Source organism: Pezoporus wallicus, unplaced genomic scaffold (genome assembly GCF_028554395.1).
Source record: "Pezoporus wallicus isolate ANWC-B61680 ecotype Strahan unplaced genomic scaffold, APGP_CSIRO_Pwel_v1 contig_2456, whole genome shotgun sequence".
Lineage (NCBI taxonomy): Eukaryota > Metazoa > Chordata > Aves > Psittaciformes > Psittacidae > Pezoporus > Pezoporus wallicus.
The window spans coordinates 445,659-517,407 of record NW_026637053.1 but is presented as its reverse complement, the minus strand read 5'-3'; the positions used below and the strand labels follow the sequence as shown (position 1 = coordinate 517,407).

Genomic DNA, 71,749 nt, shown 5'->3' with positions numbered 1-71,749 from the left:
CCACCGCCATCTTCCCGGCCAGGCTAGCGGTGGCCGGGCTGTGCGCCTGCTCCGTAGGCAGCACCGCCCCGGCACTAGCCTCCCGAGCGTGCTGCCGCAGTGGGTTGGGTATTTTGCGAATTATCCGCTACTTGAAGGAGACTAAGTAACTAACTTCTTATTTGTCACGTGGGACCTAACCCCAGGCACTGATACGCTCTCCATAAGTGTAGCATAGCCCCTCTCAAGGGGTTCTGCCAGTTCTTGGCATGTGTTTTGTGGGGGAAAGGGATCATTTATACAAGAAACATGAGAAAAGTGGTGGCATAGCAATCTGCTAATTGGGATTTCAAACGGGCTAGGTAACACGTCCTGGAAGAAAGTAGTTGTAGATTAGATATTGGGAAGATACTGTGAAGGTGCTGAGGCACTGGCACAGGTTGCCCAGAGAAGTTGTGGATTCCTCATCCCTGGCAGTGTTCAAAGACCAGGTTGCATGGGCTTTAAAGCAACCTGGTTTAGTATGAGGTGGTAGGGGTTTGGAACTGGATGATCTTAAGGTCCTTTCCAACCCAAACCAGTCTTGTGATTTGGAGTGAGATTGTGCTGATTGCATTTACAGGTGACTCCCTGACAGAAGCAGCATGGAGGCTGCACACACCAACACCTCGCTGACTTCTGTAAAACAAAGTTTACCATGTGAAATACGAACTCACTCCTCTAAACAAGATAACAAGGTTTTATTGAGAAACAAAGTCAATAAAGTAAAAGCAACAGCGCTGGGCGCATGACCGTAGCCAGAAGCGCACTGATTAGCATTTGTTACAGGTTTATATACTTTCACTATTGCATTAGTCATATACATATTCATAATTCCTGCGTATAGGCAGGGAATATTATGACTAACTCCTGGAACTTATCATCATAAGTCCCTTCCTCTTGGCATCTGCGCAGTGCTCTCCGGTGATTGTAGGCAGGGGTCTTGAGGATGAAGTAAGCAGTCTTCCTCTTGTGAGTAGGGGTCTTCAAGATGAAGTAAGCAGTCTTCCTCACAGTGTACTTTTCACCTTTGGCACAGTTGGATGCCCCAGCAATCACACAACTAGCTAAACCAGCTATATCTGTAATTCTTCTGATAACTAGGCAAAGATTTAAAACAGTGTGACCTTCCTGCAAAATTTATTGCAGGATAAGCAGACAAGGAGTATCCCAAGCTAGCAGATGTTTGGGAGGCTCTGTCTCTAAATTAACTGATAAGTAGAAGGATGGTGTGAAATAACTCATTCATGTTTAGTGGGGCCACTAAATCCTGTTATCTCACCACAGACTTACAACACATTGTTCTTTAAAACTAAAGTTACTTTATAAAACTAGTGTGAAACAATTAACTCATGTTTAGTGCAACCACTACATTCCACAGACTTACAACATAAACACTGTTCTCTTTCTACAACCTAAGTTAAACTAAAAAGTACTTTTATGTTTTTCAGGCACTAGCTTTTCTTGTATCAAGGCTCCCCCTTCTTTTACCTCTACTAATTCTTTTGCTATGTGACTCCATTTTGCTCAAGAGTTCTGGCCCTTTTTAACTTGTCTAATCTTGTGCCTTTAGCAAGCTTTGTTTCTGTTATTTTAAACTGGTACAGTTATATCCACATAACCACACCTATGATTTGCGAAAGCCAATACATTTATGTGTTTATCACAACCAGAATGACAAAAGATTCCTCATTCCAAATTTAGCACTGTCAGTAGTGTTCAGAAAAGGCCTGACCACTGAACATTAAACCATGCTAATCTAAAAGGGATTACTCTGAGTTAACAAAACATTTATCTGTGATGTGCACATAGACTGGCTACTCAGAAAGGTAACAGTTGACTGATATCCAGCCTTTTGCACAGCCTGGGTAACAAAGAAGCCTGCAGCATTATATCTGGCCATAAGGCAGGGCAAGGGGGTGCTGGAGTAGCACAGTAGCTGTGGGAACCTTTGGATTCAGTAAAGCCGGAGGTTTTGAGAAGAGGTGACACCAGTGAAACTGCGCGCTTGTAAAACTTGGCATGAAGGACAACAAACCTGTCAGTGGGTCTATATTGCCAACTTTTAAATAAGGGATTCCAGGCAAACTTAATAGACACTGACTGCTATGGGAGTTCAGAGGCATCAGAATTCAAATCCTACACTTAGTCATCAGTGCTCTGTATAAAAATGGTCAAGCAGCTCAACGTTCAACATACAGAAAAAAAATTGTTAATCTCTGATGGTGCAGTAAGTTCTACAGTACATAATATCATTATTAGTCCTGTATACCATCCAGCAGCCACTGAAGAAATAGAGCCACACCACTAAGCAGTACTTGCCATACTATCATTGAAGCTGTATGACAAACATCTGGCAGGTGTTAAAAGAGTCACTGTAAGTTTTAGGTAGCAACATTTCATTAAAATCAGTTATCTCAAAACACATAGAGTCTAAAGAGATACATAATCCCCAAAGAAAAGTTGGAGAAAGGGAGTGAATATAGTTCAAGAGATGTTTTAAAATTAACAGTTACTACAGAATTTATAAAGTTTCACTGAAATTAAGCTAACAGGAAACCAGCTACAACAGCAAACCTTTTACACATTGGAAGATGCAAATGTGCCAAACAGCTACCTCTGAAAGAATCATATTGTCATGGTAAATGTGATTGAGAAGATATGACCAAACAAAATTTACAAAATGTTTTTCAGCAGCTTTCATCAATGAGGTGCAATTCCTATACCAGACCTGTTATTTTCTGGTAATAAGAGAAAGTCATCTCCAAGACTAGGAAGCAGATTAATTAGAAATAAACTGAAATAACACTTTCATGTCTCATAATCAATAAATGTAATTGAAGGCAGACCATCTGCATTTTGCAATGAAAATAACTCTGCCTAATAGGCTACTTCTCCACTTTATAAAATCCTTTTCAGTTTGGGTGATGCTTATCTACAAGTTCAGGAAGAGTTTTAAGAATAACTTAAGTGAAATATGAAATCATCCAATCTCTACTTTAAAGTATGTCAGGAGGTTTAAAGTGCAGAAAATACGGGATTTTTAAAAAGAATCTTTTAGAGAAATGAGAAATGATAGGACTGTAAATCTGACATATATAGGGAAAAGGTAATTAAAAATTGTAAAACCTAAAAAGCATGATCTGAAAGTGTCTTAACTAGCACTAGTCTTCTAAAGATAAACTATGTCTCAGTAATCTCTTACAGAAATGCCTGAGTATGTAAGAACTGGCAGGCATGACTAGACTTTCAAGGGTCTGGCCTAGTGGCATAACGTAGAGCTCAGCAGAAACCTGAGTCCTCCTTGTAAACTTGCATGCCAATGATGTTCCTGCCACTCAAACTACCTTGTCGGAAGAAATTCACAGCACCTGATGTTTAAAGATAGTCAAAGAGTCTTTTGACACAAAAGACTACTAAAAGAAAAAAAAAAAAATCAAATTTTAGATGAGGGATAAAATATCAACATGGAAATAATGCAGACCTATATTTATGTTAAGGGGAAGAGTTTAATGATAGGGCAGCTCAATAAAAGTTTAATGACAGATCAGCTCAATATTCTGTTTAGATATGCTTTCTTGGGGGTTAGTCAACTGTGGTACTATTTCACCAGCTACATGCAAGTTAAGTCTGCAGTCCATATAAATATCTGAAATGCCTCTTTCTGCTCTGATAGTCTCTGAGGTTTGGACTCACATGAATTTATTTATTCATTTATTTATGAACTAAAAAAAAAGAACAAAAGGAACAAAATAAACAGAAGACAGTTCAATCAGGATCAGAGATACTGCAAGAAGGTGAATGAGTAGGAAAACATGGTAGCGGACTGTAAAATAAAATTGAATAAATGCCTTGAAATTGGAAGTATGAACACTATAATGGGGTTTACAGGATTCATACTGTTTCTTATGATGATGATTTGTCATATGAGGTTGTGATGACAGAAGCTAATATGATAAATAAGACATGGAATAATGACAACAATACAGAGAATATGTAGGGACTGCTATATAAGGCTGAGAAATAGTTTCATTTAGGAATTTAGCTCTGTATTTCTGGTCACCTTAACACAAAACTGACCAAAACTGCAAAATTATGAGGGACTAAAAAAACAAGCAAAGATGAAGGAAACTCACAAGAAAATAGATTAAGGAGACAGCAGCCATTCATCTACAAAGAAGCACAGGGACGAAAATATAAAAAGGTATCAAAGTGAACATTTATGGACAAAGGATACCCAAAGTTGTAACACATGAAGATTTAACGAATTACGATTCTCCAGAAGCAACGTTTCTGACAGATTGTATTTACATTTCTACATGTTTTAATCTTTTCCTATTAGAAAAATGTTATCCCAAGTCCCTGTATTTTAACTGCATGGGTTTTCTTATGCTAAAACATTTTAACTGACTGTGAACATATCCCTGAAAGCTTTCCCTGTTTTGCAAAGACAAAAGGAAAAACCAATCTACCAAGAGTGATCACTTGAGAAACAAGACCATTGCCCAGTAGGAAAAAAACTGCTCTCCACTTGCTGGGTAGCTTGATGAACATCATGAACATCAGAGCTTTGACACCCTGCTGCTGTGAGCTGCATAGCAAGAAGAGAAATGGGTGCTTGGAGCCATACCTCAACAGGACCGGAGTCATGCAGGGGTGGCTTCTCCGTACCTTTCCTCTGCTGTGCCTTTCCAGAAAATTCAGTGTAACAGAGTAGTCTTTGGTAACTTTTTTTCACCAAGTCTTTGGTAACTTGACAAGTGGCCTTCAAACTTCCAAGTGCTTCATTTTATTTTTACTTAAAATTTTAGCTAAGTTTATTTCTTTTATCCAAAAGTTAATTTCTGCAAAGAGAAGAGTCTCTATAGTTGTTGTGGTTTAAACCCAGCCAGACAGCTCTTTCACTCACTCCCCCCCCCCCCTTTTCCTCCCTCTTTCTTTCCTTCCCCACCCCCCTTCCCCGCACCCAGAGGGATGGGGAGGAGAATCGAAAGAATGTAACTCCCGTGTGTTGAGATAAGAACAGTCCAGTAACTAAGGTATAACACAAACCACTACTGCTACCACCAATGATAATAACGATAAGAGAAATAACAAGGGAAGAGAATACAATACCACCTGCCGAAAAACGAGTCCAACCCAGAAGACCCCATGTGCTTCCGGGTAACTCTCAGTTACCCCCCCGAGCATGACGTGCTGTGGTATGGAATACCTCTTTGGCCTCCTCCTGGCCTCCTCTCCTCCCTGGCAGAGCATGAGACTCACAAAGTCTTTGGTCAGGCTAAACATTACTTAGCAACAACTAAAAACATCAGTGTTATCAGCACTGTTCCCAGGCTGAAAGTGAAAACACATTGCTGCACCAGCTACCAAGAAGGAGAAAAATCGACTGCTACTGCTAAACCCAGGACAGTATCCACCCCTTATTCCATACCATTCACGTCATGCTCAGGTCCCACATTTTCAATATACCATTGCTCTCACATATATATACATCCACATACACACACAGACCGAGAGAAAGAGATCATTTCTTTGTGCATGAACCAATCCCTATAATGCTACCGAGTCCATCCGGTCCATGATGTCAGGTTCCATCCCTTGTAACAGTCTTTCAGGGCAGGAAAGGCTGTGAGCAGTGTTGGATCGTTGCCTGCTGATGCTGATGGTTCCTTTACTGCAGAACTCGTCTGGTTCTATCAAAGTTCATTCTTTGTTGGGATGATGGTTGGAGGGAAGCCAGGGCTAGTTGCTGGTGACCTGAAGACCTCTAGTTGATGGGCTATAAAAGTATTACACAGCAAGCAGCAGCAGCATACAATTAAGTTCATTGGCTATTTTCCCCTAAAACCAAATCCCCTTGAGGTATACATCGGACATCCCGATCTTCCCGCATTACCCACCAAGTATATCCAGGTCCCTAAGCAAAAGCAATCCCACGAGTGGGTTTGCCTTTACCTGAAGCAGGAATAACCCAGACTGTCTTCCCCAGAAAATTCTTCATATGCACCACGGGAACTTTGTCCCCCTTTACAATATGTAAAAGTTCTGACTGGGCTGGGCCAGCCCTGTTGGCAGATCCTCTGGTGTTGACCAACCAGGTGGCCTTTGGTAAGTGTGTATCCCAATGCTTGAAAGTTCCCCCACCCATTGCTCTCAGTGTAGTTTTTAACAGCCCATTGTACCGTTCGATTTTCCCAGAGGCTGGTGCATGGTAGGGGATGTGATATACCCACTCAATGCCATGCTCTTTGGCCCAAATCTCTATAAGGTTATTCCAGAAATGAGTCCCATTGTCTGACCCAGTTCTCTCTGGGGTGCCGTGTCACCACAAAATCTGTTTCTCAAGGCCCAGGATAGTGTTCCGGGCAGTGGCTTGGGGCACTGCGTATGTTTCCAGCCACCCGGTGGTTGCTTCCACCATGGTAAGCACATGGCGCTTGCCTTGGCGGGTTGGTGGCAGTGTGATATAGTCAATCTGCCAGGCCTCCCCATATTTATACTTCAACCATCGTCCTCCATACCAAAGAGGCTTTAACCGCTTGGCTTGTTTAATTGCAGCACATGTTTCACACTCATGAATAACCTGGGCAATAGTGTCCATTGTTAAGTCCACCCCTCGATCACGGGCCCACCTGTATGTTGCATCTCTGCCCTGATGGCCTGAAGTGTCATGGGCCCACCGGGCCAAAAATAATTCACCTTTATGTTGCCAATCTAAGTCCATCTGAGCCACTTCAATCTTAGCCGCTTTATCCACCTGTTGGTTGTTCTGGTGTTCCTCAGTGGCCCAACTCTTGGGTACATGGGCATCTATATGATGTACCTTCACCACCACATTCTGCACCCGGGCAGCAATATCTTTCCACAGTGCAGCAGCCCAGATGAGTTTACCTCTGCGTTGCCAGTTGCTCTGCTTCCATTGCTTCAACCACCCCCACAGGGCATTTGCCACCATCCATGAGTCAGTATAAAGTACTGGCCACGTTTCTCGTTCAGCAATGTCCAGGGCCAGCTGGATGGCTTTCACCTCGACAAACTGACTCGATTCACCCTCTCCTTCAGCAGTTTCTGCAACTTGTTGTCCAGGACTCCATACAGCTGCCTTCCATCTCCGATGCTTTCCCACAATAAGGCATACTGCTTTTCACTTTCTGACAGTTTATTATATGGTGGGGCCTCTTCAGCACGCACCGTCTCCTCCTCTGGTGACATTCCAAAATCTTTGCCCTCTGGCCAGTCCATGATGACTTCTAGAATGCCTGGACGACTGGGATTTCCTGTTTGAGCTCGCTGTGTAATTAGTGCAGCCATGCAGCATCAGCTGCATGATGTGTAGAGGAGACTCTGCCTTTGAACATCCAGCCCAGCATGGGCAACCGGGGTGCCAGGAGGAGCTGTGCTTCAGTGCCAATCACTTCTGAAGCAGCCCAAACCCCTTCATAGGCTGCCAGTACCTCTTTCTCAGTTGGGTTATAGCTGGCCTCAGATCCTTTGTATCCCCGACTCCAAAAGCCGAGGGGTTGACCTTGAGTCTCCCCTGGAGCTTTCTGCCAGAGGCTCCAGGTAGGGCCGTTCTCCCCAGCTGTGGTGCACAGTACATTTTTTACACCTGGCCCGGTCCAGACTGGTCCAAGGGCTACTGCATGAACTATCTTGTGTTTAATTTGCTCAAAGGCTTGTTGTTGCTCAGGGCCCCATTTAGAATCATTCTTCTTCTGGGTCACGTGATAGAGAGGGCTTACAATCGAACTGCAATTTGGGATGTGCATTCTTCAGAACCCCACTGCACCCAAGAAAGGTTGCATTTCTTTTTTATTAGTTGGCATTTGCTATTAGTAGTTGCTATTATCTTGTTGATCACATCTGTAGGGATCTGTCTACGTCCATCTTGCCATTTTATTCCCAAAAATTGAATCTCCTGTGCAGGTCCCTTGACCTTACTCCGTTTTATGGCAAAACCGGCTTTCAGCAGGATTTGGATTATTTTCCTCCCTTTCTCAAAGACTTCTTCCGCTGTATTGCCCCACACAATAATGTCATCAATGTATTGCAGGTGTTCTGGAGCTTGCCCCTGTTCCAGTGCAGTCTGGATCAGTCCATGGCAAATGGTAGGGCTGCGTTTCCACCCCTGGGGCAGTCGGTTCCAAGTGAACTGGACACCCCTCCAAGTAAAAGCAAACTGTGGCCTGCACTCTGCTGCCAAAGGAATTAAGAAAAATGCATTGGCAATATCAGTCGTGGCATACCACTTGGCTGCGTTTGACTCTAATTCATGCTGAAGTTCTAGCATGTCCGCTACGGCAGCACTCAGTGGTGGTGTGACTTCATTCAGGCCACAACAGTCTACTGTTAGTCTCCACTCTCCATTAGACTTTCACACTGGCCATATGGGGCTATTAAAGGGCAAGCGGGTCCTGCTGATCACTCCCTGACTCTCCAGTCTATGGACCAGCTGATGGATGGGAATCAGGGAGACCTGGCTGGGGTGATATTGCCGCCGGTGCACTGTTGTGGTTGCAATTGGCACTTGCTGTTCTTCAACTTTCAGCAACCCCACCACAGAAGGAACCTCTGAGAGACCAGGGAGGGTGGACAGCTGCTTAATTTCCTTAGCCTCCAAAGCAGCAATACCAAAAGCCCATTGGTACCCTTTTGGGTCTTTGAAGTACCCTCTCCTGAGGTAGTCTATGCCAAGGATGCATGGAGCCTCTGGACCAGTCACAATGGGGTGCTTTTGCCATTCCCTCCCAGTCAGGCTGATTTCAGCCTCCAGTACAGTCGACTCCTGGGATCCTCCTGTCACTCCAGAAATAGGGATGGGTTCCACCCCTTGACAGCTTGATGGCATCAGGGTATGCTGTGCACCAGTATCTACTAGAGCCTTATACTTCTGTGGGACTGATGTGCCAGGCCATCTGATCCACACAGTCCAATAAATCCGATTGTCCCCTACCTCCACCTGGCTGGAGGCAGGGCCCCTCTAATGGTCATCACAGTGTTGGACACTTAAGACGTGGTGAAAGGGATTATTCTTCATTATCACAGGAGCTGGAGTAAAATCAGCTCTTCCACTCCATCTGGGAACCTGCTCACCAGAGACCGAAGCCATAGCTTTCATGGGATGATCACTCTTGACCCTTGCTCCCCTCTTCAATTCACTCTCCCGTTCCTCCAAAGCTGAAGTAGGTTTTCCATCCCACTTTGTCATGTCTTCTCCGTGATCCCGCAGGTAAAACCATAGGGTGGCCCATGGCTTATACCTCCTGTATCTCCTCTCTCGAACAATAGAACGCCTTTTGTTAATAGCTGAGATGTGTACATCATGTGTTGGTACACGTGAGGAGCTGGATAAATCAGATAGATCGTCCCTCAATTGTTTGAGATGCTGGGACAGTTTTTCCACAGCTGAGATGATGGAAGGGGTGAGATTGTCTTTGAACTCTCAGAGTTTATGAATCATTTCATCCACTGTTAGTGGTACTATGTCGTTCCAGTTTACTGTTGTTAACGAATGGGCATATGATGACGGTGCATTCCGTGTAAGTTTTCCCACATGGGTCGTGTACATTTGACTTCATCTGGGTCTATGGGTGTATCCCCGTTATTTGGCTTGATGTGATAGATCATCTCTACGATGGCTGAATCCCTCAGAGACTGGATGCCTTTGTCTAAAGTAGTCCACTTGGCTGATATGACTCATAATGTCATCCTTGTATGGAAACTTTTCTTTCACAGCTGCCAAGAGCTGCCTCCAAAGACTGAGGGACTTTTTCTCTCTTGTAATTGCTTTGTCAATTTCCCCTTCTCTAGCAAATGATACCAGCTGCTTGGCTTCTGTATCTTCTAGTTCGTGACCATCAGCCCCATTGTCCCAGCATCGAAGCAACCAGGTGATGATGTGCTCCCCTGGTTGACGGGTAAAATCTTTTTGCATATTCCATAGCTCGGTTGAGGTCTGAGGTTGAGAAGTCACCTCTTCTTCTTCTTCTTCGTCATGTGATGATGACTCTTGATCAGATGCTGGCCTGGGTGGCGAGTACATTGTTTCTTCATCTTGCTTCACCCTTCTTGTCTCTTTTTTGCTTTTTCTCTTGTGTACAGGGGCAACTGATATTGGTACGAATTGGTCCTCTGGTTTAGCTGCAGTGATTATCACTGTGGTTTGAATAGTGACTGTACTTGTTGCTGGGGGTGGTGTAGCTGCTGTGCTTGGAGCTGGGGTAGCCGCACTGTCTGTTGCAGTTGAAGTTTGAGTAGCTGCTTTCCTTGCCACTGGGGTAGCTGTGCTGTTCGTTGCAGCCAAAGTTTGAGTAGTGACTGGTCTCTGGGGGTGGTGCAGCTGCTGTGCTTGGAGCTGGAGTAGCTGCGCTGACTGTTGCTTTGCCCTCAGATCCACCAACATTTTTTTCCTTTTGAAGGTGCTGGATAGTGTTGAACAAGGCCCTGTAAGCATAGGCCAAGCCCCAGCACGTTGCCATGATTTGTCCGTCTCTGGTATGGCCAGAATGACCACACGCCTCATTTAAGTGTTTTACTAATTCTTCTGGATTTTGCAGTTGTTGGGTGGTGAAATTCCAAAGTACTGGAGGGGCCCACTGACCTAGATACTTGCCCATACTATCCCACACACCCTGCCACTCACGGCTGTTCAGCCTTGGGGAAAATCTCTTGGTCCTCCTATATCGTCATTTAACCGCAGACAAGACCCAACACCTGAGTCTGCTTAACTTTTGAAATCAGATGAAATGGTCGTGGGCAAAACACACTCTGTATGTGTGCCAACATGGTGATCCCCATCGCAATCAGCAAATAAGTCTCAACAGTATTAAAAGACCATTCAAAAACTTCAAAACTCTCAAATGATGCTGTAAACGGTCTGGGGGGGAGGTGGGACTGGGAGGGTAAAAGAATGTCTCCTTCACAGGTTGACCACCTGAGAAGGAGAGAAAAGATGTGTAATTGCTAAGCACTTTTATTATATACCTCCCAAAGTATAAAGGTGGTGACCATGCTGGGAACATAAGCCAGATCAGTTTCATGATCAATAATTCTATTGTATTACAAGTCATTACCATAAAGTACAACGAGACAAGAACCTCAGCCCAAGCCCCACACTTGAAAAACACTAATACAGCAAATACCGGATGGAAGTAAGGTACGATATATTGAAACTCTGAGATCAAGAGGAACAACTTTGAGAGCCAATAAATCAGCATTGTGACAAGTGAATATTAATCCAGACAGATCAGTTGTTATCTCAACCCTTTGTGCCCCACATGGGGCGCCAAAAAGAACTGTTGTGGTTTAAACCTAGCCAGACAGCTCTTTCACTCACTCCCCCCCTTTTTCTCCCTCTTTCTTTCCTTCCCCCCCCCCCCCCCCCACCCCTTCCCTGCTCCAGGAGGGATGGGGAGGAGAATCAAAAGAATGTAACTCCTGTGTGTTGAGATAAGAACAGTCCAGTAACTAAGGTATAACACAAATCACTACTGCTACCACGAGTGATAATAATGGTAAGAGAAATAACAAGGGAAGAGAATATGATACCACCTGCCAAAAAACGAGTCCAACCCAGAAGACCCCATGTGCTTCCGGGTAACTCTCAGTTACCCCTCCGAGCATGACGTGCTGTGGTATGGAATACCTCTTTGGCTAGCTTGGGCCAGGTGTCCTGTCTCTGCATCCTCCCGGCTTCCCCTCCTCCCCAGCAGAGCATGAGACTCACAAAGTCCTTGGTCAGGCTAAACATTACTTAGCAACAACTAAAAACATCAGTGTTATCAGCACTGTTCCCAGGCTGAAAGTGAAAACACAGCGCTGCACCAGCTACCAAGAAGGAGAAAAATTGACTGCTACTGCTAAACCCAGGACAATAGTATTTCCTGTTGCATTTTGTTAAGGATGTTATGGCAACATGAAGGGTAGGTCAGAGAGACGCAGGTGCTAAGGTGGTGGTCTCCTCAGGCCTTACTGGCCCTTGCATACCCTCACCTGGGTTCCAACCAGCGCCTAGCCCCCGGGGCCCAGGCACCCAGCCTCAGTTCAGCCTGGGGCTGTCGGTGCTGTGAGTTACATCAGAGTGATTCATGAGGCAGCTCAGGGGTCCTAGTGATCATTGCACTTTGTGTGGAGATGGAATCCCTTGTGATCATTGTGCTATGTGCAAAGGGTATGATAAGTGTCCCTGTCAATACCACAGTGAGGAGGAAGAAGAAACAAGGGAATAATTCCCCTGGGTCAACCGCAATATTGTTCAAAGAAATGTTTTGTTCATTGTTTAAGTTGCATGAATGTTATTAGAAAAGGGGGGAGGGGGGTAGGTAACTTAGAGATATGTCCTGTTACAGAACGTTGTGAAATCTGTGTGCTGAACAAATAAACACATAAGGAGTGGAATTTATGGGGGCTAAGATGGCAGTCAGACTTGTGATAGACATCTTCCTGTTAATGCATTAACAAGACGTTTAGTAATCTTTCTAAGATATTTCTTCACCCAAAGACCCCAGCAACAGGTGGAGAAGCCCGGGAGAAGAAGACAACAGGATTGGCTGAAACCCAAGAAGCCCGGGAAAAGAAGACAACAGGACTGGCTGAAACCCAAGAAGCCCGGGAAAATAAGACAGCAGGATTGGCTGAAACCCAAGACCAAAAAGTATAAGAGACTATCCCCAGAAGTTCCCCTTGTGCATCTCGGGCAGAGCGGAAACTCTCTGGTGCACCCAGTGCTGATTGCTTATTGCCTCTCGATATTAATTATAATAAAAAGCAATTAAAACAGATTGGCGATATTAGGTTTTTATAACAGTGCCGACCCAATCTGTTATCGGACAGGGGGGCCGCCTGCTCCCCGGGGGACTTAAAGGGGTCGTGTGCCGAGAACAGTGGACACCTGAAGGACTCAAGTGAGTAACCACGCACCGGCCGCAACCTCCGTACCATCACTGCGCATGCGCTAAGAGGCCTCCCGCCGGCAGCAGCCGGTGTTGCCTCCTTTCCCTTCCCATCCGTTCGCTTCTGCTGCGCAGCCGCAGCCTCCCTCTCAGGGCCTGGACGGGACGGGAAGTGGGCGGGTCCCAGTGGTCCTAGCGGTAGCGAGGGAGAGGATTTCACTTCCTGTGGCTGCCTCGCCGGGGAACCGCGGGGACGCTGAGCGGACTCCATCCGTGTGCGCTGTGGCTTCCCAGGCTTGCTGTCCAGCATGTGGAAGCTGCTGCCCGCCGCAGGAACAGGTGAGGGAACGGCAGAGAGCGGCGGGCTGGGCCTGGGCACTGCGGGCGCTGGCCCTTCCCTAGGCTGTGCGTGTGCGGGTCCTCGGCCTGAGGGCGCCTCCCGGCCTCAGGTTCGCAGCCCGCGGCGGCCCGTGAGGCCGGAAGCTGCCTTGCGGTAGTGCCGGCGCCGGGAGCCGGTGGTTTGGCTTCCACGGTGGTCTGCAGTCGGGCTTGCTTGTCCGTGGTCCTCGGGCAGAGCTGTGTTGGCCCGGTATGGGCCGGCGGTGGCAGAAGTCCTCTGTTCCGGGCGCTCGTCCAGCACTGAGCCTCCGATATTCCCTTGGGCGCTGCGGACGGCAGCTCCCGTTAAATTTAACAGAGTGGGTTTGGTCTGCCATCCCGTGTAGGGTGTTTTCAGGTGTTGCTGCAGCCAGTGTAGCAGGTCACAGGGCGCTGCTTTAAAGTACCTGAGGAGTTGATCTCTGAGGCAGAAGTCAGCCTCAGGAGTCTCTGAGGTTGACAGCTGCCCTTTCAGAGAAGTTGTGTAACTACTGTGTTGATGCTTCAAGGACCAGGCATTGAACTTAAGACGTCATGTTGTTTCTTGGATGCAGAGTTCTGAAACTGAATTGCCACTGTGCCTTTTTTCATCTGTTCCCTTATCCATAGGAGTTTTGATACACTGATAACTTTGACAATAGGTATCATATAATATACAGTTTTCTTCTTGACTTAAATGTTTTTTTGTCTGTATAACAAGTAGTCCTATCACAACTTCGTCTGCTCTTTATTTCCTGTTTCATTGGAAGTGAATTTTGGATGTATGGTTTAACTCCTAGTGGGGTAGTACCTAATCACATTGAAATGAACTGAGTTATCTCTTACTGCCTGGAAAACTTGAGGAAGAGCAAGAACAGTGGGATTGTCGATATGTTCAGGTCAGTCATTTCTGTGCAGTTCACGTTTGGAAAGTTACTTGTCCAAGGCTGTTAAGTAGAACTTAATCTGTAGTTATTAATTAATTTTCATCAATAAACATTTCTGATTTTGACGAGTAGGTAACACCTTTTGGATGTCGTCACTGAAAGCCACCATGTGGTCTAGATGATGGATACCAAGAATGAGCTAAAGCATAGGTCAGAGACAACTTACTGTCAGTTTGATTTACATTGCAGATCTTTTTACATTCATTAAGAGGACATTTTCCTCTAAACCTCTTAATATACTATGTAAATAAATTATGTACCCTCAAAAAATTATGTACCCTTAAAACTTGTGTTTTGGAAAAGCTATCTTATGTAATAATCTTTTTTTTTTCTTCTCTATGTAGCCCTTCTATGTGTAACACGTGATCTTCAAGAACTAATACAAGAGAAAAGTTAAGCAACAGAGTATTAATAAATACATGTTGTCCTTAAATTTGTGCTGCCACTTTAACTGCTTTGTTTATTATAAAATGTAACTTTTTATAATGGACAAAGCAAGAGAGAGGGGAAGAAAAGAGATTTTGTCTACAAACTAAATGAGTAATTTAAGTCAGCCTAATAAATGATGCATGACAAATTTGAGTTTCACATACACAACATATATGCAACATACATAAACTTTTGAATGTTTCCTAAGTACTTAGGGTATTTTTGGTTTTTTTTTTCTGCATTAATATTTTTCTGTCTCCTGCTTATTTTTAGGAGAGCCGTATCGGCTTTTGAGTGGTACAGAATATGTTGTTGGACGCAAAAACTGTGCAATTTTAATTCAGCATGATATGTCCATCAGTCGAAGTCATGCGGTTCTGACAGTAAGTCATCCTGGAAAAACCACTGTAAGTAGCCAGCATTTTACTGCACTATAAGTGTGCTGTATGGATAATTCAGTCTGCTGTGGCCACACATACTCTCATTACAATCTCACTGGTGTTTTATGCTTGGAGTAGAGCCACTGATCATCTGTCTTTTGGGTTTGTTTTTTCTTTTCCTCAGGGTTGCTTGCCTATGTTGAGATATTTAGTGGCATAATTGTACTGATTCAAGCTCCCTTTTATTCCAGAGTGAAGATTCAGTAGGAATTTGTATTAAAATAATCATAGCAGGAAAATTATGATATTAAATTCATTACATAGTTAAATTTCAGGTCTTGGTTCTGAAGGATGCTTCAGTTATCTTACTGCAGGCTTAGTTCTTGTTTCATTCCTTTCTGTATTTGATTAGGGGACTGAAAAAAATGTCCAAAGGGTGCTTAGTGATTTACTATTACTCATGGAGAAGAGAAGGCTGCATGGAGACCTCGTAGCAGCCCTCCAGTATCTGAAGGGGGCCTATAGGGATGCTGGGGTGGGACTCCTCATTAGGGACTGTAGTGACAGGACAAGGGGTAACGGGTTAAAACTTAAACAGGGTAAGTTTAGATTGGATATAAGGAAGAAGTTCTGTACTGTAAGGATGATGAGGCACTGGAATGGGTTGCCCAGGAAAGTTGTGAATGCTCCAGTCCCTGGCAGTGTTCAAGACCAGGTTGGACAGAGCCTTGGGAGACATGGTTTAGTGTGAGGTGTCCCTGCCCATGGCAGGGGGGTTGAAACTAGATGATCTTGGGGTCCTTTCTATGATTCTGTGATTCTGTGTGCTGCAATGTTTATGGACGTTTTGGAGCCAGTCAGCAAGAATTTCATTTATGTAACTGTACATAGTTTGAAGTTAAATACGTAAAATTTGTCATTTTAATATTCCAAATAACATATATAACTACGTGTCAAAATTTCCATGAAAACAAGCTGATAGTACTTGTTGAACCTTTTGGGAATTATGACAGTGTCTTACCTCTTCTTGAGCTATGCTGGTGTCAGCATCCCTTGCAGCTTGTGGAAGACTAGCAGTGCTCAAGGATGGGAGTGAGGGAAGGTGACTTGGGCACCTATGCCAGGGCTGAATGGTAGGTAAAAGCATCAATAATAAATCTCAGAGCCTTGCTAAACCACAGTAGCATAGGCTTTGGCCTGGCAAATGATTGCCTTGCACAGCTTACAGAAAAACTCAGTGTGAGAAGCACAGAAGTTGTGAAGCTAAAAATGTGTATATTTTCTCTCATTCCTTCACTGTGAAAACAAGAAGATGTGTAATGAGGTAGTCAGCCTCATTGTCCAAAGTCTTTCTTTAGGATGGTATTTTGTAGGCTTTTTGTTACTCATCTACTGCTTTGATCCATAATGGTAGTAACCTATTTATGATAAAACTGTCTCATTCTGATAAACTATAACGGCTTATTTTTGTTTTTATTTTCAGAGCCAGTCTCTCTCAGTCCCTATATTAACAGTAATGGATACATCTAAGTATGGTACCTTTGTTAATGGATCAAAACTCAGTGGCCCTTCAGTGTCCTTGCAGTCTGGTGACAGAATCAACTTTGGAGTCCTTGAGAGCAAGTTTAGGTAAGTGCTTTGATTCTAAAATATCAAATAGGAAATTGCAGTTTTTGAAAAGAGTATTCTAGCACATCACACAACTTGGCAAGTGATGCAACAGTGATGGATTTAGAATGCATAATATTTTGCCTGTGCTCCACAACTCCTTTTGTAACAGTTTTCTATTACATATTTTTATAATATAATTTATTTTGACACTAAGATGTTAAATTGTTCATAGTAAAGCACTGGCAATTTAGAAGATGATATATCACATACAGTGAGTGTTTTCAGGCTATTTTAGGTAAAGAACAAAATCCTATAATATAAACGATTCTAAAGAAGAGATGAAAGTTTAGTGTAGGGAGACAGCTTGTTGGAGCCCTTGTTAGTTGCTGATAGCGTAATGAGAAAAGAACTGACATAGCTGTAGGGTGCTTTGTGCAGCAATAGCCATTGAATGCTTGTTGCAGTGATGTATGCATGCATTCTCTAGTGAATCCAACTTGTTAATTTTTCAAATTTAACATGGTAGCCAGTGCTATCTGTTTAAATCTATGAAGCAGTCCTTGAAATGGCAGGTAAATATAACAAAATTTAATGATCAGTAAAATCAGCATTAAAGCAACCAGGAATTGTCTTTGTTCCTTGAAATTTGACTCATTTGTTTCACTGCTGCTGGCATTATTTGATAGAAATTCCCCTCCATTTATTACAATCAATAGTTTTTGAATTTTTGAACTTGAACTTCTACAACACTTAGATATATTTTGTTTTTTTAAATACTGATCTATTCATGGACTGTTTTGTTGAGCATACTTTTGCCTTTGGAAGCGCATGCTTAATTTCTTCTAATATTCCCTGACTTTGCAGTATTGTTGAAGCAGTAATCTTATGTGATATCTGTGAAAGATTCAGAAGTCTTTAGAAATATTTCAGTCAAACTGTTATATTTTTTGAATAAGAATCGGTATTTAGTTTCTTTGGGAAATTTTGAAGCTGTGTTTGGTCTAAGTAAGAATATGGGGGGAGGGGGGAAGGGGCTGTGGCTTGTGTTTTCTTGTTGTTGGGTCTTTTTTTTTCCCCCTTCAGATTTCCCTGAGACACAAACATAATAGTTAAATCAGGTTTGTTCAGCATGATTGGCTGAAATAACTACAGCAATTTTCTCTTGTTTTTTGCAGAGTAGAGTATGAACCTTTGGTTGTCTGCTCCTCATGTTTAGATGTAGCTCAGAAAACTGCTTTAAATCAAGCCATCCAGCAGCTTGGAGGCCTTGTTGTGAATGAATGGACAAAAGACTGTACTCACCTTGTAATGGTATCAGTAAAAGTTACTGTTAAGGTATGTTGAGCTTTTACATATTGATGGCATTGCTTTGCTGTGTTCCCACAGATGCAAATTAAATTCTAGACCTGTTCAAGATTTACCCCTACAAAGCTACAAAATCAGCTCTTCCACATTTAGAAAGAGGAGTATGTTGGTGAAAGGTTGGAGGGGAAAAAAATCAAACAAGCAAAATTTGAAGACCTTTACGGATTCTCATCAGTTGCTTTCTACATTTTCATAACTTTGGTCAATACAGCAATTAAAAGCTATGCTGTTAGAAACTAAACCATCCTGGTTTTCAGTAGCAAAAATCAGTATTGTTCTATCTGTTTGTGTGACGTTTTCCACATCTAAGATCTTGAAAACCTAATGTCAGTTGAACCGTATTCTAGCTGAACTTTTTACATAGAGTAACGATGCGTTTTGTGTCTTTTCAGACTATATGTGCTCTGATTTGTGGTCGGCCAATTATAAAACCAGAGTTTTTTGTCGAATTAATCAAAGCTATTCAGTCCAGACAACAGTTGCCAGATCATAAAAGGTAAATATCATGTTTTCAGTGTCACAGATTAAATTTACGTGATGTAGATTATCAAGTAACTGCACATTTATCTGATGATGTTTGACAGAATAGGTGATTTACAGTAACTTTCCTTGTGGAGGAATGCTTAATATGACACATTTTAATATTCAGGCAATTTTCTTGCTCTTATTCCTTGAGTATATAGAACAAGCTCTTGGAAATGACTATGCTTAAGAGATGTTACTAGCTCTAAATAGGAGCTTGTTTTGTTGGTATATTTGAAACAGCATTTAAACTCTTGGGTGCTTAAATGATACAAGGTATATCTTGGTGATACAGTAACATAAAATTATGTTTTTATAAAAGAAATTATGTCAAGCTTATTTCATTATGTAGACACAATTTTCCACTACACAGTTACTCAGTTTACTGTAAACTTTGGTTAAGACAGAGTTAGCCTGGCCATTGACTTCCCTGGGATAGCAAGGGATTTTAGTTGTCTGTTAAGAGGTGAAGTAAGACTAATGTGCGTTGGTCTTCACTATGTGAGAATAAAATGCTCATTGTTTTAATGGTTAAATTAACTTGAAATTATTACTTTGGAGTAAGTATTGCAGAATATTCCCTTTTGGTTATTTTCTCTGGGTAGAAAAGTGTAAAATAATCCTGTTGTGTAAGAATTTCATCTGAGCCTGTATTGCTACTATTTTTACCTTGAAAAGGGAGACAGTTGTGTTTTGGGTTGGTTTATTTTGTATGAACACATGATTTATGTGGGTGAGAAGTTTCCATTGTGTATTTTTAAAAGGTAAACTGCATTGGTAGCTGTTCGTTTTGTTGGTTTTGGTTTGTTTTTTTTGTTTGTTGGGGTTTTTGGGGTCTGCTTTGTTGTTGTTGTGTGGTTTTGTTTGTTTTTTTTTAACTGCTTCTATTCTTTGCATGCTTTGGAAGATACTGCGAAATGAAATACGTAATGAATGGGCATTGTAAGAGTACTTGACATTTGAAAATAACATGTTGAACTTTTAATGTCAGTTAACAGGGAGAAAATTTTGTGAAAATCATTTAAATGCTTTCAAGATACTATGACTTTTCTGGGTGTGGTGTTTAACCAGTTGAATGCTGGACTCCAGACTTTTGAGTTGGGAAAATAAGTATTGAAGCATAGAATCACTGTTTGGTTTACATATGTATGGTTATACATGCATAAATATGTGTTAGGGCATAGCAGTTTATTTTCTTTAGTGGGTTTGATGATAGCCGGTGCTAGAATAGTTTGAAGAACCAGGGTGACATGGAAAAGGGCTCCATAAAATAGAACTGCATGGGTATGTTTCCCTTTCTTAGATGTTTTTGCTAACTGTTAAGACCTTTAGAGGAATTGAGTTGACTAAATGTTAGTGACACTATCAGTATATCCATTATGTAGCTTTCCAAGAGACAGTTCTGAATCAAACTAAATGAGGCAGGTGGTGTAATACACAGATCTATATTTAAAATAATTGTAGTATTTTAAACAGGTGATACTTTTAAGGTGTAGCTGGTGGGAAGATACTGAAAATTGTTTTAGCAGCTCTTTGCACTCTATTTTCAAAAATACTTTTAAGTTTCATAGGGAATCTCTACATTTTGCATTGTAGCTAGAGCTGACATGAGCTATACCCACAAGACACTGAACAACTTGGGGCAGTACTAGTTTGAATATGAAATAAGAAAGGTGTATTGATGTGGTAATGTAGGGTGACACTGTTAATTAAATCTTGACTACTACTGTAGATTCGATCTCTCAACAACCTGAGGGTAGTATAATCTTAAAGCTAAAAAATAATCAGACTTCACAGAATTGCAAAACTGCAGTTCAGTGTGGGCCTTCTTACTCGAGGCTTTTTATGGTAAAGTGTATTACCCTAGTCCTCTGGTAGTCTTTGATAACTTATGCAACAAAGAACAATAACTGAAGACTTTGCTAATGGCTGCATACGTGCAGCCGTGTATGAAATGATGTATTTTATTACAGCAGACCAGTGTAAATAGTGCACAGCTTTGAAAAAGTAGGAAAGTAACTAAGCCTTTGACTCACCAAGACTCAAAATCTACTTATTGAAAGATTTAAGACTGTAGAAGGTCTTTTCTGAGTAACTGTGTTACTGCTCAAAGCTTACGGGGAGAGAGGACAAGGAGTGCTTCAGAATCCTAAATGGAAAAAGATTATGTTGCCTTTTGAGCTTATATCAGCATTAGATAAGAGTTTCAAAGGAAAATCAAACATTTCTTTGAGGAGATGATCAGTTGAAGTTTCTTGCTAAAATTAAAAACCAGGTTTGAAATGTATTTATAGGGGAACTACAGTCAAGTTCCAAATTAAGGGAAACTGATGTTGCTCCCCTTTTTTATTCATCCTTTGGTCTTTAAATATTACTTTATTCCCTGTATTTATCTTAGGTTAGTAACTGTCTCCACAGGACACAGAAGTCTGGCCTGGTATCTAAAATCCAAGTTGCCGTTTCTTATGATTGGTAGACTTTACCAAATCTATTTCAGTGCAACAGTATTTTTGTATACAGACTTGAACAGGTTACTGAGACTTATCAAATACTCATTTTCAAAACTTGATGGTTTCAGGCTGGTTTATTTCCATTATGTATGTAAAGCTTCAAGAATTGATTGTGAAAAACACAAAAGAACAAAGATTACTTAAAACTAACTAATTACTTAGTACATTTTAGACTATCATAATTGAATTATGTACTTGGATGCAGTAGTAAATTTACATATTTATTCTTGTGTTCAGCTATAAGGTGATTATTCAGTGTCTTAAGAATGTTTATGTCTTTACAAATGGTGCATTTTTTTCAGAAATTTAAACATTTCAGCATTTCATGGAGTATGTTTTTTCCTTAGAACCTGCTAATCTTTGCATAAATTGGGAAAGAAGAAAGATATGTGTGTGTATGTATGTAAACCTGTATAAATGTAATTTATTGTGCTCTTAAACCAGATTTTGGGACTGTGTTTTAGCTTCCCCCCTGCCCCCATAGTATTATGAAAAGGATGTGTTGGTGATGAGAAAATGAACATGAGCTGGCAGTGTGCACTCGCAGCCCAGAAAGCCAACCGTATCCTGGGCCGCATCAAAAGGAGCGTGACCAGCAGGTCAAAGGAGGTGATCCTGCACCTCTACTCTGCTCTTGTGAGACCTCACTTGGAGTATTGTGTGCAGTTCTGGTGTCCTCAACATAAAAAGGACATGGAACAGTTGGAACAAGTCCAGAGGAGGGCCACGAGGATGATCAGGGGACTGGAGCACCTCCTGTGTGAAGACAGGCTGAGAAAGTTTGGTCTGTTCAGCCTGGAGAAGAGAAGGCTGTGTGGAGACCTCATAGCAGCCTTCCAGTAACTGAATGGGGGCTATAGGGATGCTGAGGATAGACTATTCATTAGGGACTGTAGTGATAGGACAAGGGGTAATGGGTTCAAACTTAAACAGGGGAAGTTTAGATTGTATATAAGTAAGAAGTTCTTTGCTGTGAGGTTGGTGAGGCACTGGAATGGGTTGCCCAGGGAGGTTGTGAATGCTCCATCCCTGGCAGTGTTCAAGGTGAGGTTGGACAGAGGCTTGGGTGGCATGCTTTAGTGTGAGGTGTCCCTGCCTGCAGCAGGGGTGTTGGAACTAGATGATCTTGGGGTCCTTTCCAACCCTAACTGTTCTAAGGTTCTATGATTCTATGTAAAATCAGCAGTCACAGTAAAGATAACTAGTTCTGTGGTCAGACAGAATACATAACATAAACTGCTGATTGGGTACAGACATTAGCACAGTATCATTAAAATTGACCTATAGTTTCCCTTTTTTCTATCGTGTGCCTTCATCTTGCTCTGTTAGAAGTGCTGTCGTAGGGAATATGTGGCTCAAGTACCCTGTAAATTACTGTCCTGAAACTCTCAGTTAGATGCTTGTCTTAACTCTAGAGGTTTTATGATGTGGGCATGCCATTGTTAACTGGAGCTGACATCACAGGCTGTGACAAAAATGAGAGTTTCAGGGTAGAATTTCACTTCTGACTAATCAGTTCCCCAACAGAAATTATGGTCACTTTTCTTTTTATTAGACAAAATAATTGAGAGACTTCAGGGTGAGCCATTTCAGTTCTCTATCCCCCCCGCTAGAGAAATGTACTTATTTTCTGTTATATTGGTAGGCTGTCATCCACTGTGGTGGATTTCTTGGTCCAGTAGAAGGGGAGGAGGGTGGCTGTTCCTACTTGAAGAGTAGAGCAAGCAGGATGACTAATTTTGTGTGGAGTTTCAGTATTAGCTAGAATAAGTGCAGAATGAGATTGCAGTCGTATTTGTTAGTATTGTTAGTGGAAAATGTGGGTATGTGTACAACAGATACTTAAAGTGGATAGGTTGAATATGTTCCTCTCAGTTACTATAATGGAAAATCTTGATCTTAGCTTAGATAATGAGAAATTAGAGGCTCTGTTTCTTCTTAACATTCTCTTGAAAGAAAAATATTTGTGTAAATAGTTTTAACACAGCAAGTATTTTAACTTTGGAGCTTTACTGTAAAACAAAAAGGACAATGAATTGGTACAGATAGGTAAATCTGAATTTTGTAACTTTTAATTTTCTGTTGTTGCAGATTTTATCCTCCAGTTGATGAGCCTTCCATTGGCACTGAAAAACTGGATTTGTCTGAGCGTCAGGAAAGGAAAAAAATATTCTGTGGAAAAACTTTTGTATTTCTAACTGCCAAGCAGGTAATGGGGCTTTACACTGCAAAAAATGTGTTGCGGGGTAGCTAAGCACAGACTTGATTCTGTTCTCTGTGAATTTACACTGTTTCTGGGTTCATCAGGGAAGAAGGATTTCTATGTATTTATCTTCTTGCAGTACAATGGCCTAAGCAAGATGAAATACAGGGGGAGAAACAGAACACATCACTTCTGCATTAGTGCATCAGTGATAAGCATTATGCTGATAGTTCATTATGCTGATACTTTTAAATTGACCGCATTTCAAGGTTTTATTTTTGTATTTGCATTCCCTTTTTAGCACAAGAAACTGGGTCCAGCAGTTATTCTTGGAGGTGGGGAAGCAAAGTTGATGACAGAAGGAAGAAAAGAAACATCTTTACTAGTTTCTCCTGATGTTTGTGTTGTTGATGTGATGTTGACAAATTCTCAGATCCCAGGATCTGACTCCATGAGAAACTGGACTGATTCTGTTCTGACTGTCTTGCAAAGGTGCAGCATTGTTCTCCTGTACTTCAGAATTTCTGCAGAGATTTAGTCGTTGTGTTTGCATACCTAAAGAGGGCATTTTTTTCATTGCTTTAAGTATTTAGCATAGTAACTAGAATTTCTTCAAGCAGAAAACAAAGGACTTGGCAGGGTTTTTAGGATTTAATGAGATTTTTGCAGGTTTTCTTGTGTTGGTGTTCGGTTTTGTTTTGTTTTTCCTTGTTTGGAGGGTCCAGTTCTATAAAAAATTAATTGTAATGAAGCTGCTTTGAAATTACAGCAAGTGGGTTTTCTTCTACTATCTAAAATAAGTTAAAATATATATATTTTAAGAATGGAAAATAGGTCATCTTTTTTTTTTATAAATATACATATTTATTTAATGGAAAACATGAAATGGCACCTTGAGGTCATGTGGTTTGTTGCTGTCTAATTATTTGCATACAGTGTTTCTGAAGAGCAGCTTCTGTTTAACAAAAATCAGTTTTTGTTCTGGTGGTAAGTTTTGTTAGAGAAGGCAGGCCATTTTATTAAAACAATGAAACAAAACAAGAACCTAGTACTTAATGCATAAACCTAGTTCCCCTGAATTTTCTTGGTGATTAAGAGAAAGCTGTACTCAAGCTCTTCTCATGGCTGTAGTACAGAAGAAGTGGGGGTGTGTGCCTGGCTAACTTCTAAGAGGTGATCATATCTTTCAAGTCACTTTCACATTCACACACCTTTTTGAATCAAAGGTAGAGCACATTTGGTTAGATGCTCAGAAATCAGGTAGGGAGAGATACATTGGCCAGATTACTGAAACCAGACAGTGACTACAGCAGCTGGAAGTTCATATGTATAGGACTTGGGTGTAATGATGGATAATTATGCTGACTTACTGTATTGTGAAAAATTGTAGTGTAGACTGCTGTTTTTTGACAGGAAGAGTGGAACATCTTGTACTTTGTCGTATCTATTCCCATTTTTGAATCTGTATTGAGAAACAGGGCTGGTTTGGTTTGTTTTTTTTTCTGTCTTTATTTTATTTGTATATTAACAGCAAGGATCTCAGGGCTATTCCAGAGGCAGAAATTGGATTGGCAGTTCTCTTCATGTCTACAGAAAAATTCTGCAACCCTCAAAAGCAGCTTGGTAACAAAGGTAATTGGAAGAAGGGTAGTAATATTTTAACAGTGTTAAAAAGGCAGTATTTCTTTTTGTACTGGGGCATCAACTGGTAATGTTCTTTTGTTTTGCAAGATCACTAAAACAGAATGACACTGTGAAAAACGTATACAGTTCTGAAGAGGTAATTGGTTTTTAATGGTCTTGCAATAAACTGCACTGACTATCATATGACTCTTTAAATAAAAAAGTAGCAGATCTAAAATTAGCATAAAAAGCAGACACATTGTACATTGATCTTTAAAGGAAAGATACTTTAAACAATCTTCTGAAGTTCATGTTTTTAATGGCCACTGAACCAGTATGTCGGTGGTGGTTTAGATTACATGTTATTGTCTTTCATGAAAATACAGGGGTAATAGAGAAATAAAAGATGAGTGTTAGAAATGGAGAGAACAGAATTAATTTGTAAGTTTGTTTTTTTTTTTTTTTCCCTTCTCCTCCTCCCCCTCCACAGAAAGGAATTTACTTCAGAAAATTCAACCCACCCCTACCCAGTAAAACCAAACACAGTCTTGGCATAAGAAGTAAAAACAATGAGAAATGATTGCCACATTTACTAAAGTAATAGTTTGAGGGTGGACATTCCAAGTTGTGACTTGAAACTTTAACATTTACTAATACAATAGTAATAAAAATCTCTAAGACACAAAAAGAGGTTTTTATTTGTTTAATTCTCTTTTCATGCTTCTTCCAAAATTGGTACTCTCTAGTTTGTTTCAGTAGAATTGTTCTTATCTGTTCTACAAAGTGTTGCAACAGGTAGCAAATCATACAATTAAAAATAGAATAAAATAACAAAACCCTATAGATTTGTCTTTACATATAGGAACATTATTTACTCAAAAGTGTATTTTGAAGAGAGAAAGATACACATGAAGTAAACGGAGAACTCTGAAAAATAGTTTGGTTGATGGTATCCTTGTATAAATAACTTGTATATGAGGGTCTATCCATTTAGTTTAGAAAGCAATACAAAATAAATTCTCAGGTTAAATTTAAAGATACTGAGCCTGCAGATATCTGAAATAATCAGAAATGCTGATTCTTTTTTCTAGTCTGAATTATAGGACAGATAAAAGCTGTCTGATTGAATTGTGTAAAAAGATTGATTATCAGGCATTTAAAGGTGGTTGTGTTTACAGTTTATTTGCTAAGAGGAAACAAATTCTGGTGTTTGGGAGTTACAACTTCCATGTATGTGTTTCAAATCAAAGGGATTGCAAACAAGACTTCTTCCTCAGTTCTTGTCTCAGAACAAATAGCAACATACAGTAACTTGTAGTTGCTCAAAGAGGAGATGTGTATCTATAGGTGATTTATTCCTGTATAGGTTACAGCACTAGGAAAACCTGTCCATGGCAGGGGGGTTGGAACTAGATGATCTTAAGGTTGTTTCCAAACCTAACTACTCTAGGATTCTAAAAAATTAACAAATGTGTAGAGAATGGGTTATCTGAAATTACAATACATCATCGTCTTGATCGGAATGAGATGCGGGAAGAATGTAAAGGGCTAAGAGATGAGTAGTAATTAAAAATGTATCTAGAAGCACGATGAGATATGCTAAAATAGTAAATGTTAGTATCCTTTGACTTGGAGAAGACGTTAAGTATATGAGGACAAAGACGTACGAAACAGAAAATGTAAAAGATGTTGTGTGCTCTTTCTGTTATACAGAGAAATAATGAGAGCAGCAAATGATGTTTTAAGATAATCCCCTTACTATAGGGATTGTGAGAAGTTGTCTGTAGAAGACAGTTATCCTAAGTTGTTTTGATAGCAAATACTGGTTCTACATTAGTAGAAATAATCTCAAATATAATAATCACATGTTAAAGATCAGGAATTTTGTGCTCTGACAGTTGTGTATAAGATATATATTGCATGATTTATTATGTTATATCCATATTTATCATGATTTTGCATTATGGTTCATTTTTATTTAAGAAAAAAATCCATTATTTCATTCAGTGGAATATTTAACTAAACCTGAATCCCATAATATGGTCCTTTAGATCTGTTTTTTTTTAGTTGTGTTTTCTTTTTAATTAATAGATCTGCTTAATTATTTTATTAAAATTGCTTTAAGACCATTTTACAAAAATCTCACCAGATCAGTTACCAACGTGTGATAACACATGCAAAGAAACACCAATTTGGTACTAACCTTCTAATTCTTCTCTTCTGTTGATCTTGCAGTTGTAACTGAAAATACTCATGCATCAGCTGTTGTAGGGCGAGCCGTTTCTCAGAGTTTGGTTGTGGATGAAACCATGATGGTAGCTGCTGCAGATGACAGCACAGCATATGTGGCTGATACAGAAATGGAAGAGCAGACATGGTGAAATATTTTTGGAAACAGTTTCTGGGCTAATACTTGCAAATAAAGCAATCTTTTGTGACAGAGGAACTGTATCACTGCCAGTGGACAAAGATATATGGTGTCAGAAATGGGACTTACTAAATAGCTTCCATTTGTCTGCAGTGAGATAATTTCTGCAGAAAACGTAGGACTTGCATGACTCAGATACAAATGTAGATACTGCTTACCTGATTTGACAGTCTTAACTATTAGAAAGTTTCAGGCCATTTCACAATTATAAAAATATTTGTCACGATGGATTTTACAATTTGTTTTTAGCACACATGCATTTTTTACAAGTATGTTCAAAGTACAGGTACAGCTTTTTTTTCTTTTAAGTGGTATTCTGCGCTGTATCTCTGTGGTATCTTCTTATGTGTTCACTTAATGCTTTTTTTCTCTTTAAAGTAGTATGGAGATAGAGAATACTCCTCACATGGATAGACGAGGAAAGATGGCTTTCCAAGATATAACCGCCGTAAAGAAAAACCCTAGCACTGGTGGCAGCTTGAATGCAGGAACATCAACATCTAGAGTGAACAGAACATCTGGGTTTAGTCAAAAAAGTCATCCTGTCTCACCATCTAAAAGTTCAGAAGCTGTTAAACCTAGTGAGTGTGCTTCACATCACCAGTCTAACTCCATTATGAATTACTTCCAAGTAGTTAGAAAAAGGTATGTTGAAATGTTCTAGACATCATTTCCCTTATTGTTATATTGGTGCTGTTTTGGTTAATAATTTTAATTCAAGGGATGTACATTTAATTCAAAATAAAAAGGTAACTTTTGATCACCTTTCTAGAATGGCAAGCTTTTCTTCAAGGGTACTTATGCTCAAATCTCATAATGCAGTCACTAAAACCTCAGGAAGCTGTTATGTTGCAAATGCAGCTAGTTATATTCAGAAATGCTTTTGTAATTTCTTTCTTTTGTAAATACTGTCTGGTTAAGGGAAAGAGCTGAAGAAGGAGAAGAAACATCTGTAGCCAAACTAGCAAAACTGGAGGAAAGGTCATCGCCTGTTCCCGAGTTCACTGAACCCACAACTTCGTCAGTGCAGAACAGTGAAGCAGAGAGGCATCAGAAAGAAAGTAACATCCTGGACCTAAGCCCAAACTTTGCATTAGAAGACACAGGTATAAAGCTTATGAGGCAAAGTGCCAAACTAACAAGTGATAAAACCAACACTAAAACTGCTTCTAGTGAAAAGCATGCATCAAAGAGGAGAAAGGAGTTGGAGAATTTATCTGAAGATACAGAGGCATTAGAAATTGTGTTTGGAAGCAGAGACTTAGACTGGGAAGGTCAAATGGCAGATCATGACCAGGAAGCTCAGAGAAAGAAGAAATGTTTGGAAACCAAAGGAAGCAGGATGCAAGAAGTAAATGTAAAGCAGAGAGAGGAGAATAAGCAATTGGTAAGTTACCTTCTTCTTGTGACTAGTCTTGAACTGTGTTGGAACGATGCGGGTAGATTCTCTAAGGATGAGGCTGCTTGACATACAGGAAGTGGCTTCGTAAAGTTTGTTTGCTTAAACCGCTCAAATCATTCTGAACTAAAAATTGCCATGATGTATCTATTACATGTGAACACTGCAGTGTAAGACCTATCTAGAATGAGAAATATTTTTTCATTCTTCAGGACATTTTTTCTATGTGAATTGAAAGCTGCTTGTATTCTGATGTTTTTCCTCTCTTTTTGCTTGGAGTACTGTGGGTAGAACAGCAGAATATATCACTGGTCCATGAAAAAGCTCTTATATGTTGTTGTTAACTATAACATTGATATTTATACAAAAATAATTATGTTACCTTTATGTAATGGATTTTCTGAAGAAATCATTAGTTGACCTGTTGAGTTACTGAAAGAAGTGTCCAACATCTTTCGAGTCCAGATCTCTAGATGTCATGTGAAAGATTGTTAAAATTCCTGTATGAGTTGATTCGAATCACTGATATCCTCTTAAAAAAACCCACCACCAACAAAAGAAGAAAACAAAACCAAAACACAGCTTGTAATTCGCTTTCTTGATTATTTCTCTGGTTTTGAGGATAAGGCAATTTTTTGAAGAGAAATGAAGAAAACAATGGATTTTGAGTTAACAGTAGCCACTTCATGGAAAAAAAACAAAAGCAGGTTTATAGAGGAAAACAATGTGGAGAGCTGTGGCAGACTATTAACAATGCAGGAGGGGATAAGAGACAAGGACTAGGTTTAAGTTTTGCTTATTCAAAAAAATATGTATATATTAAAGCTTCCCGTACTATCAGCATAAAGCTTATCTGACTTTTTCAACTACTGAAAATAATTTATGAGGGGCAAATCTGGTTTTAAACTGTGTGAGCAACCTGCAGAATGCTTTCCTGCCCTAGTAATGAAGTGTCCTTCCTGCACACATGTACACTTAACATGTGAAATTGAAAATTCTACTTTTTATTCTTAAAAAGCTTTTGCAATCTTTTCCACATCCTGGCAGGACTTTGAAGATTGTACACATGGACAAAACTTGCTACTCATATAAGAAAAAGACGTGTGAAAAATTTAAGAAAACCCCACAATTGTTACAGTGTACATAAAATCATAAAAACTTAAAGTGCAGTTTCTTTTCTGTATAAATATATTTATTTGAAAATGCTTATTCTACTGCATATAGGAGAAAACAATTTTATGTAATTAAATTTGTATTTTGATCAAATAGGAAGAAGAGGTACTTGGATCAGTTCTAACTCCAGAAATGAAAAGTGAGTTCACACAACAGTCACCGGTCTTGGTAAGAAACCAGGTCATTGTAAGTTTGAACAGCAGACTTTGAGAAGCATTAAGAAAATGGATCAAAATTTTGCTGTTAGGAACATAGCATTTGTGGATTCTGTTTCAGAATAAAGGAGGTTCTGAGGATTGTACTCCTGAGAATAATTATATGTAAATTTGAATAGTACAGTCTATATTATTGACTGTGAGGGACAGAGTGAAGTGTAGTTCATCTGCACACTTGTTTAATGGTGTTTGTATGGATACTTTAGGTTTCTATAGTTTCAGTCACCTTATTTAATTATATTAACCCTTCAGTGTGGTTAATACTTGTACTGATGTGTTTGTTAGTTTACTGCTTAAAGACCAGAGAAGAATGTAATCTTGTTTGCTCTAAGGAGAGGAACCACTGAAAAAAATAGATGTAATATACACTGATTAACAGTAAATAGTGTGCTAGCTTTGTTAGAGGTGAGATGAATGAAGGGGAGAATTGCTGGGAATGGCACTGGGGCAGAGGAGAGGGAGACTAAATGAAACTGAAATGAAAAGGTTCTGAAGAGATAAATAAGGTTGAGTGTAGCCACTGAGCAAGTGGCAGGATCACACCTTTTCATGTACATACAAGAAATCAGCCCAAGAAGAGGGAATGCTGTGCAGGTGTACCAAAGTGCAGGATCAGCTCACATTAAGGGACTTTTAGTTTATAATTTGCTATAAAACAGCTGAACTGCATCTGGGCCGGAGCTGTCTATGAAGATGGTTTAACAGTATTTTTGAACTTGTCCTGTACTCAGACTTCCTTTATAATCCACATAGGTCTAGCTCCAGGCAGCAAAGTGTGCATGCAAACTTGCTGTCATATGAGGTTTTCTCATGTACAGGAAAAAGTGCTTCACTGATCAGATCGAGCTTACAGCCCCAAAGTTGGCTGTCCTGGGTTCAGCAGTAGCAGTTATGTTTCTCCTTCTTAGTAGCTGGTGCAGTGCTTTAGTGCAGTGCAGGTGACTTTAGCCTGAGAACAACGCTGATAACACACCAGTGGTTTTAGTTCTTGTTAAGTAATATTTACTCCAGTCAAGGACTTTTCAGTCTCATGCTCTGCCAGTGAGGGGGGCATGGAAAGCTGGGAAGAAGCAGACACGGGACACCTGACCTAAACTAACCAAAGGGGTATTCCATACCACAGCATGTCATGTCCAGTATATAAACTAGGGGCAGTTACCCGGAAGGGCTAGGTCACTGCTCAGGTCAGGCTGGGTATTGCTCGGTGGGTGGTGAGCAATTGTATTGTGCATCATGTGTGTTTATTGTTTTCTTTCCCCCTTTTAGTTTTATATTCTCCCCTCTTGTTGTTCCCCTTATCACTGTTATTATTGGTGGTAGCAGTCGTAGTTTTGCGTTATACCTTAGTTACTAGACTGTTATCAATCCGTGAGAGTTACATTCTTTCGCTTCTTCTCCCCCTCCCTCTGGGAGGGAAGAATCGCAGAATCATAGAATAGTTAGGGTTGGAAAGGACCTTAAGATATCTAGTTCCAACCCCCCTGCTGTGGGCAGGGGCACCTCACACTAAACCATGCCACCCAAGGCTTCATCCAGCCTGGCCTTGAACACCACCAGGGATGGAGCATTCACAGCTTTCCTGGGCAGCCCATTCCAGTGCCTCACCACCCTAACAGTAAAGAATTTCCTCCTTATATCCAATCTAAACTTCCCCTGTTTAAGTTTGAACCTGTTCTGTCACTACAGTCCTAATGAAAAGTCCCTCTCCAGCATCCCTATAGGCCCCCTTCAGATACTGGAAGGCTGCTATGAGGTCTCCACACAGCCTTCTCTTTTCCAGGCAGAACAGCACCGGCTTTCTCAGCCTAAGAAGGGAGAGAGTGAGCGAGCGGCTGCATGGGTCTGAGTTACTGGCTGGGCTTAAATCATGACGTTGGCCTAAATGGTAAATCTGTAGGCTAGAATTGAGATGGAGATGTTTGACTTTGTCATCCGTGGAGCTAGCTGGAGTTTCCATTAGAGTAAGCATACTTGGTTAGTCCAGGTAAGAGGCAAGGTGGAGAGGAGGAAAGAAGTTATTTTTAGATACTAGATAAATAAAAATAAAACAAAAAAATCCTTACTTGAAGTTTTATCTGGAAGTAAAATCCTAGTGCAGTGAGATACACTGACTTCATTATTGTTGTTACTGAAATTCTTAGTGATCCTGTCTTTTGAACAGGTGTAAATACAAGGGAAATTACTGAGCTCCCAGCTCTGTTAGTGGTATATGAGGAGAGAAGTAAATCTATCTTCTTGGCTCTTAGCACTACTGCGTCTTCCCCTTGCCCTTTTGTAATTCTAACTTTTGCCTCAGCTGTGCTCATGATTATATCTTTCTCTAAAGTTTTTACTGCTAGATAAGCTGCATGTCTCTTTATACACTTGAAATGCTTTTTCCTTTTCTTCCCACCTAAGAACCACAACAAAATGCAAGATGACTCCAGCAATCTTCCTAGCAGACTTCTGTTGACTGAGTTTAGATCACTGGTTGTCAGCTGTCCAAGACAGAACAGTCAGCTTACTGGAAATACTAGCTATGGGGGAAAGAAGAACTTCAAACTGTTTAAAAAGGTTGGTCTGTATTTGAAATGGTCACAAGATGGCACTGTTTAAAGGTACTAGAAAGGTTTGCTTTAAGGTTCTAGAAATATGTTAAAAAAGTTTGGGGTTTTCTTAAATTGATAGTAACTGCAGAAAGAAACAATTTAAATACCGTATTATACTGTTAACAGATGTTTTTCTAACTGACTGAGGAAGTACCAGGTTGACAGAGACTTACCTTATGCTAGATTATTTAGAGACTTACACTCTCTATTTCAAACTGTTACTTGGAATAAGGTGTTAACTGATGACTACCATCTCCCGAAAGCTAGCAAGTTGACTTCTCCAAACACCATATGTTAAAATACATATGTTTATACATATGCTGTGTATAAAACATAGCATATGCTTTAACATGTTTCAGAATCTTGCATTTTAGCTAATCAATCTTGGATTTTGAATGGAATTAAATCTAATATCTTACAACAGTAAGATCTATTGCTTGCTTGGATCCTGAGGATAATTTGAAGAGTCTTAGTGTTCAGTGTAAAAATACCACTTCAGCTCATACTAAAAAATAATATATAAAAAAAGGCATAAGATTACTAGAAATGCATTTCAGTAAAATACTGTGTAGAGAGTGAGAGTAACACAATACAACTTCCAGCTTTCTGGGAGTATGCTCTCATTTTTAGATAACATTTTACATTTCTAATAGGATTTTCCACCATTTTGTAAGAGATGTTTATATATTCTATGATAAAATAGAATCTATCGGTTTATAATGTTTTCAAACTCCATTTAATGTACTATGACATATTTAGCATATGTAATTTGACAGCTATTTTTTTTCAAGTAAAAGGAGGGAGTTAATAGCTTTCTGTAAATGCTTTTTCGCTTAAATCTCTTTAAAATTTGGGCTCTGATAAATGTTATTGAAGGGAAGACTGACTTCCTTCTGTGATACCTGAATAGACTTTCTGAATTTGTTAAAACGGACCTTTTACTTGCAGTGTGGGTTGCCTTGTATTGTAATTGTAAGACTTTATTGTCTGACAGGTAGCTTATCCAGGGGCCGGACAACTTCCATACATTATTGGAAGGTCAGATTTGATTGCTCACCAGGCTAAAAAAAATTCAGAGCTAGAAGAGTGGTTAAAGCAAGAAATGGAGGTAAGGAATTAATTCTTGAAGATGGTAAAATGAAAACTTGTCATATGTAAGTGCTCGTGCCAGCCTCTGGTCATTATTGAAATACTTCTGAACTTTTATTTTTGAAATAAAACCTCAGCTGTCCACAGATACTTATAGGAAAATACACATCAGAAAAGTTACTGGAAGTCAGAGGTCAGTGGTAAACTATCTTTTTGCTGATTATTTGAATTCCCTGTACATGCAATAGTCATATAATCAGAAATACTGATTTAAGGCAAAATCAGTACCCTAAGAGAGAATTATCTTTTTTTTTTTAAAATAAGAGAAGCAGTATGGAAACTTACGACTTCTAAGAACATGACAGGGAGCTAGAAAAAACTTCTGTGTGATTAGCTGTGTTCAAATCGTTATAAAGTACAACTGATAGTTTACTCATAAATGGAACAGAATATACCTGAGTAAAATTCTGTTGGACTATACTGAAGAGATAAGAATAAATAGTATTTTTCTATTGCAAAAATCTTCACCTTTTTTATGTAGAAGTTGTAAATAAATTTTGTCATCGCAGTTCTCTGGCACTTTGATTTTCTAATAGTTTCTTTATAAGTACTTGCTGATAAATCATATTCTGTTTCCAAAGCCCAATTAAGATCCCATCACATCAACACTTTCTGATTATCTTCCCCCCCCGCCCTTTTTTTTTCTTAATCTCTGGCTATAGACAACACTAATTAAAATTCCCTTTATGCACCAATACTCAGATTAAAAAATCCACTATTTCTACATACATGGTTAAAACCCCAAACCATATTTCTGACCAAAAATGCTATCTTGTACAAACTACTACATTTTATAAGTTGGTAGTGTTAGCCAAACTTGAGTAATAAAATACATTACCTAATGTGAATATGAACTAAATAGAGAAATATATAATATCAATACTTAGAGAAAACTTACGTCAGGAAAAACTGTTAGTTCAGTAACATTGTTTTTCTGTATTGTTTATTAGTTTAATCTTTAACATCAAATATTGAATAAATTTATTTTCTCAGGAACAGAACCGACATGCAAGAGAAGAATCACTCGCTGATGATCTCTTTAGGTAAGAGTGTTATGTTTGTACGTAGAAAATGTGTATTTTTTCTGTATCTGTTGTTGGGCAAATTCTGATTTTGTAGAAGACAGCTTTGACTATTATTTTCAAAATTCCATGGGTTCCCATCTATGGAATATATCCAAATGATTTGACTTCTCAAATTCTTTTTATGCCTTAAACTTTCATTCAGACTTGCTACAAGTTTTTAATAAGCACATTCTGAAACAAAAATGTTGCTACTTCCTGGCTCATATGCACAAGCTTGATTGTTCACAAAGGCTGAAAGAGATTCCAGGGTCAGACTTTCTGCCATTAGCGTTTGCTAGAGCCTAATGAAGTGTTTTGGTCTTACGATTAAGTCAGTCGTGAACTGCGAAGAAGTTATGGGGTCTGCCACTTTTTCATTCTGGCCATGGCACTTGCCCATCCCTGTACTCAGTCACTTGAGGGAGCTAAAGCAACAGAACATCAGGTGCGTGAACAAGTAATGGGCAGGGCTATTTTTTTTTTTTTTAATCTTTGAAGTAATGATTCACAATTTAAAACAAAAACAAAACCCCAAAACAACCCCTAAGTGAATCCTTCAGAATGGCCCCTCTGTGTCCATTATGTTTGAGACCCTTCAGCTGCTTTCAAATCCATTCACAATGAAAAAGCGCCTACCTTAGAAACTCCCTCAGTGCCTTAACATCTTCCTGATTTCAGACTAGAGGAGAAGAGGTATTTTTACACCAATCATTCTATGCTCCTGACAGAGTAGTAGAGTCATTAATTTTGTCTTAATCAGTGCTTATCTCACAGGAGTTTGAGAGATTTCTTTGGGAGGTCCAGGTTCACTTTAATGTTTGCTATTGCTTCTTGCCATAACTTGTTACATTTGCCTCCAAATGTCTGTTTCAGCAGTTTCGTTTCAATAACCCTCAGTTCAGTTGTCTACTGCTTTCTCTAATCTCTCTTTTGAAAGAATGAATTATCCTGTTCAGTTGAGTTCCTGTCCAGTTACTTTGACTGTAGTCCTAATTTAATTATTTATGACCTGTTTGTAATTAAAGTTCTAAGCCAAGTTTTACATCTGCAATAGAGCCTTTAAATATCTGTCAGTTATGAAGACAGTCATAAAAATGTGGTGCAGTTTGATTGCTGTGTTTACAATATCTGGCCTGAATATCTTAATTAATTTTAGTCTTTCAGAACACAGCAGTGGAAAACTAGATAATTTGCATGCATTCATGCTTAAAAAAGTTTTTACCTCTTCTCCAGTCAATTTAGGATAGTTGTACTTAACAGAAGTTTCCACGTCAAAAATATTAGGCCTCACAATTTAATGCTCAGCAGTTTGTAAACTTCTTCTAATTTTGTCCTTAATTCTGAGTCAAACGACATGACATAATGCTAATATTAACAACTAAAATTTCCCATGAAAACTGCATTTGATGATGTTAGAAAGATTCATGCAGTATTCTAAGTAAAGATGAGCTAGAAAGAAAAGCTATGCCCTCAACTGCTGCTCTTGAGTAGAGAGAGAGAGGAGGAAGGAAAAGTATTGTACTGTCTGCTAAGACTACAGATAAATGTATTACGTTCAGTAATAGCCCTTTGTATTCTTCGCTCTCTGTTCCCAGCAAGGTCTTTTGTTTCTTTGTGCATTCAGTAGTGCAATCTCTGGAGGTCTTTTTCCATTTCAGGCCACAGGCACAGTACAGTTTCTTTGCTCTGGTTATGTCCTTTGTTTTCTTTTTCTCTGGAAAACATTATCCAGGCTTCATTTGACATGGAAGATGGCTAGAGGTGAGATGTTGGTGTCAGCCTCTCCATAAATAGTCACAGACAGGGTTGAAGCTGGTGGTCTCCTGATGGCAGGCTTTCATCCTGCATCATCCTCTTCTCCTATCTGCTTATCTTTCCCCCTTCTCTTTCCCTGCCCCCTGCCTCCCAAAATAGGATTTGGTGCCCAGGACATATTTAAATGTTCAAGCTCATGTATTACAATGCTATAGCAATTAATTCAAAGAAATGATTTAAGATTTAATGTGAGGATCTCATTTTGTTTAGCAAAGATTTCATTATTTTTTAGTTTTTATGCAAAGAAACAATCGATCACTGTTTGACTTCTTACCTGCCATGTTTTTGACTAACATTAAAAATTAAGCATTTAGGTAGAAAAACGTGTATGACTAGGGTGTTTTTTGCCAAAATCTCTATCAAAGAAAAATGATAGTGCATATCAACATGTAAAGCCATTCAGAAAACCTTATTGCTCCGTCAGTTAACAGTTAATAAGAGAGCATTTCTTTCAGAGGGTGCACATTTCATTTTTGCCAGAAATCTGAGTTGTATAACAACAGCAGTGACTTCTAATACCTTTCTAGTTATGTGGTGATGTAATTTGGCTCACAAGTTGTCACATTTTCCTGTGTAAGCAAAAATAGTCTTGATGAATGAAAGCAGAATTAGTGGAAGTAAAACTTCATGATCATTCAGTTGTGTCCGTAAGTTAATCATGCATGAATACAAAACACATCAGAATTTCAAAGAAGTGACACAGGATTTGGGGAGATGAAGCACAAATGGAGAGAAAGAGAAAGCCAAGGGATAGCAGTGTCAAGCAGAATCAAACTGTAAGCATATTGCAGTAAATCAGGTAACCATTGAGTATATGCAGAAAGTAGATCTAAATTACTAATGGTAAGAGGCTGTATAAAGGGGAAGGTAAGGCAAGGAATGGATTTATGTCGGAGTAGGAAGCAGGCAAAAGAGTTTTGTCTGAATGAGTTGTGGCCAAATGTTGTACATTACTGTGGATATACATTCACATGTGAATACATACCCTCCCCCCCTTAAATGAAACTTTATGTTGGGACAGTAAGAGCTTGGAGAAACTCATGCATCAGATTTAAGGATTTTAAGTATCTAGGAAGTTGGTGAAAATTTTAGTAAAGGTTCATGCACAGGTTACACATCCTTCAATCAAATTGTAGCAACAGTAGTTAATTCTAGAAGTGTAGTCAGGGGAAGGCCTGAACAGTGACCAATCCCTTGTTCTGCATATATAATAAAGCTATTTACATCCCATTGTTAACTTTGAATATTATGAAGTTTTACTTCTTTGTGACAAATTTTCTTTTTTCTTGCAGATACGATCCTAATGTGAAAAGGCGAAGATAAATTGGGACCTGAATTTACAATGATTCTCTGCAAAATCAGCTTTCTGCTCCTTAGGTTTGCTGGTTGCACAATGTGATACATACCTATGTGTGTGACCATCTGACTATCTGTTACTCCAAGTCTTGTTTTCAAGTCTTCCTTTTATTAAAGAAAAATGAAAGCTTCTTTCACTGCTTGCTACTTATGGATTGCCTGTTTTCAAGCCCTTAACATTGCTTCCTCTCAAGAGGGGTGGGCATTGCGGGGATTTTCCACAATAGTACTGGGGACAAAAAAAGGGAGTATTGGCACTTGGCTGAACATACATCCAGTATATGTTCCTGGTTTGGGTCCAGCTTGAGGGTGTGCAGTGGGTGATAATTTGGCTTCTAATTACATCTGCTGTCTGGTTGATGAGAGGCCTGTAGATGAGTGAACCTCATCCTTTTGCTTTTCCAATATTAAGTATCTGAAGTAGGTGATAAAGGACATGATTACATGATCCAAGTCCTGGGAGTCTGAACATCCAGTTAATTACATCAGTATTTGCCTTACTCCTGGAACTATTACATTAGCTTGACCTGGTATTTCCTTTATTTTCTAAAACATACTGTTGGGGGCTCACCCAGCTAGCCACTCACTCTGCTCAGCAGGATGGGGTAAGAGAATCAGAAGGGTGAAAGTGCAAAAACTCAGGGGTTGAGATAAAGATCGTTTTATAGGCAAAGCAAAAGCTGTGAGCACAAGCAAGGCAATTAACTGCATTCTGCAGAATTTCTGCTGCACGCTCCATTTTCATTCTGTGTGCTTGTGCCCTGTGGTTTTAATGTTTGGCTCACCAGTTTTCTGAGAGAACTTGTGTGCTGATTTTCTTTAGAAGGTTAAAAAAAGTTCAGTAACTGACGCCGCATCTAAGGCTTCTCTCATCTGCCTCAGGCCACAGCCTGCAAGCACACCCACCTTTCTGACAAAATTATGTTCTTCACCTAAAAATACATCTAAGCAGATGCTTAGAGATCTTAGAAGCTTCAGATCTTGTGTCTTGCATTTTTCTGTGTAACACAAAGTTTGCGGTTTTGTTGAGATTGCTTTTATAGCAGGTTATCTTTGTTCACGTGGCTTACAGGAACGAGAGTCACACAATACATAAACTAAATGTACTTTTTATTAGCAAGGCTTTTAAAATACAGTCTTGCATTCAGCAGCTTAGCTGAACAGTTTAAAACAGATTGAATTACTCCACGCACCAGTAAATAGAAGATGGGTGCTGTGGGAACAATATGCTTAATTTTCAGTTAAACTCACACCAGTTTCAGTTGACTTTCCATTTTTCCGATACCAGCTGGGGAGGCTCATTACCTCTACTCCTGACGAAGCTCTATTCCATGCATTCACCACCAGCATCAGTTCCTAACTAAGACAGTAGCTGAAGTCTCTCCCATCTCTCCTATTAGCAGTCCATTTTGTACAGGTGATTTCTCAGTCTTTATCTTCATGTTTTTCCCTTCCTCTCCCCCATAAAACTAGCCCTTCTCTTGCTCTGTTTCATTTATTGAATCTATCCTCACTCACATTTGGCCACATCTGGTGTTTGATTCACAAATTCCAATCGTGTTGTGATATCTCCTTAGAACTTAAGCCAGATGTGACAAAACCTGAACCACCTTCGTTACCCTTATTCTTCACTCTTCCTCACCCTTATTCTTCATTCTTCCTCTTACAATATTTTGATACCCACCACATTCCAGCAACTTAGTTCTAAAAACAGTAGACAAAATCAGACCTCCCTCTTTCCCTGCCGCTTGCTTTAGTGCTCTGCTCATAGCTCTCTGCCCCAGCTTTGACTATCAGAATCTCTCTTGAGCACTGGCTATAGCACCATATCCATGCAAACCAGTATCTTTTCCCTCTTTCCGACCACTGCATCTCTCTGAATGCCTCTTCCTTCCCAGCTTGTTTTTAACTGACTTAAGGGTTCCCCACTTAGCAAACCAAAAAAAAATGGCTTCTAGGTGAAACACTTTAAATCACAGAATTGTTGGAAGGGGCCTCTGGAGATAATGTAGTTAATATTTAGCTTTCAGGTGCTACCAGTTTTCAAGCTTAGCATGCACACCTCAGTTAGAGGTTTAACCTAACCAAAGCTGAGGTTCTGCTCACAAGTTGCTTGCAGCTCAGGAGAATAATTTCAGCCTATAGCAGCTGCTATGTACATGTTTACATTGATCACCTAAAAATAAAAAGGTATGACCCAAGTGTACTCTAGCAAAAGCAGGAAACTGAGACATGACACAAGGAAATGACATTTACATAGTAGTTCCAAGTCTGGGTGTATCATGTCTGAACAAGCATACAGGTAGATGAATATAATCCTTTATCTCATTTAGGACTTGAATGCCACAACCAGCATACCAAGCCTAACAAAGAAAACGACAAGGTCTTAGCATTGACTTCCCAAATTGTGCCAGGTAGATGTAATGTGGCAGCATCAATTCTTGATCAGCAATAACTCAGCATTCACATAGAAGCTGGTCCTAGAATCTACTCTGATGAAAAATGAACCATTTGCCTTCCCAGACTACCTGCTGGAACTGTATCGTATCTCTTGGATTGCCTTGACTCTGTATTTGTGGACAACTATTTTTTTCTTTATACACCGAGTTAAAAAAAGAATTTAAAAATGCCAGAATTCTGTAATAGTTTGTAAATATACAACAAATCTAGTTGTTCGTTTTCTTTATGCTGGCATGTCCAATCTTCCTGGTTTTGATGACTACTGATGACCACAAAGTTTTAAGACTTGGCTTTATGTGCCCTGTAAGTACTATATTGTCATTGTTAGAAAATAAGCTACCATGCAGTCAGGTGTAATGCAAGCTCAGGGTTAGGATTTGCTTGAGATGAAATGTTCTATTGTCTGCAAAGATAAAACCATCTTTAAAACAGTGCTTAGCTTCACTATAATTACTGTATTATACTGTAAATGGTTCTCCCACCCCATAACCCTTGTTCCTTACACCAAATTCATCTTTGACCTCACAGTTCCTTGTGTAATTCAAGCTTCAAAAATTAGCTAAGCTGAACAACTGAGGTGTACTGTACCCCTCAAATATGATCTTTTTCAGTAAAAAAATATTCAATATCCTCACTTCAAATTTGTACCTAATGTCACCAAAACCTTACTTTCTCTGTCAGAGAATGTTTAAGTTTCCATTCTTTCTGCTAAAAAGAATCAGATATTATGGTCATTTCGGACAAAGCATGACTATTCTTTCAGGTTGGGAAAGGGAAAAAGGGGGAAGTAGATCTCCAAAAATCTCTCACATCAGCTGAGGTACCATGCTCACGTCTTGTTCTCACCTCAAAAAAAATCCAAAATTATGACAGGACATTGTTATTGTAAGGTTTTAAAATATTATCTAAATTAAAATGTAACAGTATAAACCTCTATTTTTTGTTCTATAAATTTTTCAAAATTAAATCATCACTATGTGGATGATAATAAAATTGAATAATCAGCTGCCTTTAAGGCATACCTGTGCTACCTCTTGCTGTTTAGAAATGTCTGGAAGGTAGTAGTTAGAGCGCGCATTCCACTATTACATGAAAATACCTGCTTGCTTTCTCAGAAGTGGAAAACATGATACCAGAGCAACCAGATCTCTCCTCTTGGCACACCACCTTACTGATGCAGTCCTACAGATTCTGGAGCAAATAAAATTGCTTCTAGTCCATATACATGTTGCACTTCCATGTAACTTCAGTTAATAGTCAGTTAAAAATATATGGCAACCTGTTGAGTAACAGCTCCAACACACACCTCTGAAGGTGCAGTGTATAGATGTTGACAGAAGAGCATGGGAGACCACCAGCCCATCAACACTGCATGGATTCACTTCAGCCCTACAGGTCTGTAGTTCACATTGCTCACATTTACTGCTTTTCCCCCATTGCTCCTTACTGGTCATCACTGGTTATCAGTGAGGACTCACCAGAAGTTTGTAAATTTGACACCCTTTCTTTCTATCTCCAGAGCAGTTGGCCTAAAACTGGGTTTTTCTTCCTCTCAAATGGATATGCCAGGTCGGTCGGCTCTGCCTCAAAGTTTGGGTTTTAATTTAATTTCCTCCTGCTTTGAATAAGTACTCTGAATTTCTGGCCCTAGCCTTGTTTTCACAGTTCTTGAGCTGTGCAGAGAAAGAAGGTACTGCCACCTCCTTCTACAAAATTATCTACAAAATTACCATCACTGTGAAATTCATCACTAAAAAAGGTGCCTCCACTTACCAGGCTAGAAAGAAGATACAGTGTACCCCCACAGTTGCCTGCGTGCTGCACACTAGGGACCTACAGCTGTGGGATGCACTTTGGTGTCCCTTACTCAATCCACAAGTGCTGTTTCTGGGAGCTATCCTCTTTCCATGCTTCCACTGGCAAGCGCAGGCCCAAGACAATGCATTTTCCTGAGAGAGAAGAATCCAGTGTTATTGTCACTACTCTCTGGATTACTTGCAGAAAGGATTTCTGTGTTTACTCACCAGGATGAAATTCAGCCTCACTTTTTGTGGATGGTATTTTAAGCAGAAGTCAGTCATCTACGTGAAAATAAAGAAGGCTGTGCTATTACCTTCATTAACAAGCACCTACTGTCAACTAATCACACATGAGGCAGACTGTTTGGAAATCTACTATGACAAATCTTAGTCCCAGTTCAGCAGCTGGATACTACTTAGCAGTAATTTAGCTAGGAGACACATTCAGCATTAAGGACCGAACACAGTTGTAAGAGACATTTTCATAGAATCACAGACTGGTTTGCGTTGGAAGGGACCTTAAAGCTCATCCAGTTCCAACCTCCCTGCCCCAGGCAGGGACACCTTCCACTAGAGCAGGTTGCTCAAATCCCTGTCCAACCTGGCCTTGAACACTGCCAGGGGTGGGGCAGCCACAGCTTCTCTGGGCAACCTGTGCCAGTGCCTCACCACCCTCACAGTAAAGTATTTTTCTTCCTAATATCCAATCTAAATCTCCTGTCAGCCATTCCTCCATGTCCTGGCCCTCATGCCCTTGTAAAATGTCTCTCTGTACATTTCTTGTAGACCCCCTTTAGGTACTGGAAGCTGCTTTAAGGTCTCCCCAGAGCCTTCTCCAGGCTCAACAAGCCCAACTCTCTCATCCTGTCTTCATAGGAGAGGGGCTCCAGCCTTTTAATCTTCATGTCCCTCCTCTGGACTTGCTCTAACACTACCTTTTAGAGCTACCTACCACTAGACTTAGAAAATACATAGTATGGGTTAGCCTATCTTTACAAATTCTATAAATCCAAATTAAATTCCTTTTGCTAAAAATTATATTGTCTGTATTTTGGTAACAAAGCTTTAGTAGTAAGCATACTTTTTAAATTCATGATGTTTAAAAGCATATCTTTCTCACTGAAAGAAGAGCTGAAAGAAGCAAAGTTTCCCTTCTGAGAACTTTTATATCATACAGGAAAGTCAAATGTTTTGTTGTTTTTTTTTTTAAATCTGAGATACAAAAGTATTTCCTCAAAAGACAACTATTCAGTGCCAACACCAAATCCACAATATTGCTTTAAGTACAATACCATGTTTTAGGTAAAACTATCCCAAGGCAAAGCCTGATTTTTACATTTCTTTTTCTCATAAATTAACAAAGAGTCAAGAAACAGAAATTCCTCTCAAAATCAGAAACCCAAAAGTGAGAAAATCCATCCATGACTTCAAGCCCAGCAATTCCTACAAGAAACAGGATGATTTAGTAAAGCTTTAGTTGAAAAACAGTATTTTTATACTGGCTTAATAAACATGACCTCTGAGAAAACGTCTCTGCCCAAAGAAGGGGTCTCACATGCAATTTCTTATTTCAGAAACACTGGCAAGACTGGTAGAAGGAAATAATGCAGTTAAACCTCAAGGTGCTGTAATACTGCATTGAAAGATACCTGTATAGTAACAGGATGAAAATCTCTTCTACCAATTTGTCACTACAACACACACAGCTTGTAAGCAGCTGCAACAGCTGAGGCTAGAGATTTGGGTTTTTGAAGCTACTTTCCTTTTTGCAAAGTAAGTGGTTAAGTAAATCGCTTCCTGTTTTCTTGGTATTTTAAATACTTCACACGACAAATGAAAAAGCAGTAACGTGCCATGGTATGTTGTATTTGGACACTTACATTGACACAAAACTGAAAGAATTTAATCAGAGCGCAGATGTATTCCCAATATATTAACTGCAATAAAGTTCCATAATCAAGTATTCAGCACTTGTAACACTGATTCTCAGTTAAAATTATTAGGTATTACAGGTTTAGGATGTATTTATATATACACAGTTTCTGTCAAAGAAGGGAAATTATAGAATCTCAATCCAATTATGAAGAAAATAAGCCTAGAATTTAGAATAATTAAACCCAGCTAAAGCACCAGTATAAAAAAGTATCTTAACTAGTACTGACAATGAATGGTTAAATTCAACTATGTAGGCGATGCAGAAATTAATATGAACATTGCTTCATTTGTGTTAACTTTTCTGCTATTAAGTTGGCTCTAAACTAAAATTCAGTAGTAGCAGTAGCATCATTTCACAAACTTCTTTGGACTTCCATGGGAAATACAGTCACTTTAATCCTTGCATACTTTACCTTTTCAACTTCTAAGTCCAAAGCATGAGTAATTTACTCAGGTGCGTAAAGGTCTGCAGTAGCCACAGAACCCCATAATTCAGTAGGCACAGAAAACAGGCATTTATTGCATAAAGGCATCCACAACTTACTAGACAGCTGGGAAACCAGCAAGCACTAGCAGTTTCACAAAGTCTAAGCCTGATTTCCTTTTTAAATTCTGTTCAAGTTCTAACATGGAGATTTTAATCATGCAAACACAATACCCTAAACTAACATGATATTCTTCAACATAAAAATACCTCAAGGAAACAAACAAACAAAAAAAATAACACCTATTTCCATCATGTTGGATCTGAATTAAAATGTGTTAATAAATCAGTTAAAACCAAGCACTTTTGTCTAGTGAGAGTTCTGGAAAATAACTTTTCTAACTAGCTGTTGCTTACTTTGCTATGGTGAATAACCCATGAGTGTGTTTAGGTAAACTAACTACTCTAAAACCCAGCAAATGAAACCTAGGGCTTATATTATTATGGAGCAGAAATGTGAAACTTCAATTCAGAGGTAGGTACAAGTTAAGTCTTTGTGTTTTATAAGAGGCCTTGAGATTTATGGGAAGTACAGCATGTTTGTTTTGGGTTTGGTTTGTTTGTTTTTTAGCTGGCTGTGAGATATAGCTCTTTTTCAAGTTTCAAAATCTGCAAACTAGAACAGCTTCAGTGTTACGTGCTGCTCTTTAAAAGAAAAAAGAAATAACCAATACTTGGTCAAATGGAGATGAGAATATCTATCACCAACCTTCCAGCCTTCACTGGTCAAGTGATCCCATTCAGTCTTCCTGAGCTAGGAAGCAAAAAAGCCTGAAGTTCTCTTAAGTTTTTCAGTAGTACACTACATATTCATTATATTGACACTGTAGTAAGAGCACTTATGTCAGTACTTTATTGTTCACGTTAATGAGTATTCTCAGAAATGTACATACCACCATAGGGGAACATCTGATGTTAGTCTTTCTGCACTCACCCAACTCTAGGCATAATGTGAAAAGACCATTAACAGACTCTGTAAAATCGTTTGTTAAAGATTAAATGGGAATGCTTATTCATTTACTCAAATTATCAAATAGGACAATTTATAACTGCTGAGGAATACTTCTTGCTTACAGAAATCCTTCTTAGGGTAAACCCCATTTTACTAAGTGCTCATCCCAAGTATTACTGTGTTACTATGGCAAATAAATAAAACTCTTATTTCAAGCAGAAGGCTCCAAATTTGCTTTGGGACCAAGAATCACTTTGCTCTAAGCAAGATTTCTGCTTTTAGAAGTTATTTCATGGTGGGAATATTTTGTCACATTTGACACTAAAGTGTAGCCACTCTGGTAGGCACTGCTTTTCCCAGAGGAAGTCTGCTCTTTTAGCTGAGCAAGAGATGACAGGCAGGTCAATATAAATTAGTCTCATTTTCTGTTTATCTGGAAGTAATTCCAGTTGAGTAGAGATCAGTTGTAATAGCAGATCGATTTTTTGTGTTTTGAAAAGGTGAAGTACTGTAGTATCAGCATCCTTTACCAAGCAATACAAGCGCAGGTGGGTTACTTGTACACAACAGAAATGTGACTGCTATCAACTTTCGCTGCCAGTGAGTGTTCTGTTAGACTACGTCTATAATTCTGTATGTGAGAGTTTCTAACGTCTCATTTATGGTACCCCATCACCTCCTCCATCTCTACTTTCAATCAATTCATGTTTCTTCTTTTGCCTTATTGCCAAGCATCGTGCAATGCCCAGTGCACCTCCTTTTAAAAAACGTACGAAGTTGTCTCCCACCAGAGGGCCTAAAGCAAAGAGGTTGGCTTCTTTAGTGCATTCATAAGTGTATGGATCAATTTCTATAGGATTCCCCTTGCATGTGATGGGCTGATTAGAGTGATGACCTATACTATGTCCTTGGTCCTTAAGAAAGAAAAGATTTGGGTGAGAACCTATTAGAACTAAGGCTACAGAAAACTTCAAAATTTTCTTCAGTCCACAGGCACTCTGAAGAACGCACTTCATTTCAGGCTTGAAGGAAAGTACGTTGTGCTCAGGAAAACTAGTGTAAGCAGAATGTAGATTAGAGTCCACAGTATGGGACTGAGTACACATCATATGATAGACCTTATGGTATTCAGGGTAAAGCTTTTTAGGTAACTGTTTGAAAATTAGACTTGTATCTGTAACTCTTCTACGAAACACATGGATTACTGGGATGTTGTTGTTGTAGGCACACAGTACTGCATCGGCTGCTGTAAGTCCAGCACCCACAATTAGCACAGGGTCTGGTTTCCCACGGAGCTTTCCTTTGCTGATAGCAGCTCCAAAGTCAGACATAGAATGAAGCACAAAAGGAAAGTCTTCTCCTTCAACTTGTAGTCGGCCAGGAGAATCAAAGGTTCCTGTGGCAAGGGCCACATTCTCAGCAAAGAGGCAGAAGGGCACGTGAGAACCATCTGCTGCTCGCTGATAACCTCTGACTTCCCAGTTTCTCTTAATCAGTGATTTCTGTCCATCTTCCATTTCCAAATGCTGTGTTGAAATATTTTCATTTAGTTGAGTTCTATCTTCATCATCCTTTCCTCGGTAAAGCCGGGATACTGATGTTATGTAAACGTTGTCTCTGAAACTCTTTTGGAGGCCCATGACTTTAACGTAGTGCTTATAATAACAAGCTATTTCCTCTGGCATTACTCGATCACTGTTTATATTTCTGAAACAAAATTGAATGGTTCCAGTTAATATATAGACCTTACCAGTAACCTGAATATCACACATGACATACCACAAGACAGTCAAATTTAAGAGAACTGAATCTACTCAGTGTAACTGACACTGACCTTAGTATCTTTAAACACATTCATTTTCTTTGCTGTCTTGACTCCTGATATACAAGACAAGCTAACTTTTTTTTTTAATAGCGGTAATTATCTACAATGTGAAGTGCTAAACTTGTACTCAGAATACACTGACTTAGGATATGAGTAATTAAATACCATAGTAATTGTTGAGTGTTAACTTTCAAACTCTAGATTTGATACAGTACTTGAGTAAAGTATTCTTCATCAAACTTTGTAGAAGACCTCTCCCTTGGACACAGGTAAGGCCACTAAGTATCAAATTAAGTTCCACTTCACAGGAATGAACAAAGCAAGTATGACACAGAACCTTAATGCAACGACACAAACAGGGTTATGATGTCCAAATGTCTGATAAAAAAACATTTTTGCACTGCAGTCCTGGTATTACATCTATACTTCTCTTAAGTTTACTGCATTATCATTTATAAATGAAGCTGAAAATGTAATTATTTTGAACAGGTGCACGAATTTTGCCTTTAGAAGTATGCTCTAGGAATAAGGGAAAAGAAACTTCAGGTTTGCCATTGAATTATTCTTAACTGTATATTTACAAGAAATCGGGTGACTCATTCTCATGGATTAAAAAGGTAAATGTATGTGCTTTTAAATGTTCAGGTTACTACTATGAAATCCTGATGAGGTTTATATTGAAGAGGATAATGTGACAGTGTCACATCTGTTAATATGAAATTTAGGAAACTATTTCATGTGACTTGAAGTTTTCATTATCATCAATACTTTTAAATATATTTTTTAATTGTAGTTATCACAAGGCAGCATTTCTGGGTTTAGTATTGTTGAAAGATGTAATATAAACAAATTAGCTTCAGATAATAAGCAGCTTATGGGATTTCAGTTGATAAGGAGGCAAGATTACTGTGGTTATCCAAGAAAGCTGTTACAGAACGAGGTATGGTTTCTTCACTGTCAGTGGTTTCCTGAAATGGTAACAGTCTGCCATTAAAGACATACACCCAAGTAATTCTACTTCTTTTGCCATATATGGTACAAGAACAACTTCCTTTAATTTTACTAGAACCAAGTCAGAAAAATTAAAATTTCAGAAAAAGCTTATGTAGTGTTCCTAGGTTCATCTGCTGACAGACCTTTATGAACTAATTGTGTAAGTGAAGTAAAAACAGTGAGCTTGTACAAGGCAGCAATTTTTGTTCTCTATTTTTTCCAGTAAACTTACTACTGGAAAATAACATTGGGAAATACTGAATTATACTCTTAAAATATAGACAGCCGCATTTCAGATGCTGCAGCTTTGCCTTTTCAGTATTTGTAAAAGCAAATACTGAAATACACAACCTTCCTAAATTATAAGAAAGCTAGTGTGCACAGCAGCTTAAGTTGCCTACATGTTGAAAGAGGAACTTTCAACACTTCAGTTGATTTTAAATTCTTTCCTCAATCTTCCCTCAGCTGTGACCAAAACTGCTTAGAGTAACAGGGCACTGCCTTCTAGTATGTAGGATTTTACGCAAAAGCAAATGTGGATGCACTCAAAGCAATTACTCTGGCTGACCATTGTCCAATTTTTTTCCATTGGAGTACACACAGCAGAATAATTTTCAGTGCCATCAGGCAAAGTAATAAACAAAACAAGAAGCTCTTTTGTGAACAATGAAGTCTGAATCATAGAATCATAGAATAGTTAGGGTTGGAAAGGACCTTAAGATCATCTAGTTACAAACCCCCTGCCATGGGCAGATCTGTTCCAGTTCTCAAAATAACATTTGGATTCTCAGAGTAACTAGATTTCCCAAACACATTATGCAATATCTTTACCTGCGTTTGTTAGCTGCCCACTCCTTAAAGCTAAGGCCAGGCAATTCCATCCAGTCTCCAAAACTGATTGTTAGCATAGAGCCTTCCATGGACTGTGGAGAAAAAGATGCGTGACCAGATACACTTCAACAGATATATTTATGCAGAACACAGTGAAGTTCACCTCATTATCCTCATCTGGAGCAATAAAATACCAGACCATAACACAATACCAGGACATGACATGAGTGCTGATTAACTGTTTTCATGTTACAGTTAGGTACTATTTTAATGAGCACCTACACAACCTAATAAAGCAGAAGGTGAAGAGAGAACAAGTAAAAGGGAAACTAAAACCAAGTTATTTAAAGTACAAAACAGGAAGAAAGTGTGAAACCAACAGCATATGAACACATTAAGATTTAATATTTTGTGTAAAAGCACATAGAAACAATGCAGACAAGAGACAAAAGTCATAGAAAATATTCTTCGTTATAATTCATTAAGTTTAAGCTAATAAAAAAAAAACACATAAGACAGCAGTCATGGTTACAAATCTCCAAATGAAGGACAACTTTTTCCTTCCCTTCTCCTCTCCCTAACATATTTTGGCTTCAATTACTGAGCAGTTGAAATTGCATTTGCCATTATCATCTAAACCAGCCTTCGATACCAAGAAAAAAACCCAAACCACAAAATTACCAAGTTACCATAGAAGTGATATGAAATTTTTACTCACATGCCACGCCCCTCCAGGTGGTCCTTTACCAAGCACTATATGGGGAATGTAGTTATGTTGCTCTAGCTTCCAGTGTAAAACAGGTGGGTAGTCATATCCAAAGTCAGCATCAGGATGAAGCAACGTATCAAAAAGCACTGCCACTGGGTTTGAAGAGCGTCCTTCAAGACCTTCAGACAGGTATTCCAGATCCTAGAGTACAAAAAAGTGGTATGTTTATACAACTTCTCCTGTTCATGTTATTCTGATGCACATGTCATAGTTTAAGCCCAGAAGTTGAATTTCAACAAAAATCCACAATTGAAGTTGCATTTTAAGTTGAGGTAAGTATTTCACGTAGAGATTCAAACAAAACACTTTTCAGAATTAACTGATTCAGTTTTTCTATAACTGTAAATAATACATTTCACTCATTTAAAAATTACATGTTAATTACACAGTAATACCAAGGCTGGTCAGTATTTGAAATTCATTGTACAAAAAGAAATACAGGAACAAATATTCAGAGATCAGAGCAACTTAGTAATATTTATGTTTATAGAGAGCACAATTCTTTTAACAAAGACTTGCTAATATTTCTAGGAGCCTCATTTTGATAAAAGCAAAACTGGTATCTAAAAACATTTAAACATCTAGTAGTAAAAGCTCCTTTGACAGCTCTTAGGTAGTTCCAACAGTAGCTTTAGTATATTTTGAAACAATAGAGGTAAGTATTACTTTTAAAAACTGATTAAAAAAAAATAGGCTTATTGTACAAAGCAGTTAATGTTGAGAACCATTTCTAGAACTTCATAAAAATGTTCACATTGCAGCATCTGTTAACCATCTCTGTTCTAAAAATTCCACAATGCAATAGCAAATATCTGAAGAGAAAAGAAAGAACTGGCCATAAAGCCACTTTTTGCTGACAAAATGTTTTGCTTCCAAAACTCGGAAAATATCAGGTGGTCGGGAGAGGATGAAGTACACAAAACATCTGTAGCCAAAAGCTGAGGCAACTTACTCTCCTACCAAATCAAATAATTGTAAAATGGTTTGGGTTGGAAAGGACCTTAAAGATTATCCAGTTCCAAACCCCTGCCATGGGCAAGGACATCTTCCACTAGACCAGGCTGCCCAAAGCCCCGTCCAACCTGGCCTTGAACACTGCCAGAGATGGGGCAGCCACAGCTTCTCTGGGCAACCTGTGCCAGTGTCTCACCATCCACATAGTAAAAAATAAACTTTGAGACTTAATGTCAACATTACATGTAAACAACACGGCACTGAAACAAACAAACAAAAACCAAAACAAACAAAAAAACCACATCAACCAAGGAAAAAAAACCCAAAACCTAAACTGTAACAAAACAAAGCCAACCCATTTCCCCACTACAACACATATGCATGTCTGTATTTCAAATTAATTAGTCACACAGGCAATACAGTTAGTGATAGCACTGTGAGTAATCATCAGTCAGGACTATAGTCAGGTGAATAGGAAATGATAACATGGCAAACAAATGGACACGTGGGAATAAAAATAACGGAGAAGATTTAACTAATCAAATCAGACAGAAAAATTGGATGCATACAAGCATAACATGCACTCACGATTGCCTCATGCTGTAACACAAACAGGAAGGATACAGACTGTTCAGAAGAGAAAAACAGATTGTGTTTATAGAGGGCATATGCCCCTAATGTTACTAATAATTAAGTTTTAATGAGAACTGTACTATTTAGGAAGATTTTAACTTTAAGTATGTGTACTCAAACTATGTTAGCAGCACGTGTTGTCTGATGATGAAGCCCAAACATCCTAGGATGTGAAAGCTGGAATTCCTGCATCAGCTACTCACTGACCAAGTGGTGCTTTAGACACTTTTGGCAAGTAAGAACACAACAAAGGGCAGTTTATAAAACAAAAACACCACAAAGAGCCCTCAAGAGCCACAAAAATAACCACAAACATAACTACATGCCCCAGGACTAGATCTAATGGTCATGAGTTGCTTCTATTTAAATTATCAGCATAACAAAGTAACTTACTAATGCACTAGAAATAAGATTGGGTAAGTAGGCTGGTTCTTCACAATGCAATCTGCAGAATTTTGGGGGTAAGTGTTCCTAAAATGCACTGCTTTTCACCTGAAGTGCCCTACATATAATTTGTTACAAGCCACAGAAGAAGGTATATACCACTCTATTTTACAGGTAGGAAAAAAAGAGGCCAAGAGAAAAACCTAGTTTTTGAGGTCATACTGTTACCAAGCTTCACTGTGGTCTAATTCTTTGTGAGTTGAGAACATTACGCTTTTTCTTATCTATGACACTACTTATGTAAGTTGTAAAAACATTTTAAACAGGATCATTAAAGAAAGTCTACTGTTTCATAATCCAGCTAGCAGAAGGAAAAGAGCTAGACAAGATGGTAACCAAAGCTTACTTGATCCACAATGGAAAGATGCCGAGCTTCTTCTAATTTTGTATGTAGAACGGGGTTTGGGTGTATAGCTTCAGGAGATAAATACGGCCTGTACCCAGAGAGCAGGTAAGAAAGACAAATTCCTGAAGGTCCATTTCCTATTAAAGAAATAAGTTACTGCTTTAGTAAAAACATCAATAAACTAACTTTTTATGTCACTAAATTAGCGGCAACAAAATCGTACTAAAGTAGTGTAACGTTATACTACCTGACTGAAAGTAGCTTATAAACTTCACAGTAAAATAAAGCCTACCATAGGAATTTCCTCCAAATAAACTGAGCAAAATCTTTCAGATAACAAAAAACATGGGACTGTTTACACCATGAAACAAAATGCATACATAGGAGTTTCATAATTTAGTATCTCAAATTCATTAAACTCGTGTGAAAAAGGTCTAATGGTAAGATCTGGTCTGCCTGTCAATCACAATGATATCTGAATATTATTGCCATCTTACAATTTTGCATTCCTATTCACACTGGGTACTTTAAAACACAGAACAGAAAGACAACCTAGAGCAAATGCCCTTCAGGTCTGCCCATAAAATAAAAAGAGGAGAGACAAGCAGAAAGCTGAAGACTGCAAGTCAGAGGAGAAGATACAGAAACAGCACAACAGCAGCATAAAAGCTGAGTGAAGACAGAGCAGATAAGTGTAAAGAACAAGAAACTCATGTGAGACCACATTTATCATTCAGCAACAATATCAATTCAAACATTTTTATACTTGTTTTAGCATTTTATAATTCATATATGTGCATTACTGCAATTTTGACAGACTAACTTATTTTCAGAATGTTATTAAAAGTGTGAAATGGATGGGACAAAAGCATTACTGTAAGGTAATTATTTCTGTTTATTTGACTAGTATTAAACAAAGTAGGGGACATTTATAACATGCAAATACAGAAATAATGTTCATGTTGCAAAGTCAGATATAGAAAGTCAGGGAAAGTTGAAGTCAGAAAAGTATGTGCTGTGATACAGAATTTAAACACATGACTATGTACTGTTATTTATATAGCTCTTCTTCCTCTGACTGAATGAAAGCACAGTATTCTCCTAATAAGGTACTATTGAGTATTTTGTCTTTGTTTTCCATCTAGAGTGGCATTTATGTGGTATTTACCACACCCCATTCAAATTCTGGGCTAAAGATATTGTTTCTAATTTATTCACAGTTTTTATGTAGCAATCATTGTTGGGTTGATAGCTCTTACCTCCTACTGTTTCAACTTCTGATCTCAAGTGTTCACCTGTCAGTTTCCTGTTTCCCCATCATCTTAGCACACACCACTTCCATCACCTTGTTAACAAACCTGCTTTTCCAATGCCCATCTCTTCTCTCTTTTCTGATTTCCCACGGTCTAAATCCTTCATCAATTTGCTGAGACCCTGCTCATTCCCAGATCTCTTTTTCCTCCTCCACCAGGCTACACTCATGACTCTGGTTCCCAGTGGCAGTATATCCCATACTTTACTACAGTGCTGTGCACATAGACTGGTCACAGCCGTGGGCTACAAGAAAATCATGTAGGCTCACTGTAGATGAGTTCTTCAAAGGCTAAGACTGCTAAGCTGTAAGAAATCTTCAATAAGCACATTTTCTCTGGTGGCCTAGAAACCAAGTAAGTATGCGAGAATGGCTCCTGCCCAACAATCTAGTTTGTGCACCCAAATATGGAGGCAAAAATAGAGGCTTTAGAGCACCTGTGTACTCCAAAGACCATAATGCATGGGAAAAAACTCTCCAGAAAGCTGTGGGTTTCTGTCATTGGGATCTTCTTCTGTAATTAAAGGTTTAAATACTGGTGGATTCTGCCTTTATTATTTCACGAATCACCTGGATTCCTATTTTGCCATTTGCAAAAAAAAACCTGTAAAGTATCTTTCAGACAGTGAAAATGCTCTTCCTTGCTCTCTCACTATTCTACCCTCCTACAAAGAGTTCAGTGTGAGACGTCTGGGTACACTTCAGCCAAAGAATTTGAAACTTAGATACAAGCCCTTCCTGTCACCCACTTGCCCCATCAGATGGATGTGAGAGAGAAGCCTAGCAATACACTGAAACCATCCTTAACAAAAATCACATGAAGTTGTGAAAACACTCTAATCACACCTATAGTTCACAAACTTCCCAGGACTGAGTAAATTCTTAACTGTTTTTAGAATTATATCTCAGCTTTTGTTTCTTTTTACAAGTGCATAGCTGGATTTTTTTTTTTTTTTTTTCCCTTCTGCGGTGCAAAGGGAGCCAGTCACAACAGAAAGAGAAAAATGTGTGCCATATCCAAGGATTCAGTGCTAAAGATAATTCCTACTGGATAAGGCTAAAAAGAGCCAAATGGGTAACAAAATTTGCCAAAACAAAGGCCAGCAAAATTACTGAGGATGGGATTATGTCAAAGTGAATTACTGTAACTGGCCACTTCCCTGGGACCATCCAGAGAACTGATCCAAATCCAGCTCCTATTCTTCCAGCAGAGTAAAGAAATTCCCTTGTCAATAATGCCCTCAAGGACACACAAGATGAAGGTTCAGCTGCAAAGTCTGCAATTAGACTTGCTATGATTTTCTCAGGAAATCCTTGTGGGGGGAGGGGGATAAGGAAATAATCTTTCTGAAATGGGAAATTTATACCTGAGTAGTTTGCTTTTTATTTACACACCCTGCCTCCAATAGTGTGAAATTATACAAGCTTTAGATATACAATCAATATACCCCCAAGCTCCATGGCCCTGTTCATTTAAGGAGCAGTTAATATTTTATTTGAAGAGTAACAGAAGCTTCTCCTTATCAACAGTAAACTAGAGTACAATCATCTTTACATTTTTGTCTAAATTTAAGCCTTGTTATTTGGATGAAAACTTTAAACATTGTGCTTACACAGTAATGATCAAAACTAGTGCAGAAGATTATAGAATCATAGAAGTTAGGGTTGGAAAGGACCTTAAGATCATCAAGTTCCAACCCCCCTGCCATGGGCAGGGACACCTCACACTAAACCATGTCATCCAAGGCTCTGTCCAACCTGGCCTTGAACACTGCCAGGGACTGGAGCATTCACAACTTACCTGGGCAACCGATTCCAGTGCCTCACCACCCTAACAGGAAAGAACTTCTTCCTTATATCCAATTTAAACTTTCCCTGTTTAAGTTTTAACCCATTACCCCTTGTCCTATCACTACAGTCCCTAATGAAGGGTCCCTCCCCAGCATCCCTATAGCCCCCCTTCAGGTACCAGAAGGCTGCTATGAGGTCTCCACGCAGCCTTCTCTCCTCCAGGCTGAACAGACTCAACTTTCTCAGCCTGTTTAGCACAGAATGCCCTCTATGATTAAGAGCTCCAGAATGAAATTCTTCAATTCCAACCCATTCAAATGAATGTACTCATTTCTTCCCAACTTCTTGAAGGCAGGTACAGCACGGAAGTTACTCAGTATTACCACATTAGCTTAGGACTCTATGCAGAACTTCAGTACAATATGCAGCACAAGCTTAGAATCAAATCTTAAATCAGGCATCATGTAAAGTAAAAGGGAATGGTAAAGTTAAAGAAAGGGAATATAAGTTATTGTTCCATCACTAAGTTAACTGCTTACACATGTGCCCTCTTTTTCTTTCTGATTAAGAAAAAATAGTACAATGAGAAGATGGGGCACTAGGAAGCTACAAGTATGTTTAATTCCAGCTATACAGGAATCACATGGACTAGAAAGAGTGTATGCGTGAGAGGATGACTATTTTTCTATTCTTCTACTACACTACTATTGAGTGATTTTAGATCCCTTTTAAGACTCTTCAGACAGCCAATGTTTTAGTGATAGCAGGCTGCCAATGGAGAAGATCATCATGTGAAGGAGTGTCTCAAGTATGTGTAAAAAAACATCTGGGGAATGTATTTATTTTTCAAGGAAAAATAGTCACAGCAGCTGTATTTGGTGTCAGCACACAGAATGGTGCTCTAGACAAAAGAGGTATGAAGCACAGGTATTTTGCATTATGCATATCTGCAAAACTAAACAGTGAAAACTGAGTCATTAACCATATGGCAAACCTGTACTAAAGTTGACAAAATGCCAGGAAACTGTTGCTCTTCAACTATAATGCAGAACTCAGCCAACGATTCACATCTGTCACATCCACGCAGGCCTATTACATGAGCACTATTTTAAGCTATCATGAAAAGAGCTTTTGAGAACAGGCACTTAAAAATACCAGTCCTTCAAATTTGTGGAGACTTACTGAGAGTACATTACACTGAAACATCATTCTCTGGAATCACTGCCTGTTTGCAGGTATAGTTAAAGCTGTTGGATTGCTGTAGTCCCATCAGCTTTGGACTAGGTTATTAAAAACCTCCTTTACTCCAGATCTTTTCTTTATCCCCTCATCAAGTCATGGCAGTAAGGAGCTGGTGACCAGCTGTTGCTGAAAAACCTTGGCCCAATAAAAATCACCCTGGCACTCTCGATTAAGCTGCATACCCAAGGAGCTTGCTTCCTCTGCTATCCGGTCATTCAATAAGATTTTACAAGTACAAGCCTTTAACTATTTAATCAAAACTACAATTTATTTTTCTAAGCAGGTTGAATTGATTTGGACTCATTCTGGAAAAGACGGGACAACAATTAGACATTAGTGATGGATGCAACAAAGAAAAAGACAATTAATGAGAGAGGTTAGCATCTAACCAACACGTAGCACACATTTTACATTCACTATTACACCTCAGTGCAAAAATCTATACTGGTACACAATCAACAACCTTCACACAAGCTGAAGTAGACACACTGCATTCATGAAACCCTAATGCGATCAACACAGTTCTTCCATTAAGGCTCACGTTATCTGCTGCCAAATAATGCAGCTCATTTTGTCAAAGCACAATTTTGAATTCAAATATAATCCAACAGCAAGTTCCTTAACATAATTTTATTAGGTAGGACTGTTAATCATGACAACTGTATTAGTCTAACATCTTCACTGTAAGGATGCTAAGCATCAGCTATTTAATGATAAAAGACTTCATGCAACAGGTCTATAAAGGCAATGACAGAGAATCTTAATATGAAAAAACTCACCTATTACCACTACAGGCAGAGTAAGGAGGGAGTCCCCAGGCAGAACAGTTTCTTCAATTAAAGGCATTCTTTTAATCTTCCTCCCGAGGCTATCACCAAAATACTGGGTGAAGGAATTCAAAAGCTGTCCTTCAGCTTCAGGGTTGCTGTAACTTCTAATTAACAAGGACAGATGGGAGGAAACTAAAATGAAACAGCTGAACTGTCAGAACATTCTTTTCAGAAGTAAAGTTGCTTTTGATGCTTTGTTATGGGATTGGCAAAACGAAGACCAACACAGATATGCTTCCATTCAACCTACAAAATTTTACTTTTCAGCACAGTTTTTCTATCAGAAGATCTTTTAAAAGTCTATTTTCCCCTAGGAAGTCTACAGAAGGATAACAGTAACAGTCTTTTCTATCAGAAGATTTTTTTAAAACTCTATTTTCTCCTAGGAAGTCTACAGAAGGATAACAGTAAGGCACAGATGGCTCTGCAGAGATGCAGATTTCTAATTTTGGTTTATACAAAGCCAAATTATAACCAACAAGCATTATTTTGATCCCCCACACAGAACTCATTCCTCATTATCCTTATCAGAAGAGGACAGATACACACCACCTAGCCAATTAACATCCTTAAAGCCAGCCAAAGGCCGAAGGAGCAGCTAAGGTACCACAGCAGCCGCTCTCATCCCTTCCTTACTGCTGAGCAACACAGAGGACCTCACCTCAACAAATTTCTGCTTGGGTAGAAGTGAGGCTTGTTAAAACTGGCAGCAGAGTGAAGATGGAGAAAAGTGTGATCCCTGTAAGCCGCAGACACAGCTAATTTTACCACTGTTAAAAACCCCCTTTTTCTAAATGGAACTGCCATGCAGCCAGGTCAGCTATTGCACAGCAGACTGCTTTCACCCCGAGTAATTTTCTTCAATTTCTCAGTCGTTTCTCTGCAGCTTCTGCTTAGGTTTCTCTCACAACTATTCACCAACTAAACGTGCTTCTAGACTAGGAAGACTTGTTTTATCTTGTTTGCTGTTTAATTATTTAGGAGCCCTTTCTGAAGCCTTTCAAGGTCATTGAAGAAGTATGCACTATCAGTTTAGCTAGAAAGGCACAGGCAAATTAAAGATCATCTATAACTAGCAGTTATTTTAGTGAGTCTTCAAAAAAAGACTTAACTTTTTAATTAAAAGTAACCCAATCAACTGATTTAAATTTCCTCTTACAACACAATTTTAATTATTAATAAATAAAAGTACTCTTACTTGTTGCCTAAGACTCTCTGTATCTTAAAGCTATTCTGGTACTTTAGGAATTATTTTTTACTCAGGACCGAAAGCATACGATGCTGATCCAATTCCCACAGCCTTCAAGAAGCCGCGTACACTACGTGCTGCTGCAACTCTCACAGCACTGAAGGTTCTGCTATGTATTTCAACAGCCTTTCCTCAATGGGGAAGTTGGAAGCAAACTAGAGTCAAAGCTGTACAGTAATAACAGCACTAGCAGACACTGTTATACACCTCTCTGGTGGTTACTTCCTTGTTAAAAAGGGTGGAGAGCTATTCTAAGGTTGTATTTATTTCAGAAAGCAAGAACTGGATATGTGTATGCCTTGTACTACAACAAGGAAAGTTTGCAAATTACATGCTTACTGTTTGAGTACCACCGCACATTAGCACTTCGTGATCCTGGAGGCGCATAAAATACAACCGTGTGAGTTAGATTAACGCAAGAAGGCACAGCAAGAGGATACCTAATTATCACACTGCTTTTTTCACCTCCATTTTTAGGTTGGCACAAGTAGACTACATTATTCTCCAGAATTTGCTCAAAGTTAACTAAGGCAATACTACCCTATGCTTTGCAAAAGACAGGATTAAAGGAAGTAAGTTTGTTTTAGGGTGGTCTTGCTGTGCTAGTTGGAAGATACAAATCAAATGAAACATCCCAAAGCTTCTTTTCAGGGGTATCTGCACAGTGCTGTAGGCTACAGAAGAATCTTTAACAATAAAAATGTTGCTTTTGTACAGTTCAGATGGTGTATCACAAACTACCCAACTGTTTCTGGGCAGAATATAATTTTGCATAGAAATACTCGCATACAACAGTTTCCCAGCTACTGCACATGCAAAGCAGATGAAGGGCTGTTGTCAGGAGCACATTCTTCCTCTGCAGGAAGAATATACCAAAACTCACGAAGATCTTAAGTTAGGGGCCACCATCTTCCTAGCCTCTGAACAGCACTGAAAGCCACCAAATACCAGAAGTTCTTATATTGATAAAAACTCAGGGTAGACAGCTTTGCAGTGGAGGGGATTTGGTAAAGATGACTACAGCTCTGGTCCTGCAGAGATGCAAGTGGGCACAAAGATGAGTCAGTCCCAAAGCTAGTGCTTAGCTTATGCTGGTCATACCAAATAACCTCCAGAATTAGGTTCTGTCAAACACCTAGATTCTAAGCACGTCAACAGGAAACTCGTTATATAAAAGGAATTTATATTTGGTCTCAAGTTGACGCTCTGGGAAGCAAAGCTGCCAGGCAGTTAGGGATTTTTTAAGTAATGCAGAAAAGCAATGCCCCGTCAGGACCGGGCTCTCAGAAGTGCAATGTTACCAACCCCAAGGCGAAACGCAGCATCACCAAGCGCCGGCTCGTTCCCCGCTGCGCCTCCGTGCTGCCCAAGGTCACACCGCGCCTTCCCGGGCGACACCTCCATCCCCTCGCCGCCGGCCCAGCGCCTCTACCCACCGGCCCGGCCCGGCCCGACGCAGAGTAGGGGCCGGGGACCGTCGCCGCCACCGCCGCCGCCACCACGCTGCGGCCATGCGGAGGCCTCAGCACTGGAGCCGTGCCTGCCCTCCGCGCTCGCCAGTGCCCCCTTCCTCCCCGGCACCGCCCCCCCTGCCCTCTCACTCCACTCCTGACTCACGGACCGCTCTTCTGCGCCGCCTCACCTGAAGTGACCGGCCAAGGAGCAGCGGCAGCACCACACGGGCATGGGGAGCGCCAGCGGGGCCCAGCGATGAGGCTGCGGGGAGACGCCGCACCGCGGCTCTCGCTCCTCCTCCTCCTCTCGCCTCCGCCGCTGCCGCCGCCACAGTAAGGCCCGCGCAGCGCCGTCCCTCCTCCCCGTTCACATGCGGCAGCGGGTCACACGCGGGAGGAGGGGCCGCGCCAGCACCGGGAGGGAGCGAGGGAGGGTGGTGTGAGGAGGGGAGGGTATCGCTTCCTCCTCCCGGTAGGCCGGTGTGGGAAGGCAGCGCCGCGCAGGGCTCCACAGAGGGGTATGGGATGCATTGTCCCCCCCCTCCCGGGGAAGGCGGGGAGGGGACAGAAGATGAGCCGCGGCCTGGCACCGACGCGGCGGCTGGGAGACACCTCGTTTTGTAGGGGGTGAGCGGGGCGGTGGCAGGAGGGGCCGCCTTCCCTCCCCTCATACAAACACCTCAGAGAAACGCGGGGCCCGTGGTCACACAGACCTTGCCGCCGCCAGCCGAGGCACACCTGCGGCCTTGACCGTGCCTTTCCGTGGCGTGGCGTGGCGTGGCGTGGCGGGAGGGGGCCTCCGGTGTGTGAGGGGAGCTACACCAAGGTGCTTTGGCAGTGCCGGCTATCACCCAGCCCCACAAGCGGCCCGGAGCTTCCCGCTGTGCCCCCTCAGGTTTCACCTGTAAAATGCACAGGTTTTTGCTATCCTAAAGGTATTTTTAACAACATTTGTAGCATAATCTTTCTGCTGATCAACTGGCTGGTAACTAAATATGTTTAGTACCAGCTTGACTGCGGAATTACAGAAAATCCTGTATACATGGAAGTTGAGAGCATGAGAGCAGGGGACTCTTGGTCTCGAGCCATGATACACAGCATGTGAAAAAAAGCCTCATCTTCTGTAGAGTGCCATGGCCAGTGAAAAACTGAAGAATGGCAACTGTGTGCTCAATACAACCTGCACACTGTAATGCTGCATGGGAACCAAGGAAAACTACTGCAATGTTTTGGTTAAGAGTCCCATACCTCCACCCACTGCAATATGAGATTAAAGTACAAGCTAAGTAATAAATAGACCTGCAAGGCTTCAAATGCCATTACAAGGATATGATTGACTCTGGATAAATAATGCAGGATCTCGGTACTGGAGTTTACTCAGAACAGATGTCTCATCAGTAACAAACTTGTTCCCTGTAACATTAAATGACTGAAAGATGTATGAACTGCAAGGCCCAGCAAGCGACAGTGTAGTGAAACTTCTGACATGAGCAAACAGAAAGCTTATCACAAGCCTGTGGCACTCAGCCTGAAGTACGAGGTGCTGAAGAAAGGCCAGGAGAGATTAAGAAGGTTTGAGATTATTTACTCTCAATGCTGTTAAGCAAGATGACAATTCGGAAATTAAGCTGCAAAACAACTTTTCTGCCTGGCAAAGGAAAATGAATGATGGGGAAACTGCAATCAAGAAGGTCCTGCCAAAAAGTCAAGATACTTGCCAAGAGGGATGAATTAAAGACACTTCTGGAACAAGCTTAAAGAAGCAGGACTGTCAGGTTTCTTCATCGCCTGTTGAATAAAAGTTCCAACAAAAATGTTTGAAAGTGCTAATGAAGTTATACTTGCTTGTAGAATAAAGATGCATCAATTTCTGCATCAAAGAATTATCTTGGTACTATAGAAGGATTGACAAGAGGGTCTCCAGGGGCTTTTTGCACATCAGAGATCAATTTGCCTGACTATCTCAAAAGGGATCTGTGTAGAATTCTGTGATGATACGCTAGGAGAAGAATTCCGCTGATGGTTTAACCTGGCAGGCAGCTAAATGCCACCACACAGCCACTCACTCATTCCCCCACAGGCACAATGGGATGGGGAGAGAATCAGGAAAATGGTAAAACTCTCAGACTGCAGAGCTGTGATAACATCATTACCATGTGGTAATGATAATCTTTAAGCATTCAAAGGTTTTGTTTTTTTTCTACAATGGGAAGTATGCCTCAGGTGTGTTTGAAAGATGGGAGAAAGACTAGCTAGCCGGAATCTAATTGACAGTAAGTGAGACTGGGAAGGGATTAGCAGCTTCCAATGCTTAAAAGACTCCTGATGGGTACTGGTGGGGTGAGAAGTTACAGACTCTGGGAACTGGTGATTCCAGCAAATGTGTGGAAGTCAGCATGTTGCAAGGCATGCAATAAACTTCATGACATATTCCTGAGTAAGGCAAAAGACATGTATTACCTTGGATACATTACCATAGATCTGTTTGCAAGAATAAGTATGTGGGTGAGGATATATCCTGTGTTATATGCTAGACCAGTTCTGTAAACTCAGTTTAATCCCTGCAGTAGAACAAGTGAATCTTTTGTACAGTTTGTATTTACACTTGGATTTGTGAAGTGCTCTGGTGTTAGTATACAGAATTGTCCACGGTAAAGTAATTATAAGTTCAGCAAAGTAAATATTACGTTCTGCTGTGTCGTTAATGGTATATACATTTAACTAACTACAGCCTTTAATGAATACAAGATTTTATTTTGATAATTTTCTGTTTCTAAGCAAAATTGCTATCTTCCATCTAATTATAATAATAAATACACTGTAGGTAAAATATGCAAATGATATTGTTGGAAATACAATTAGTCTGGAAGTTTTGATTCTTTTGGCAATTCTACAGTTCTGTACTGTGACCTTTGAAGGAGCCGTTGTCACTATCTGCTTGTATAAAGGCAACAGGAAAATATAAGTGGAAATATATAAAAATTATTTTGACTTGCTTTCTGAAAAGACACTTTCAGTTTATTGCATAATGTTGCATCTCTATTTTATGTATTTGACCAGGATCAACTGTATGTTCTAAATCTAAAATATAAGTTCATGCAAATCTAACTTTGTTCTTATAAATATCACCTTTGTTTGTCCTCTCTTTTATGCAAGTTATTTTGCCTAGGTATATTTCAATTATGTTAAGAGTTCTAACATAAAACTAGGCCTAGTTGTCTAAAAAAGAATTCATAGAAAATATTCAGTATCTGGGTTATTCTACTAATACAAGCACAAAGTTTATGGTAGGCAGTCAGACAGCTCTGAATCATTCCTAGATGTAGCTGCAACTTGAGTTGCCATTGGTAATAAGCACAAGATACTTAATGTTTGCAAGATAAAAATTAAGAGGCATGCCAGTGCTTATCTACACAGATGAACATCTGCCATTTCTATTTGAGGTTATTTCTGTATTATGTTAGGGAAAAATAGCAGTGACAAAACATTCTGAACAGAGACATGAATTACTCAAAAACATTCTGTATCTGATCTGAAACACAAAATGCTGCAGTGCAGGAACAGATTCAGAACCAACAGAGCAGAGCAGAAGTGGTTGTGGATATCCTGTTATTGGACCAGTGACTTGCTTTTAATCAATTTTCTGTCAAACAAGCTTTACAACATGTTTGAAACCATGCCAGAATTACAAACCATGGCCACTGAAGCATGGTGAAGCAGGCCTCTTACGGTGTCATTCTACCGATAAATTTCCAGTAGTGTTCTTCCAATAGCTATTACAGAGAACATGTATTTGCTCCTTATTTGATAGATAACTCTTCTTTGTGTTTTTGCATAATATGTTTTAATTGGTTCTAAGAGCAACATGACTCTGAATGGCTGTTCTGTAAAAATTAGAATGTCCATGAAAAAAACCAAAATATTTAGTAAACTTCACCCTCACTGTTGTAAACTACCCTCAATGAATCAAGCAAAGCACTGTGCTGGAGCAGTGTCTATACTAATCTGTGAAGGCACTAGAATGGCTAGAGCTCAGTACCCAGCCTGAGTGAAATGAAGGCATGCTTCAAGCCTGTGGCAAAATTCCTGTAAAGATCTCCTCCACTTACAACTAGTAATTCATACCTTCTTGATTTGAAATGTCTTATTCTATAAATAATCCAATCTAAACTTACTGATAATGTTAACAGCTGATCATGCTACTTTATATCCTGTATAACTATCCAGATGCACATTCACTTTTTGGGAAGTAATTCTTCAATTTTCATTTAGGAAAGGCTTCCTATTACCTCAGAATTTTTCCTACATAAAGCTTTCAGGAAATGCATTTTTATTTATAAATAACTACTTTTAAAAATAGTAGAACTTTTCGCCAGTACTGCCAGATCTTTCTCTGTACTCATTTTACTAAAGTCCAGCTCCCAGAGACAAATTATTATACAGGCTGCATCTAATCCTCTGTTCCCCCCAAAAATCTGGAAAATACATCTCAGTCAGACTTCTGATTGTGAAAACACTTTGTCAAAAGTAGCTCCTTAAATATGAATTAAATTCAACTCCATATATTTTGTAGGTCTGATTCATAATTTCTTAAATACTTAAGTCTGGCTCTTTTGTGTTGTTCTAATTTCTTTTAGATATAATGCAATGCTGAAAACAACATTTTCATATAAATGTAAGAATGTACAGTTTGTTCTTGCCAGTATCCAGTGTCCACTTCATGCTGCCTTCTCAGAGACAGTGGTGCATACTGGGCAGAGGACCAAGGCTTCTCAGAGGAGATGTTGGAAAGAGTAACATAGTTCTAAAAGGTGCCAGAATTGCAGTTGAATTCATCATGGATTTAATATTTCTCAGTTCTTCTGTTATGAAACACCAATTGTTCTCAGTCACTCCTGAGCCTGCCTTTTACAAAAGTCCGGTTGCATCTTTTAGGGGTAGTGACAGATCCATGGGGAAGATGTGTGTACTTGCATGGATGCTTGAAAAGGGTGAGAAGAGGATTGCGTGCAAAGCAAGCTGGTCAAGGCTGGCTGATACGAAGGCACAAGGAATTTAAAGAATAATATAAAGAACGTTTAACAATAGTTTTCAAAACGAGGGCAAAAAATGGGGTTGAAACAGCTGAAATTTTTCAGCTACAATAGGTTGCAGTGTTTTGTACTTTTTTTTTGCTGTGGCTTTTGCCTTCCTCCCTTCTTTAATCTATCAAAATCCAGCTGTCATAAATACCCTGTTGCTTTTGCTTCTTCACATGTTTCATTGGATCACACTTTTGTTGTGTTGCTCCAGTCAGAAGTGAAAAACAGAGTGGGAGAGAAACATCAAAACAAGGGTATAAAGTAGTGAAAGACGGAGCATTCAGGAATAACTGTTACAGATACTTAATTAAAAGGGAAATTAAAAACTTCCAGTCATTGAACTGGGGAATGTAATTACTTGTAGGGTCTTAGAATCATAGGTGGGTGGGTTTTTTTTCCCCTGTTTTTCCTATAATCTGTCACAGCTATTTATAGCATTTTATTTGTGATTACATTCTCAGGAGAGCTGTGTGGGCTTGTGTGTTTGGGTGGGCACTGCTGTTCTGAAGCCCTGTCCTGATTAGGCCTTTCAACTTGTGCTGTAAGACAAACGGGGGGGGGTGGGGGGGGAAACAACAACAAAAGACTAGATGATCAAAATATTTTGGTAAAAAGTACAGTTAACTGGCAATTTGGCATTTCACTGGTCCTTGTGACCTCTTCTGTGGTAGCCATTTTCACATCTAGTGCAGTTTAGAGTCTGTGTTTTTTTGATTCTATTGCAAGATGATCAAATGTTAGTCTGTGATTTTATTCTGACATTCTCATTTTCTAAAGATGACCAATAATAATTAAAAGTGGCAAGTGTAGGTTGTTTTTTTTTAACTCTACTGCCAGTGACCTGTAACTTTGTCACAGAATGAGAGATTCAATTGCTGAAAATTAGGGGAAGTCACTTTTTACAGTACCCAACCCATACCTGTCACAAACTTTCTGCCTTTCCTTCTGTTAGGTAGCCAAGGAAAACAAAAAAAGAGCCATACAAAGGGTTTTATCTCTTTAAATGTTAGATTTCTAAATCTAAGTTTGGTTAAAGCTGCACCTCCATAGCAACACCACTTTGACCACACATTGCAGTTGTATGTGAACATGCCTTATTATTTTAAGTCACGCTATTTTATTTGTCACCTCTGTTAACTGCTTCATGTCTGTAAAAGGCATTAGACTGCAAGGATCTTGGAATTTAAACAGTGAAGTAAGAGCTATGACCAGTCTGTAATGGAATAAATGGGTGGAGAGCAGAGGCTGCAGGTTACAGGAGAGAGAACTAAAGGGGAGTTCACATTGTCTGTGTGCATGTGTCTGTGCTTTAATTACACATAGGTGTCCTTAAAAAAAAACCCAAAAGCCAGTCCAAAAAGCAAACCAGACAACGAGCAAGTGTTGCAGAAAGCTTTAGAAACAATAATGGGATTTTCTGTTCTGTACCAAGTATATTATCAAGCCTCTCATAAGCCTGCCTAATCATAACTTTCCTCACTCTTTTGTAACTCAGTCTTTTGTTTTGTGTCCTGTCTTGTTTTTCAGGCCACAGGAATGGTCTGCAGCTTGCACTTGGTTTTAGATGTGTTTAAGGATAAAATGGGATTTGACTTGGGTAGTGACTAGGCAAAATTTTTGGAGGCATTTGCCGGTAATAACTGTACTTGTAGCTTGCTTGTTTTTCTGAAGAAATGCAGTGCATTAGATGGGTGTTTTTAAGGACCAATTTGAGAAAACATGTAGCTAAAGGCACATAAATAAATAAGTACTGACTATATGTTTTCCTATCTGAGAATAAATGGATTATTACACAATCCACTGAGGTACAGTTTCTTTTTTTATAGACTCTCTCTGTCTCTTTTCCTCCTACATGATCTGAAGGATTGCCTGAATGCGTGATTATTCCTTTCTCATTGCTGTAAATACAGTGGCAGTTTGCGTAAAATGTGCCGTATTTATGTAATTCCCAGCTGTTCCTCTTTACTTCATGTTAGAGAAAACGCAGAATGTATTCCAACTTCAAGGTCACATTCTGAGAGTAAACACAGCCCTCTCAGTGTGAAATGCTAAGGGCCACAATTTCTTTCAAGCAGTTTTGCTCCTTAGGAGCTACATTTTAAAGTGGAATTTGGACCCAAATATTATTGTGTTCCCTCCTTAGATTTGTATTGTAAAATTTTCCATCACAATTTCTAAAATAAGAGTCTTGCATATTTTTTAAGTCATGAGTACATCTGATGTGTTTTGTTATATATATGGGGGGTTTTAAATGTTATTTTTAATTTGCAATAAAGCCTTCACGTTTCGAAGCAGCATTATATAGCCTGTTAAACCCAAGTAAATTTCCTGATTCAGTATTGGTATATGTTCTTTTACCAAAGGGCATTTAATATCAAAGGTGAGGAATGGCAAATGCAGCTAAACTAGAAAACCTGTAAGACAAAAAATAGAATACTAGGAAAGAGTTGCTAAGCTCATGTTTTTGAGACAGAAGATTGACCACAACACAAACCACCTACAGTAGGTGTGATAAACTCCAGAAAGAAAGCCTGGAAAAAGCTGCTTATGAGAAACTAAGGTTGGTATTGTATAAGGGCCTTCTTTCCTTGAAGAGCATTCCAGTCTGGCAAAATTAGCAGTTTCACCACTGAAAGTCTTTAGTTGGTTTGTTTTGTTTTTTTTTCCATCAGGCTGTAGAGCAAAGTTAACCACTTCACCACCTCCTACTTGTGTTTTGGGACTCAAACCTCTGTTTTCAGTGGTGTAGTTTGTATGGCTTTAGGAAGTCTTCAACTGTGGAAGTGTAAATCACTTTGGCAAATGAGATAAGAAATTCCACCCTGAACAGGCTATCTGATATTTACATTAAATGTGCATGAGTAACACAGTGATGGTAAATTTCAATAAAAATCATAATCGTCAAAATGAACCATGAAGCATAAAGGGCACCCAACAGTAAGACTTGCTTCACCTTAGCAGCTATGTCTGAAGGAAAGCAATAGCAATGATTTGATTGAAAAAAGGGGAAAATAAAATCTAATGGCTATTTAATAATAATGCTTTAAAAATGCTAGTGACAAATGTTACATATTTTTCTAGTGCTTACAGGATGACTTTGAGGGAGAAATTGTGTTTTCTTCTTTGTTTCTGCAGCATCTAGTTGTTAAATGTTAGTATGGATTGTGGTATCATGGGGAATACTACCATACAAAGATATATTTATAATTATATTTTAAATGAATAAACAGCATTCAGTACAAGATAAAAACAGATGCTGTTATATCCCCCAGACTGTTTTTATCTCAGTAGTCCAATTTGCTGGTGACCAGATATACTAATTTGCATCTTCAAAGAATATTTTTGGATGAACGCATGATGGAAATAAAGTCATTTAGCTCCTCAGTGGGATTGCATGACAATCTATGGGGAGTCACTGTGGAAAACTGGCATAGAAGCAGATAAGGCTCTCACTTTTGCACGTTCTTAAGTGGCTTAGTGTTTCTGGTACAACTTTGTTTTGGGCTCAGCCTCAGTAATACATAGGTCTCTGCATTGCTTTAGAAGCCCCATGGTTTATTACTGAAACAACAGATGAAAGTCTCACTGATAACAGCTTTATTCAACCTTGCTGAAAATGTTAAGTCTAGTAACAATAGAAGCTTAACTGTTCTTCATACCAGCCAACTGGCCTCTGCATATTACAAGCAAACAATTGCAGGCATTTAGCATTTCAGTACATATAAAACCGAACTACTTGGGAATGCAGGATCTGAATACATACCCCTGATGCACCCACACAACAGATTGGCAGAAATACACATTGTAATCAATATTGACAACCTCATCTTTGGAAAAGTGAATGTTGTATCCATTTCAATTTTGCTTTCACACATTCAGATGAAACTGAAGAGATTGTTTCAGATTTTCTGAAACTCCAGGGACTCAGAATTTAGGGCTTGCTCAATTTGCACTGATCTGGCAGACTAAAGAAGATACAAGACTCTCTGCAACTTGTATAGCCCACCTGGGACTGGAATCAGGAATAGTTTCTAGCTGATTTAGGTGCAGCCTGCATTAATGGAGCTGGCGCTGGTCAGGTTTGCTTGCCACAGCTTTATCAGCTAGTTTAATGAAAAACATCGTCTTTCCCATCCAGTGTTGACTTATGCAGCTTTTTTGGGTAGGAAAGATATTGGCAAATGAGCAAAGGATTTTTAGCAAATTGTCATGTAAGTAGTGTAGAGTCTTTTTATTTGTACATGCAGTCATTTTGGGTCCCTGATCTGCTCATGCTTGTAAATTCTACACTTAAAAGGTAGTGTAAAATAAATCAGAGATAGAAGAACAATGTTTTATCTGTTTTGAATTTAATCCTTGTGATTTTAATTTTTTTTCCTGAGTTTGAATCACCAGCTACAATTAAAATTATTCACCTTGATAATTCTTAGTATAAAAACCAGATTTTTTCCATTGCATTTAGTTGATTGTATAGTTGTCGTACGATTATATGTACTTTGTGGTTTTATTTGACAGAAGTTGCTTTATCTGATATGGAGTAGTATATTTTCACTCGTAATCTATGTTCTCTATGAAAATTAGTTTCCACTCAGCCTCAGCTGTTCACGACTTCGGTTTAAATACTTGAAGATACTTACTGTTTTAATTTTAGATGTCAGATACACCCTCCTCCTTCTCCTCTCTGTTTTAAAATTTTCTTTATTTTTATTTTTCCAAACCTTTTTTCCAGCCTGTCTTCCCTCAGACCACCAGTATGTGAACATCTGTGTTCAGGTCATTTCTATTAAACTCTTACTTTCCCTACAGGATTTTGTCTTCCTTCTTATTTGTGCTAATACCTTTCCTTTATTTGCTTTTATTCATCATGATTTATCTAATGTACAGTTAAGAAAATCTTCAACTGATAACAACAAAATAATCACATTAGGATGTTCTCTCTTCATCTTAGCAGAATATAACTGTACACATAATTTCAGCTACAATAAAAAACTACAGGACCTGTTTCATTTGTGCTTAGACTCTTCCTGAAAAGAGTAAAATCTATCCTTGGAGATCCACCAGCCAAAATTTTGCCTTTTCTACTGTTGTATTACTGATGGCAGCAGTGGGTTATTGTGTTTAGTATAAAACAGTGACAGAAAGGTCTTGTCATAGCCACTGGCAGATAATAACAGAGCTTTCTGAAAGAAAGATCACCATAGATTTTAATAAAGGAAAAACAATGTATATCCATAATCTACCTCATGGAAATTGCTGAGCTATAGTCTATGTTCTGGCATCCGCTTACAAAACCTACTGACTTCAGAATTTCTTGGCATTGCTTACGGAGTGGCTTTGGCCATTTATTATTTCCACAGTGCCTGACACCAGCCCCATGGAAGTCAAAGTGCTGTGCGCATAGTACTCCTGGTATTTTCAGACTAGATATTCTCCAGCTTTCAGCTGTGATACAAGGATGGTGTTATGCCAGCAAGTAGCTTGCATGGTTGCCTTTAGAATAATTTTTGAATGTTGAGTAACAATCTCATTTTGGAACATGTGGCGCTTTTTTCCCCAAGTTATACAAATTCTCTGCTGCATATTTAGGGAAATAGTTTAGGGTCTTTGGAGGTGTTTTTATTTCATTTAATTTCTTTGGTTTTGCTTTGAGAAAATCAAGACGGCTCCTGTTACTAGCTTGTGTCACATTTCTGGTTGAAAGCTTTCCATTATGCGAGAGAAAAAAGTATTGCAGATGCCCAGGCTAGATTCATTTAATCTCCTAGGAAAAATCACTCCATAGCTGTATCCCAAAGCGAAAGAATGCTTTGCTGAGGCTGGGATCACATGCTCTGTACTGCCAGTGTTCTAATCCAAGGCAAACTAAAATGTTTCATAGCATCTATAAAAGACATCACAGTGCTTGGGGCAGTGGGGCAGCAAGCCAATACCTCTAGGATCACTTTTCTATGGCAGTATCTTTGTGTTAAAATAAAAGCATTTCCACTTTTAGAGGCAGTATTTTCAGAGATGCCCTTGGTCACTTTATTTTTGAAAGATGAGCTGCAGACAGAAACAGTAAGTCCCCCAACAGTATTCCCTTAAATGCCACACATTTGTAGTGTGTGGGATGCATCCTGAACAGCTCAGCTGCCTTGTCACATCAAATGATTGGAAGGCATTTTGACAGTATTTAGCCTCTGACCTTAACTTTCACTCTCAATAAGCAGAAACCAAAACATACCCCACAAAACACTGAGAAAATAGAAACTGCGAGTGTGTCATTCCAAAATGAATCCCTATCACTACAGATGAGCCATTTTCCCGCTTTCACACAATGG

The 71,749-nt window shown here is 39.4% G+C and overlaps 3 protein-coding genes across 6 annotated transcripts in view; 1 reads left to right on the top strand and 2 right to left on the bottom strand.

Moving 5' to 3' along the window:
* DECR1 (2,4-dienoyl-CoA reductase 1) overlaps nt 1-11 on the bottom strand; it is a 14,949-nt gene extending 14,938 nt beyond the window's left edge. Inside the window, exon 1 of the mRNA XM_057402968.1 lies at nt 1-11. This exon is cut by the window's left edge and continues 65 nt beyond it. Within this exon, the coding sequence (XP_057258951.1) occupies nt 1-10 (10 nt within the window). The 5' untranslated portion in view covers nt 11.
* A 14,906-nt stretch (nt 12-14,917) lies between these two features.
* NBN (nibrin) lies at nt 14,918-38,104 on the top strand. 3 transcript variants are annotated; one of them, XM_057402964.1, is made up of 15 exons: nt 14,918-15,051; nt 16,508-16,653; nt 17,811-17,970; nt 18,393-18,496; nt 23,124-23,241; nt 23,537-23,727; nt 24,767-24,867; nt 27,094-27,235; nt 27,668-27,931; nt 28,208-28,673; nt 29,955-30,038; nt 32,471-32,626; nt 33,656-33,769; nt 34,804-34,853; nt 37,982-38,104. In XM_057402964.1, the coding sequence occupies exons 1-15, from the start codon at nt 14,995-14,997 to the stop codon at nt 38,010-38,012; spliced, it is 2,184 nt and encodes a 727-aa protein (XP_057258947.1). In that variant the 5' UTR covers nt 14,918-14,994; the 3' UTR covers nt 38,013-38,104. The 3 variants fall into 3 exon arrangements, with proteins under 3 accessions (XP_057258947.1, XP_057258946.1, XP_057258948.1); XM_057402963.1 differs by having other exon boundaries at nt 27,665-27,931; XM_057402965.1 differs by having other exon boundaries at nt 27,665-27,931; nt 29,955-30,026; nt 37,982-38,096.
* A 7,449-nt stretch (nt 38,105-45,553) lies between these two features.
* Nucleotides 45,554-60,811, bottom strand: OSGIN2 (oxidative stress induced growth inhibitor family member 2). Of its 2 annotated transcripts, none has more exons than XM_057402967.1 (6): nt 60,537-60,811; nt 57,595-57,777; nt 52,471-52,607; nt 50,043-50,234; nt 49,325-49,416; nt 45,554-47,382 (listed from the first exon to the last, which is right to left on the bottom strand). In XM_057402967.1, the coding sequence occupies exons 2-6, from the start codon at nt 57,659-57,661 to the stop codon at nt 46,335-46,337; spliced, it is 1,536 nt and encodes a 511-aa protein (XP_057258950.1). In that variant the 5' UTR covers nt 57,662-57,777; nt 60,537-60,811; the 3' UTR covers nt 45,554-46,334. The 2 variants fall into 2 exon arrangements, with proteins under 2 accessions (XP_057258950.1, XP_057258949.1); XM_057402966.1 differs by having other exon boundaries at nt 57,595-57,749; nt 60,537-60,810.
* Between the last annotated feature and the right edge of the window lie 10,938 nt (nt 60,812-71,749).

Excerpts from the sequence above, each read along its gene's own strand:
- NBN (XM_057402963.1), top strand. The coding sequence starts at position 14,995 with ATGTCCATCAGTCGAAGTCATGCGGTTCTGACAGTAAGTCATCCTGGA. Across the intron at positions 23,728-24,766 it reads GTTCTGACTGTCTTGCAAAG|CAAGGATCTCAGGGCTATTC; the intron begins GTGCAGCATTGT and ends GTATATTAACAG. Across the intron at positions 27,236-27,664 it reads GAAATGGAAGAGCAGACATG|TAGTATGGAGATAGAGAATA; the intron begins GTGAAATATTTT and ends TTCTCTTTAAAG.
- OSGIN2 (XM_057402966.1), bottom strand. The coding sequence starts at position 60,580 with ATGCCCGTGTGGTGCTGCCGCTGCTCCTTGGCCGGTCACTTCAG. Across the intron at positions 52,608-57,594 it reads TCTGCCTGTAGTGGTAATAG|GAAATGGACCTTCAGGAATT; the intron begins GTGAGTTTTTTC and ends TTTCTTTAATAG. Across the intron at positions 50,235-52,470 it reads ATCTTTCCATTGTGGATCAA|GATCTGGAATACCTGTCTGA; the intron begins GTAAGCTTTGGT and ends TTTGTACTCTAG.